At 45.2% G+C, this 72089-nt stretch overlaps 1 protein-coding gene across 1 annotated transcript; it reads right to left on the bottom strand.

Moving 5' to 3' along the window:
• Positions 1-44969: 44969 nt before the first annotated feature.
• On the bottom strand, positions 44970-69716 carry sspn (sarcospan (Kras oncogene-associated gene)). Its single transcript, XM_048554320.2, has 3 exons — positions 69383-69716; positions 53950-54036; positions 44970-45918 (listed from the first exon to the last, which is right to left on the bottom strand). The coding sequence occupies exons 1-3, from the start codon at positions 69647-69649 to the stop codon at positions 45556-45558; spliced, it is 717 nt and encodes a 238-aa protein (XP_048410277.1). The 5' UTR covers positions 69650-69716; the 3' UTR covers positions 44970-45555.
• Positions 69717-72089: the final 2373 nt, after the last annotated feature.

Here is a 72089-nt window from a genome sequence, read left to right as displayed (position 1 = left end):
ATATGTAACACGATTTCTGGCTGTTCGCCCTCCCCTTTTAGAACCTTATACACCCGATCGGAGACGTCCCGGACCCTGGCACCAGGGAGGCAACATACATTCCGGGAATCCCGATCTTGACCACAAAATATTTAATATTCTTCAGTAACTTTCTTTATCAAAAGGGCCTTCTGAGAATCCAAATGCACCATACTCACTGCCTCCTTCACCCCCATGGTCACTGTTAGTAACAGGCAGCACAGTGGTTCAGTGGTTAGCTCTGCTGCCTCATAGCATTAGGTACTTGCATTCAATTCCACCCTCGGGAGCCCATCTGTGTGGAATTTCCTCGTTCTCCCCGTGCCTGCATGACTTTCCTCCAGGTGCCCCAGTTTTCTCCCGCAGTTCAAAGATGCACAGGTTAATTGGATTGGCCATGCTAAATTGTCCCATATTGCCCAGGGGCACACAGGCTAGGTGGATTAGCCATAGGAGAAAGGAGGGTGGGTCTGGGTGGGATTCTCGTCAGAGGGTCAGAGTGGACTTGATGGGCCAAATGGCCTGCTTCCACACTGTAGGGATCCTGTGATTCTAGTGACAATGTGGTAAAGGCTCTACCAGGTTTGTCAAACGTGATTTGTCCACCATAAGTGTACGTTGACTTTGTTTAGTCAGATAATTATTTTCTGAAGCTTTTGTGCTCCTGAGATGCTGCTTGGCCTGCTGTGTTCATTCAGCTTCACACTTTGTTATCTTGGATTCTCCAGCATCTGCAGTTCCCATTATCTCTAACCATCATATCTTTTTCACCATAAAGTCTCCCACTACTGATGCCAAGCTAGCATGTCTGACATTCCCCGTCTCCTCTCTCCCTCCTTTCTTGAACAATGGTGGTACCATAGCAACCTTCCAATCTGCAGGGACTTTAGCAGAATGAGTAGAAGTTTGAAAGGTGATAACCTATGCATCCGTCATATCTATAGCCATCTCTTACAATCATCTAGGGTGAAGGTTCTGGGGATTTGTCAACTTTCAGTTTAATTAATTTCTCCCAGACCACAGGATAACTAATGCTAATTTATTTCATTTTCATACTCTCATTAGACCCCTGGAACCTAATTATTTCAGTGAAATGTCTTGTGTCTTCCACTCTAAAGACAGACACACTGTAGTTACTTAGCTTCTCTGCCACTTCTCTATAATAAATCCTCCTGTCCCTGTCTGTAATGGATTCACATTTTTCTTTGTTAATTTTTCCTTTCTCACATACCGATAGAAACTTGTACAATCCATTTTCATGTTTCTTGCAATTTTACATTCATATTCTATCCTCTCTTTCTTCATTAATCTCTTGGTCCTCCTTTGTGGAATTCTCCCTGTCCTGAGACTTTCAACATTTTTTGTGACTTCATAAACCTCTTCCTTTAGCTGAATATTATCTTTTACTTCACTTATTAGCCATGCCTACTTTTTTCTTTTCCGTTGGGTAGATTTGCCTTAAAGGAATTATTTTTTCTTGAAAACCAAACATTAATTCTTTATATATTCTCCAATCACTGTCAAACCTTTTTATGAATTTCTTAAAATCACCACAGCCAATTTACTCCACATACCTTTGTTTAGTTTTAAGACCATATTTTCAGATTGATTTATATGTTTTTCAATCTTAATGGAAAATACATTCATACTATGGTCAATGATTCCTAAAGATTGCTTTAGTAAAAGATTCATAATTAGCTCTTTCCGATTTTAGAATTATAAAATCCCTGCAGTTTGGAAGCAGGCCATTTGGCCCAACAAGCCAACACTCACCGTCCAAAGAGCATCCCACCCAGACCCATCCCCCTATGCTATTCCTGTAACCCTGCATTCCCCATGGCTAATGCACCCAGCCTGCACATCCCGGGACACTGCAGGGCAATTTAGCACGGCCAGTCCATCCTAACCTGCACATCTTTGGGCTGTGGGAGGAAACTGGAGCACCCAGAGGAAACCCACACAGACAGAGGGAGAATGTGCACACTCCACACAGACAGCACTCAAGGGGGGAGTCGAACCCAGGTCTCTGGTCACTGTGCCGCCCACTGTAATACTAAACCTGAAATAGCCTGTGCCTTCTTTGGTTCCGCAACATATTGCTCCAGAAAACTATCTCAAACATGTTCCTTAGTTCTTCCTCTACAGCATTGGTTGTCATTGCATTTACCCAGTGTAGATTGAAGTCACCCACAATTATTACATTCCCTTCACTACATACATCTCTAACTTGCTGATTTACAACATACCCTTCACTGCCGCTACTGTTTTGTGGCTTATAAACCACTGTTACTGTCGTTTGCTGCCCCTTGCTTTTACTTACCTCCTCCAAACAGATTCTACACGCCTTTCTTCCATTGGAGACCCTCTCCCACAAAACAGTGATCCTGCCCATTCCTTATTATCAGCACTACCCCACTTTGCTTTCCTTTTGCCTTTCATTCTTTAGTGTTGAGTCTCCTGTAATACTGAGTTCCCGCCTTGGTCACCTTGCAACCATGTCGCTGTAACGGCAATTAAACCCTATCCTTTTATTTCCTCTAGTGCCATCACTTCACCAGTATTGTTGCAAATGCTGACTGCATCTGGAGAGCTTTTTTAATTCTACCTTACTAACGCTTTTCTGTAGTTTGACTGTCATTGTTTCTATGCTTTGTTTCTGCTGCTTTTCCCTTTTGTACTTTCTGTAGTCAGCTTTTATTTAAAAATTCTATCCGAATTCCCTCTTATTTCCCTATTTCTCTAACAGACTTGTTTAAACCATCCCCAGTGTTGCTAACAATGTTCCCTGCAACAATATCAGTACTGGTCGTGCTGAGATGTAACTTGTCCTCCCTGTGCAGGGCCCACTGAGACAGAACCAGCCCCAGTGCCCCCAGAAATCTAAAGCCCTTCCCCCTCACCATTTTTTCATCCTGGTATTCATTCTACCTAAGCTCACCAGGTACTGGGAGTAGCCCTGAGACCACTGTCTTCAACATCCTGTTTTCAGTCTCTTGCATAGTTTCCTAAATTCTACTTTCAGGACTTCATCCCTTTTTTCTGACAACCATAATCTCTGGCACATTGTCCTCCCCAAAAGAATGTCCTGCAGCCGCTCTGTGATATCTTGTCTCTGGCACTAGGGAGTTAACATGCCATCCTGGAGTCACATTTATGGCCTGTCTGTTCCACTATGACTTGGCCGACCACTATTGCCCTTCCACTCATCTTCCTAACCCCTCAACCTGTGCAACTGAGCCCCTTGCCACAAGCCCGACCCTCACTACACTCGTCTGATGACCCACTGCCCTCAGCAGTATCCAAAGAGGAAAACCAGTCAGTGACTGAAATAGACTCAGGGGACCTGGCTAGTCTTTCTAAAGTGTTCACCTATTCCCTGCATAGGCCTCGTAAGTATCCACAACTCCCTACATGGAACAAGATGGCTTTCCACTCAGCCAAGCTGTCCTGTCATTTTGCGTGCCTTCGTTTTGACTATTTACTTTAAACTGGAGATGAGAAAGTAGAATTCTTTCTTACATTCACACCCACCAGCAGCATCAACACTCTGTTCCATCCTCTAGGTTAGAGTAGACCTCAAGGCCTGCTCTCTATTTAGATCCTTTTTTTGTCTCCATGGCATTTTCCCACAGGACTTCTCTCTGCTCCCTCTCCAAGATAAGTCATGACCTCAGAATGTTGCCATGCAGAAAATGTGGCAGCCATATCTGCACACAGCCAGATCCCACAGGCTGTTAAGTGTTACATGGCCCATTTTTGGTGGTCGACGATAGTTCACCCCTCAACCACCATCATTAAAACTGTCACTTACTGTTAGTGAGAGCTTGTAGTAGACAAATTACCTGTTTCCAGCAGTAGCTACTTTTGTAAAGTTCTTCATTAGCTTTTAAGGCATGAGGGGATCTCAAGATGATGGAAGTTGCTATATTAAGGTAAACTTCTTGCCTTTGAAGATTATTATTATTGCAACTTCTGTTTCGTCAGCATTGCTTTTATTTTATCACGTAATATTAAGGCCAGAGTATGGACAGAAAATGTAAAAATGACCATGAAATGGCACATCAAGCTCTCATCTTAATGGCCAAGAGCAGTGTATATACTAACATGGTTGGTCAGGTTGGGTACCAACAGGTAATTCCATTACAAGCCAATGGCAGGTATTAGAGTGGGTTAGATTCCTGGTCAGAAAAATTAAATTGGAGCTAAACCATCACCAACAACGGCTCAAGACTGCAACATGCATGGAAAAGGTCAGCTTGCTGATGATGGCCTAGTGATATTATCGCTGGACTGATAACTTATATAATGTTCTGGGGACCTGGGCTTGAATCGCACCCTGGCAGATGGTGGTATTCAAATCCAATAAAATAAAATCTGCAGTTGATAGTATAATGATGACCATGAATCCTTTAATCAATCAATTGTTGGGGGAAAACCCGTCTGGTTCACTAATCCCCTTTACGGAAGGAACCTGCCATCCTTACCTGGCCTGGATGACATTGTGACCCCAGGCCCACAGTAATGTGGTTGACTCTAAACCGCCTCATCCTATGAATGAATCTTTTAAAAGAATTGAAATGTAAGGCATACAGACTAAGCATAGTCCTTCTTTAAAAGTGATCTCACCATATTCCCCCATCAATGTCCTCTGGATGCCTCAGGTTATAAAACTGCAAACGTTATTCATAATACAAGATGGCGGTAGTATAGAACACTTCAGTCAGAGCTCATCCAACCTGTCCATTTCTTTTTCTTTTCTCTTTTGTGTTTTCTTTTCTTTCTCGGCCTCGGCTCCCAGCCTCGCTGTCTCGGCCTCAGTCTCCTGGCCTTGGGCTCCCAGCCTCGGTCTCCTGGCCTCACACTCTGGGCCTCAGTATCTGGGCCTCGGGCTGCCAGCGTCGGTCTCCTGGCCTCGGTGTCCTGGCCTCAGGCTCCCAGCCTCGGTCTCCTGGCCTCGGTGTCCTGGCCTCAGGCTCCCAGCCTCAGTTTCCTGGCCTCACACTCTTGGCCTCAGTATCCGGGTCTCAGGCCCCCGGCCTCGGTGTCCCGGCCTCGGTGTCCTGGCCTTGGTCTCCCGGCCTCAGTGTCCCGTACTCGGGCTCCCGGCCTCGGTCTCCTGGCCTTACACTCTGGGCCTCAGTATCCGGCGCTCAGGACCCCAGCCTCGGTCTTCCGGCCTCGGTGTCCCAGCCTCGCAGTCCCGGCCTCAGGCTCCTGGCCTCGCTGTCCCGGCCTCAGGCTTCTGGCCTCGGTCTCCTGGCCTCACACTCTGTGTCCCAGTATCTGGGCCTCGGGCCCTCAGCCTCGGTCTCCCGGCCTCGGTGTCCCGGCCTCGGGCTTCCAGCCTCAACGCAAGCCTGGTAAGGGGTCCTCTTGGCCTGGCGTTTTATCAGCTCAGCGTGGTGGTCTCCTGGTCTGGTGAGGTGGTCTTTTATCACTACATTGCAGTCTTTTGGCCCAGAGAGGCCGCAGCGTGACGTCTGATCTCACAGTGTTTCCACAGCACTACCCCGGCCTTGAGAAGTTCGGGATGAATCCCAGAGCAGAATGGAGCCAGGTGCCAGCCTGAATTTTGGTGGAAGGACCATTGTTCTGAACTATTTATTTCTCTAATTCATTCCTACTGTCTGTAATGTTGGACTTCTTGTTTCTTTTTTTCTCTACTAAGGACTTGGAGCGAAGAGGTAGCTTTGCACATAAGATGGTGCTATAAGTGGCAATTCATAAACTTTTCACTGTGTTCATCTGAGTACATGTGATAATAAAGTTAATTAATTTCAATTCAGTTTAATCCCTTTCAATTCAATTAATGCCAAGATTTCTGCTGTATGGACCATGCAGTTAGCTTCTTGCAGGAAGATTCAGTGTGGTTATGCCCCGCTGCTGTCACCATGCTGGGAGTGGCAAGGCTGAGAGACTCAGACAGATATCCCCTTTCACAGCAGTGCCCTGTGGGTCTCTTCAGCCACCGTATTCTCCTCACTGTCGCCTCCCCTCTCCAGCTGCCTCCCCTCCCCCAGTCTTCAAACCTGCTGCCGCTCCCAACCCCTCGCTCCACCCATCTCCTTGTCCAGGCCATGAGGTTGTGGTGGTGGTGGGGAGATGTCAATGGGCTGCCACACTGTGGTCCTGCACATGCACAAGTGTGTCACCACCTAATAGTGTCACTCACAACTGCAGGCTTCATAAGCCACTAACGTGACAGGGCTCCCCCCCACCCCTGATTTGGAGGTTTTCTAACCGCCGCTACTCATTCAAATCTCCTGGGCACTAGTTCAGTCTCAGGGGTGTCCACTTGTTCCAGGTAAGGCCTAGCTAATTCGGGATGAGCCCTTTCTTGAGGTGGCTCAGCTCAGATGTGTTTGACTCTTTACTGCCTTCTGGGAATTGGGGATGGGCAAAAAATGCTGCCTAGCCAGAGATGCCCACATCCCTTGACTGAATTTTTAAAAAGTAGTCTTAAAATGAAAAGCAGGAATAAACATCATATTTATTTGTTGGACTATTTAAACATTAAGTCATGAGAAAAACCCAGGATTGAGTCATATGTTGCAGCTGGTAAAACATAATTCCTTCGAATCAGGGCTGATCCAAAACAAAGCCATTGCACACTGTCCCTCTCTCTTTCCTGGGATGACAGAGTCACTGGCATTGCCAGTGTGTTCTGCCCTCTTAAAATGCTCTTGAGAAGGTGGTGGTGAGCTATCTTCCTGAACTGCTGCACGCTGATGAGGTAATCGGTACAAATGTGGCTTGCTGGGCGTTGCCAGAGGGCAGTTCGGACTCAGCTGCATTGCTGTGAGCCTGGAGTCACATGCAGGCCAGACCAGATAAGGATGGCAGATTTCCCTTCCCTAAAGGACATTGGCAAACCAGGTTGGTTTCTACAAAAGTCAATGAGAGTTTCACGATGACCCTTACTGAAATTGTTATCAAATTCTCACCGTGGTAGCATTTGTACACAGGTCACCTAGAACATTAACAGGATGACTATCCCAGTGACATTACCACTCCTAATCAAATCCTCTGTGATGTCTTTTGAGTTATTTCAACTGCTAGACTGTCTTGTGTTGTGACTCAACATTCAGATGAAAGCAATTAGTTATTTCTATTGTAATGCCAAGCTGGTATATAACATATGACATATAAATATTCAGTTCAGTGGATGATTTTTTAAGCTCTGCTCCACATGGCATGGAGTTAAAATTAAACAGAAACAACTTACCTGCCTCTTATAGATTTCACTTAGGAACCCACCCAGCTGTTCTCATGACACAGTGTGGCTTTGTGCAACATAAATGTCAATTCTTCTCACCAGGAAGGGCTCCCACCCTCTGTCATCCACAACAGTTTGCTCCAGTCTGATATCTTTGAGAAGGCAGGTCCCTTCTTCAGAGACATCCAGTGCTTGATTGAGGGTATCCAATACTGGGAAGGAGGGAGCATGCCCTTCTGTAGCCCTCCAATGAGCCCCTCTTCTCCTATGAACCATCCAATGACCCACCCCCCCCAACAGAACCACCAAACCCCGCCTCCCCCTCCCTCCAGCATTATCTACTTGTTGCCTGCTCGCTTTTGGATGCTGGCTCCCCAGAGCTGTCATTCCATCAGCAGCCACTGCCAACCCTGGTGGCACTAGTGAGCAAGCAATTTTCTGCCATCTCATTAGCCAACGTCTCTCCTTGGGTGAGATATCTCACCAGACGATTCTTGATCCCAGCAAAGGGCCATCAATAGCTACTTAGTACTGTCTAGCCCTCTTCGAAGAGATCTGTTGCAAGTTCTTCGGCTGTTACGGAAATTCCAACTCGTGGAAATTCTTCTGGCGCAAATATGTTGGGCCAAACAGCCTTTTTAAGACAACGGATCACAATTTGAATTTTCCAGCGATTATTTTGCAGAAGAAGTGATCCTTGAAACACTTTTCCTCAGTCTTTGAATGTGCTGTTATGTATTCCAATCACCATTCACCATCCTGATTTGCCTCATCATTCTCGCTGAGTCAAAATCCTGGAACTCCCTCCCTCATGGCAATATGGGTGTCCCTACAGCAAATGGCCCAAAAAGGCAACTCACCAGCGCCGCCTCAAGGGCTATATGAAAGAATTTCTCTGAGAAAAGAGAAATTAATGATAAGATTAGGGAGAGGTATGTTTATTTTCTGGGGCATGTTGATATTAGGAAGGGGAAGGTGTTGGGTAACTTGCAAAACTTTAAGGTATATAAGCCCCTGGGGCCTAATGGGATCTATCCCAGCATATTGAGGGAAGTAAGGGAGGAGATTGCTGGGGAGATAATTGCATCCTCTTTAGCCACAGGCGAGGTCCCAGAACAATGGAGAATAGCCAATGTAGTCCCTTTGTTTAAGAAGGGAAACATGGGATAGTCAAGGCCTATGTCAATGATTGGGAAATGGTTGGAGACGTGACTTTGGGACAGGATTTACTCATATTTGGAAAATAATAGACTAATTCAGCATGGCATTGTACATTGGAGCTCTTGTCTCACAAATTTGATTGAGTCTTTTTGAGGCAGTGATAAAGCATTTGACAATGATCCTCATGGTCAGCCAGTCCAGAGGATTAAATCTGACGGAATCAATGGTGAGTTGGTAAATTGGATACAAAATTGGCTTGGTCATAGAAGACAGAGGGTAGCTGTGGAAGGATTTTTTTTCTGAATGGAGGTCTGTAACCTGTGGTGTTCTATAACGATCTGTTGTTTGTAATATATATAAATGATTCAGATGAAAAATAAGTGGTCAGCTCGGTAAGTTTGGAGATGGCACAAAAATTGGTGGAATTGTGGATAGTGAGGAAGGATATCAAAGGATGCAGCAGGATATAGATCGGTTGGAAAATTGGGTGGAGAAATGGCAGATGGAGTTTAATCTGGATAAGTGTGAGGTGATGCATTTTGGAAAGTCAAATGCAAGAGGAAAGTACACAGTAAATGGCAGGATCTTTATGTATGTTAATATACAGAGAGATCTTGGAGTCCAAGTCTATAGCTCCCTGACAGTGACAACACAAGTGGATAAGGTGGTAAAGAAACTGTATGGCATGCTTGCTTTCATGGGTTGTAACATTGAGTGTTAAAGTTGGCAAGTTATGTTGCAGCTGTATAAGACTTTAGTGAGACCACATTTGGAGTGTTGTGTGCAGTTCTTGTGAGCACACTATAGGAAGGGTGTTGAGGCTTCGGACGAGATGCTGAAGAGGTTTACCAGGATGTTGCCTGGCTGGGAATTGTTTTCGCTCGAGTGTCGAAGGCTGAGGGGCGACCTGATAGAAGTATATAATATAATGAGAGGTGTGGATAAAGTCTTTTTCCCAGGGTGGAAACGTCAAATACTAGGGGGCATAGATTTAGGGGGAGAGGGGAAACGTTTAATGGAGATGTATGAGGCAAGTTTTTTACACAGAGGGTGGTAGGTGTCTGGAATGTGCTGCCAGGGGAGGTGATAGAAGCAGAAATGATACCAATGTCTAATAGGAATTTAGAAGGACACATGAACAGGCAGGGAATCAAGAAATACGCAGGCAGATGGGATTAGTTTAGAATGGAATCAGGGTCAGCACAGGCATGGTAGGACAAAGGGCCTGCTCCTGTGCTGTACTGTTGTATGTTCTATTTGTTCTAGCCATCACCCCTTGACATTCAATAGCATCACTATCACTGAATCTCCCACTGTCAACACCTAGGAGTTACCACCAGAAACTGAACTGGTCTAGCCACATAAATACTGTAACTACAAAGTCAGGCTATGAATCCTGAATGAGTACCTCACCTGCTGACTCCCCACAACCTGTCCATCATCTACAAGGTGCAAGGCAGGAGTGTGATGGAATGCTCCCCACTTGCCTGGATGGGTGCAGCCCCAACAACACCCAAGAAGCTGGATACCATCCAGGACAAAGCAATTAGTTCGATTGACTCTGCATCTACAAATATCCACGCGAACATTCACCATTCTCATTCCGTGTTATCTACAAGAAGCACTGCAGAACTTCACCAATCTCAATAAAAACAGCACCTTTCAAACGCACCATCACTTCCATCTCGAAGGATAAGGGCTGCAGATGCAGGGACCACCATCTGCAAGTTCCCTTCCAAGACACTCACCATCTTGCCTTGGAAATATATCACTGTTCATTCACTGTCACCAGGTCAAAATCCTGGAATTCCCTCCCTGATAGCATTGTGGATGAACCCACAGCAGGTAGACTGCAGCAGTTCAAGAAGGCAGCTCACCACCACCTTCTCAAGGGCTCTAGGGATGGGTAATAAGTACTAGCTAGCTAGCAACACCCTCATCCTGTACGTGAATAATAAAAAAAAGTGAAATTCGAAAACTACTGTATCATTTGCAAGGCCTATCCTTCAATACACCAACAGAAGCTCCTGCAGACTGAACCACAACAGCTGAAAGTGCCATGAGACACCACGTTGGCATCATACTCCGCTGTTCCACAGAAGAAGTTTCAAGGAAAGCTCACTGTTCCGAACTATGTTTCCTGTCACACAGATACTACCGTTATATTTCACCAAGAATTGTCACTCACTGAGAGCAGCTTTTCAAGCTAGAACAGGCCTTCACAAAGTGAAGGTTTCTCATTATGAAGACTGTGCTCCTTCTCTGTACAAAGTCTGTCTTTGGCAGCGTTGTTGAAAGCATGTGTGTTCTGGGTGTTAAGTGGTTTGCAGTCTTCTCCAATTTCCACTCAATATCAGCATTGCAGTGTGTAGAGAATGGAGCTTAATTATAATTATGGTCACAATGAATAGGAGGAGGACGTTCAGCTCTGCTGCCCTATTCTACCAGTTAGTTCCTGGCTGATCCTTGGCGCAAATCCATTGATCCATTTTTATTTTGCTGACCTACAACAAATCTGGCTGCATCAGTACTGAAAGCCTCACGTGACTCTGTGTAACTGCAGCTTTTTTGGAGGAGAGCAGACCCTCCCCCCCACCACCTGAACCGCCAGTGTACAAAAACACTCCCCGTTTCACCTCCAAACAGCCTGGCCCTAACTTTAAGATTATGCAAAGTTTTAATTTCATGAATTCATTCATTTATTCAAAATGCCCATGACACAACAAGTCATTATACAGTTTCTGTATATTTACTCACATTGAATCTAAATCTGGATCTCTTTTTCAGATAAATGGCCCAGAGTCATTTAAGCAATTTGATCTGTGTGAAATTGAAAGCAGTAAGTAGGTGTTAAAATGCATACTTTCTTCAAATGGACCCAATCTGGCATTAATTTACCAGTTCTAAAGACCCCAAATGTTGACTCTGTTTTACCTCTAAAGATGCTGTCAGACCTGCTGAGTTTCTCCAGCAATTTCTTTTGTTTTACTTTATATGGAAGGATATTACTACATTGGAAAGGAGAGGGTGCAAAAGAGATATATCAGGATATTACTAGGGCTGGAGAGTTTGAGTTATAAGGAGAGACTGGATAGGCTGAGGCTTTTCTTTCCTTGGAGTGCAGGAGGTTGAGGGGTTTATAAAATCATGAGAGGCATAGACAAGTTGAATAGAAAAAGTCTTTTCCCTAGGGCAGGGGAATTCAAAACTAGAAGGGCATTTTTTTAAGGTAAGAGGAGAAAGATTTAGAAAGGCCCTGAAGGGTAACTTTTTCACACAGAGGGTGGTATGTGTCTGGAATGAGCTGCCAGAGGAAGTGGTGGAGGAAAGCGCAGCTAAAACATTTTAAAAGACATTTGGACAGGTACATGAATAGCAAAGGTTCAGAGGGATATTGAGCAAACACAGACAAAAGGGGATCAGTTCAGTTTGGGAAATCTGGTTGGCTTGGAGGAGTTGGGCCGAGAGTCTGTTTCTGTGCTGTATGACTCGGATTTCTAGCATCAGCAGTTTTTTGGGTTTTTTTTTTAGTACTGATAATTTATCAATGTTATGCCAAATATTCTCACAGGAATTAAAATTTGTTTTGAGAATACTTGCACTGGTTAGCCCAAACATGTTATTTATTAATTTTGTATTGCTTCACCTATTGGCTTTCAAAGCAGCACCACAGTTTGTTTCTGAACTGCTGTGTGTGATATTCTGAAGAATTTTGGATAACAAAACAGATCTACTAATGTACACAAAAAGCAACAGTAAAACACAGCAGGGTAACAGGGGCTGAAAATGTAATTACAACGATAAAGAAATAAAGATTGGAATAGGCTTGTGGATAAATAGTTAGCCTGCTTTACATTCAAGAATTTTAAATTTCCATTAACCTGTAAAAGTAAAAAGGTTATTCATTTTCAAACCAGTGAGACCAGGGAATAAGCCTCCAGAAAGAGAGTAACCTATCATCCTGCAAATTTCAGTGGGAAGAGAATTGGCCCTGAGCCACCCATGGTTTGAACCATTAAACCCATGGTGGCTCAGTGGTTAGCAACGCTACCTCACGGCGCCAGGGACCCAGGTTCAATTCCAGCTTCGGGTGGCTGTCTGTGTGGAGTTTGCACTTTCTCCCTGGCTTCCTGGGGGTGCTCCGGTTTCCTCCCACAGTCCAAAGATGTGGATTGGCCATGCTAAATGAAGGGATTGGGTGAGTCTTCAGAGGGCTGGTGAGACTCAATGGGCCAAATGGCCTCTTTCCACACTGTCAGGACTCTATGATTACAATGTCTGGCTGATTCACTATAATCCTGTTTCTGCCTGGTGCTCATCATAAAATTGTTCATGGTCTTCTTCAGTGAAGGAAACATTAAATGGTCTGAGGCTATATATGACTGCTCCTCTAGGGGCCTGGGCAAGGCACTACCAACTCAGGATGGTTAACAATGTCGTCCTCTTGGGAGTCTCTATAAAAACTACAGGAGGTGGTAAACAGAAGGGAGGAGAGAAACTGACTTCACAAATGGGTTAGAGACAAGGGTAAAATCATCACTGTTGTACCAGACAATAGGGCTGCTCCTCATTAGAGACAGCGACCTGATGGTGGTTTATACCTGAGGGTCACCACACCCCAGGGCGAGGGGAGAGGTTGAGAAGGACAGTCCTTCCTGGTAACCTCAGCCAGCACAGGAATTGAACCCAAGTTATTGGTGTCACTCTGCATTGCAAAACAGCTGGAGAGTTTGAGTTATAAGGAGAGACTGGATAGGCTAAGGCTTTTCTCAAATAAATGGCCCAGAGTCATCTAAGCAATTTGATCTGTGTGAAATTGAAAGCACTCAGCTAAGAAAACTCTGTGGATGATAGAATAGTATTAATGTATGGAGATGCAGGTAATTAAACAAGCAGAGTGGATGAGGGGAGCTATGTTAAGTAGCTATAATCACACTGTCTGGAAAGAGTGAGCATCCATTTCTAATTGCCCACTTTCCTGTATCATTATAAGGTTAAACATATCCTCTCCAAGGAATTTGATTACTTTGAGTTGTTGTTTGGCTTTATTTATGTTAAAAATTACTCTCAATAGGAACTGGTTTGCAACTGCCCCAAATCACTTCACTTTTGGAGTTTCCGAACCCCTCCTTTAGACTGGGCTGGATTCAATCGCTGGCCTCAAGTGACAAAGGTAATTGATACACTACAGCATTCACTGATCAGGCCAGTCACATCTCTCAAAGATAGTAGGAACTGCAGATGCTGGAGAATCCGACATAACAAGGTGTGGAGCTGGATGAACACAGCAGGCCAAGCAGCATCATAGGAGCAGGAAAGCATCTCAAACTGCTCTAAGAGTTGGGACAGTAGCTGGGTCGTCACATTTACTTTCATTTTTTGACAATAAGCCGTGGGAATGAGGAGTGTATTGTGATATGAGATGTGAACACAGGGTGGCCCAAAGATTATGAAGCAGGGATTCTGTAATCCACTGGCATCGGGTCATTACAACCAGGAAGGGAAATTAAGGGTAAAAACAGGAACTCTTTTCAGCTTGCACATTGAACAAAACCTGTGCATTACAATGAACTAAAGATTCTTTTACGTCTCTACTCCCCCTTCCTATCAACCACATTTACACCAAAGATAACTTATTTCCTGGTGACATTCAATTGCAGCTGCTCCAGCTGACCACCCTCAACGTTGCTGACTATTGGTGGAGGTCCTGGTGAGCTGTGCAGCTCCCTTATTCAGTCTACACCATCACCAGCTCCACCTACTGCTGGAGGCCCCATTACACTCTTGCCTGTATAAACCTGCCATCACAGCAATGACAGATAACACACCGTGACTGTGTGTGTGATCGGCAGGTTTGGCTGCAACTCAACGGGAGCACTTTAATAAAACGTTCCCTCGCATCACTGAGATGGACACATGGTAAGGGTTGGGCTGAAATCCTGCATTTGCTCAAGAAGGCTATTTCAGCCTCTAATCTATACCGGCACTTTTCCAGGGGTTTGGGCTCTCTGGTGGCTCACTCATGAAAGGTTGGTGTCAGTCAGGGCTCCAGGAGGCTGGTGACCAGTGGAGATGTTGTTTTAGTTTTCGCCTTCTGATTGATCCTCCCTGCGCATGCATAGAGGAGGCGATGGCCTAGTGGATCTGTTAATCCAGAGATCCAGGTAATGTTCTGGATTTGAATCCCACCACAAAAGATGGTGGAATCTGAATTCAATAAATATCTGGAATTAAAAATCTAATGATGACCATAAATCCATTGTTGATTGTCGGAAAAACCCGTCTGGATCACTAATGCCCTTTAGGAAAGGAAACTGTCATCCTTACCTGGTCTGGCCTACTTGTGACTCCAGACTCACATCAATGTGGTTGACTCTGAACTGCCCTCTGGGCAATTAGGGATGAGCAATAAATTCTGCCTGGTCAGCGACGCCCCCATCCCGCTAATGAATATAGGAAAAAAAAATCTCAATCTGACTCCACTTCACTTGAACCATCACAAACTGACAATTCAGGATTGACAGTGCAGCTGAGAGAGCTGTTGTCTCCATATCATCCAGCAGACTCCTGGCCCCAAGCATCTAAGTTCCCTCGGGGGCCATTTCCACCCCCCAATCCGAGCTATTGGGGCAACAACATGGGTGTGGCCTTCTGTGTCCAGTTGCTTGACCACTCTGTGGTGTTCAGGGTCCCCCACATCTTGGATCTTACTCCCAATCCTGGGTTTCTGATTTCGGAGGAATGCTGTTGGATGCTCCTGTCAGTCTTGCGATGTAGTACCAGCGCCCAGACTTTTATTTGTTCAGGGAATGTGGCAGAGCCAGCATTTTGCCCTTGTGAAGGTGAGGGTGAAGCCCTCGAGTCCATATGGTGTAGGTAGACCCACGATGCCCTTAGGGAGGGAATTTTAGGATTTTTACCCAGTGACAGTGAGGGATCGGGATATATTTCTGAGTCAGGGTAGTGTGTAACTTGGGGGGCAGAATGCAGCTGGTGGTGTTCTCTAGATAGCTACCCTTGTCTTTCCAGATGTTAGAGGTTGTGGATTTAGACAGCGCCGTCGAAAGAGCCTTGCTAAGTTGCTGCAGTGCATCTTACAGATGGTGCGTTTTGTTGCCACTATGTGTTGGTGGTGGAGGGAGTGAATGTTGAAGGTGCTGGATGTGGTGCCAATCAAAGATGGCTGCTTTCGGCAAGATGGCGTTGAACTGCTTGAGTGTTGTTGGAGCTGTGCTCATTCGGGCAGGCGGGTTTAACACAGCTCTGATAGGTGGCATTGGGCGGTACTCGTCAGCTGCGTTTGCCTCCCAAACAAGCGAATGAGTCTTTGATCATAGTTTCTCTGTTGCCATAAGCCTGATAGTAAACAGGTATCATAAGGGTAAGTTGAAAAGGCCTTTGAAGAGACATGAAGAGTGTCCATTTTACTGAAGCATCCGTGGAATAGTCTGTCTTCATGAGTTCATCTCCGCTTGTGGAATTCATCGCTAAAATAACTCCTCTTAAGTAAATAGTGTTAACTAGTCAGATACTTATAGCCTCCAGCAAGACTGAAATACCATCGTGTGGGACTGTTGTGTGCCTTGGCATCAACACTGAGCTGAGTATCCAATTCCAAGAAGGCACTACAGTCTGTTATCCTATCGAGTCATGTTTGCAAACATGGCATCGACCAGGGCTGTGATCCCAGCCGAGAATAATATTGCACAAGTCCGATCACAGAATGAAGTCCAACTTGATTGATCATCTGTTTGTTCCTTTTACTTAGCTAGTTGTGGATAACAGTCACTGAAAGATGTTCACACAAATCTGTTAATTTTCTATCACAATAGAACTTAAGTTTATTGCACAAAAAATTTTTTAAAAAATCTAAATACAGAAAACAGATGGCAACATTTAAAACACATAGCAAACAAAATTTCAACCTGTTCATTGATACTATTTATTACAGAGACTCAGGTCCTGAGGGAGAATCTCCTCTCTCAACTCTTCGGGTTTCTGTTTAACTGACCCCTGGCAGTTTCTTTGCTGAGGAACTGTGGAGACAGTTTGCTGAGTGCTTTCCCAATCTGCCGCATAAACTTTTCATCAGTCTGAAAGGCTAAACTTTCTCAGTTCTTACAACTTGCAGATTTTGAACCAAAATGGGAGTTTCACAAACTAAATCCTCCTGGGTATGTCTCTGAACTGCCCGGAATACGCGGAGGACAGAAAATAAACTTGTTCCTCCACTCAACTCTGGTGTCTGCAAACCTGAATTTATAGATTTTAAAAATGGCTTTAGATTTTTTTTCAGCTGAAAACAAATTTATTGGAGGTTTGTCTCCCCAGTGTAGAGGAGATCACGTATAGAGCAGACTGGCTAAGTGGGGACATTTCCTTCCTTAAAGGGTATTGGTGAATCCAGTAGGGTTTTCATAGAGCCCCACGGTGTGGAATCAGGCCATTCAGACCATCATGTCACACCGAACCTCTGAAAATATCCTACCCACACCCACCCTATCCCTGAAACCCCCATTTACCATGCCTAATCTGCCTAATCTACATATCCCTGAGCACTGTGGTCAATTTAGCGTGGTCAATCCAACCAAGCTGAGGGAGCACTGTAGTATCAGAAGGTCAGTACTGAGTGAGTGCTGCACCGTTGGAGGGTCAGCACTTAGGGACCGCAGCACTGTTGGAGGGTCAGTAATGAGGGAGTACTGCACAATTAGTAGGTCAGTGCTGAGGGATAGCCACACTGTCGGGCGGACAGTACTGAGTGAGTGCCGCACTGTCAGTGGGTCAGAACTGAGGAAGTGTTTCACTGTCACAGGGTCAGTACTGAGGGAGTGCCGCACTGTCCGAGGGTCAGTGCTGATGGAGTGCCGCACCATTGGAGGGTCAGTGCTGAGAGAGTGCCGCACTGTCAGTGAGTCAGTACTGAGGAAGTGTTTCACTGTCACAGGGTCAGTACTGAGGGAGTGCCGCACTGTCCGAGGGTCAGTGCTGAGGGAGCACCGCGCTGTCAGAGAGTCAGTGAAGAGGAAGCGCCACACTGTCAGAGAGTCGGTGCTGAGGGAGTGCCGCACTGTTGGACGGTCAGTGCTGAGGGACTGCTGCACTATCAGAAGGTCAGTACTGAGGGAGTGCCGCAACTGTTGGAGGGTCAGTACTGAGGGAGTGCTGCACTGTCACAGGGACAGTGTTGAGGAAGTTCGCACTGTCGGAGAGTCAGTGCTGAGGGAGTGCCGCACTGTCGGAGGGTCAGTGCTGAGGGAACACCGCACTGTCGGAGGGTCAGTGCTGAGGGAGTGCCGCACTGTCGGAGGGTCAGTGATGAAGGAACACCGCACTGTCGGATGGTCAGTGTTAGAACATAGAACATAGAACATAGAACAGTACAGCACTGAACAGGCCCTTCAGCCCACGATGTTGTGCTGACCATTGATCCTCAGGTATGCACCCTCAAATTTCTGTGACCATATGCATGTCCAGTAGTCTCTTAAATGTCCCCAATGACCTTGCTTCCACAACTGCTGCTGGCAACGCATTCCATGCTCTCACAACTCTCTGTGTAAAGAGCCTGCCTCTGACATCCCCTCTATACTTTCCTCCAACCAGCTTAAAACTATGACTCCTCGTGTTAGCCTTTTCTGCCCTGGGAAATAGTCTCTGGCTATCAACTCTATCTATGCCTCTCATTATCTTGTATACCTCAATTAGGTCCCCTCTCCTCCTTCTTTTCTCCAATGAAAAGAGACCGAGCTCAGTCAACTTCGCTTCATAAGATAAGCCCTCCAGTCCAGGCAGCATCCTGGTAAACCTTCTCTGAACCCTCTCCAAAGCATCCACATCTTTCCTATAATAGGGCGACCAGAACTGGACGCAGTATTCCAAGTGCGGTCTAACCAAAGTTTTATAGAGCTGCAACAAGATCTCATGACTCTTAAACTCAATCCCCCTGCTAATGAAAGCCAAAACACCATATGCTTTCTTAACAACCCTGTCCACTTGGGTGGCCATTTTAAGGGATCTATGTATCTGCACACCAAGATCCCTCTGTTCCTCCACGCTGCCAAGAATCCTATCCTTAATCCTGTACTCAGCTTTCAAATTCGACCTTCCAAAATGCATCACCTCGCATTTATCCAGGTTGAACTCCATCTGCCACCTCTCAGCCCATCTCTGCATCCTGTCAATGTCCCGCTGCAGCCTACAACAGCCCTTTAAACTGTCAACGACACCTCCAACCTTCGTGTCGTCTGCAAACTTGCTGACACATCCTTCAATCCCCTCATCCTAGTCATTAATAAAAATTACAAACAGTAGAGGCCCAAGGACAGAGCCCTGTGGAACCCCACTCACCACTGACTTCCAGGCAGAATATTTTCCTTCTACTACCACTCGCTGTCTTCTGTTGGCCAGCCAATTCTGTGTCCAGACAGCTAAGTTCCCCTGTATCCCATTCCTCCTGACCTTCTGAATGAGCCTACCATGGGGAACCTTATCAAATGCCTTGCTGAAGTCCATATACACCAAATCCACAGCTTGACCCTCATCAACTTTTGTTGAGGGAGCACCGCACTGTCGGAGGGTCAGTGCTGAGGGAGCGCTGCACTGTCGGAGGGTCAGTGCTGAGGGAGTGCCGCACTGTCGGAGGGTCAGTGATGAAGGAGTGCCGCACTGTCGGAGGGTCAGTGCTGAGTGAGCGCCGCACTGTCGGAGGGTCAGTGCTGAGGGAGCGCCGCACTGTCGGAGGGTCAGTGCTGAGGGAGCGCCGCACTGTCGGAGGGTCAGTGATGAAGGAGTGCCGCACTGTCAGAGGGTCAGTGATGAAGGAGTGCCGCACTGTCGGAGGGTCAGTGATGAAGGAGTGCCGCACTGTCGGAGGGTCAGTGATGAAGGAGTGCCGCACTGTCAGAGGGTCAGTGATGAAGGAGTGCAGCACTGTCGGAGGGTCAGTGATGAAGGAGTGCCGCACTGTCGGAGGGTCAGTGATGAAGGAGTGCCGCACTGTCAGAGGGTCAGTGATGAAGGAGTGCCGTACTGTCGGAGGGTCAGTGATGAAGGAGTGCCGCACTGTCGGAGGGTCAGTGATGAAGGAGTGCCGCACTGTCAGAGGGTCAGTGATGAAGGAGTGCAGCACTGTCGGAGGGTCACTGATGAAGGAGTGCCGCACTGTCAGAGGGTCAGTGCTGAGGGAGCACCGCACTGTCGGAGGGTCAGTGATGAAGGAGTGCAGCACTGTCGGAGGGTCAGTGCTGAGGGAGCACCGCACTGTCAGAGGGTCAGTGATGAAGGAGTGGCCACTGTTGGAGGGCCAGAGCTGAGGAAGTGCCGCACTGTCGGAGGGTCAGTGCTGAGGGAGTGCCGCACTGTCAGAGGGTCAGTGCCGAGGGAGTACCGCACTGTCGGAGGGTCAGTGATGAAGGAGTGCAGCACTGTCGGAGGGTCAGTGCTGAGGGAGTGCCGCACTGTCGGAGGGTCAGTGATGAAGGAGTGCAGCACTGTCGGAGGGTCAGTGATGAAGGAGTGCAGCACTGTCGGAGGGTCAGTGCTGAGGGAGTGCAGCACTGTCGGAGGGTCAGTGATGAAGGAGTGCCGCACTGTCGGAGGGTCAGTGCTGAGGGAGTGACGCACTGTCGGAGGGTCAGTGATGAAGGAGTGCCGCACTGTCGGAGGGTCAGTGCTGAGGGAGTGACGCACTGTCGGAGGGTCAGTGATGAAGGAGTGCAGCACTGTCGGAGGGTCAGTGATGAAGGAGTGCAGCACTGTCGGAGGGTCAGTGCTGAGGGAGTGCAGCACTGTCGGAGGGTCAGTGATGAAGGAGTGCCGCACTGTCGGAGGGTCAGTGCTGAGGGAGTGACGCACTGTCGGAGGGTCAGTGATGAAGGAGTGCCGCACTGTCGGAGGCTCAGTGCTGAGGGAGTGCCGCACTGTCCGAGGGTCAGTGATGAAGGAGTGCTGCACTGTCGGAGGGTCAGTGCTGAGGGAGTGACGCACTGTCGGAGGGTCAGTGATGAAGGAGTGCAGCACTGTCGGAGGCTCAGTGCTGAGGGAGTGCCGCACTGTCAGAGGGTCAGTGCTGGGAGTGACTTTTTGATGACACATTGAAACTTGACATCCTCTCTGCTCAGTACAATGAACGCAGAGAGGTCAAACAGTGAGTTTCTCCTGATGTGCTGAAGAATATGTATATCTCAAATTGCATCATAAAAACAGATTAATTTCTGATTTTGTCACTGATATCTGATGTGACATGGTTTCTTTCCTGCATGTGGAACTGATGTCACTGGACACAGTGTACAATAACTAACAATGAAGGAATTTTCATTTGTATCATTTGCTGTGTGGACACCATATGATTGTAATTGTCTTTGTTAAAAGAAAGCAATTTCAGCGAGAAAATTTAGTGGATGTAGTTGGGGTTTATACTGGCGTCCTTGTAATGTCTATGGATGAGACATGCAAATGTGGGAATATAGGTTCAAATCTACCATATGGCTGCTGGTGGAATTCAAATTCAATGAGCTCTTAATGAGGGTGACCATGAAATTATTGTCAATCATTGTCAAAAGTCATCCAGTTGTCTCGTGACATTTAGGGAAAGACTGCACCAAGCTCACGGCAAGTCACCCAGTTCAGGAGCAAATAGTTATGGGCAACAAATGCTGGCCTTGCGAGTGGCACCCTCATCCAAAGAAAGGGTAATTTATCAAAAACTTACCCCGCCCGACCCTGTGCTCCATTCCCCTAATTGATTCTCATTTCCAATCAATCCTCTTATCAATAACATCACCCCCATCCCACTAGGATCAATTCCCCCCCTTCCACAATTAGCTCCCTTGGTGGGAATCCACCCCCCCCCCACTAGGATTGATTCCCCCCTCCCACAACTGGCTCCTCTGGTGAGAATCCGCCCCCACTAGGATAGATTCCCCCCTCCCACAATTGACTTCTCTGGTGAGAATCCACCCACACTAGGATCAATTTCCCCTCCCACAACTGGTTCCTCTGGTGAGAATCCATCCCCACAAGGATTGATTCCCCCCCTCCCACAATTGGGTCCTCTGGTGAGAATCCACCCACACTAGGATCGAATCTCACCTCCTGCGATTGGCTCCTCTGGTGAGAATCCGCCCCCACTAGGATCGATTCCCACCTCCCGCGATCCGCTCATCTGGTGAGAATCCGCCCCCCAACTAGGATCAATTCCCCCCTCCCGCGATTGGCTCCTCTGGTGAGAATCACCAGATCTTGATGCTCTCACTGACCAGCTCTTCCCAAGGTCAAAATATTTCGATCAACCAGCTTTGTCTCCGAGCAGAGAAACACCCTGCACTCTCATGGTTTCAGCAACATTTCAACAGCCTGAGAGGAAGATAAGATGTATGGATGAAAAGATTTGGGTACACGGCAGATATGTTAGAATAGAATGATGAATGAACACAGGCGCACTCTTGTTGGACCAAATGTTCTGTTTCCATGTTGCAATGGCTGGCATTTTGACACTTTAATTGTGTAGCTGGATTCTGTGAGACAGGGAGAGCAGAGAGTAGCTCAGCAAAACCTCAGAACAAACAGCTGTGAAGACATGCGAACAATGCAGGCCAAATGGTTAATGGAAAAGATGGAGATATCTTCTGAATTCACACTCATTTTAGGTCATTTCAGGGAGGCTAGTCCCTGTTCCCTGTCCCTGGTTGCCTTGGAGAAGTAGGGGTGAGATGAGAATTAGGGTCAAACCGTTCAGGAGAAATGTTCGGAAGCACTTCTACACACACAGGAGGTTTGGAACTGTCTTCCACAAATGGCAGGGGATGCTGGGTCAGTTGTTATATTTAAATCTGAGATAGATAGGTTTATTTTATTAAGCAAAGGCACTAAGGGATAGGGGGCAAGGCAAGTATACGGAGTCAGGCCACAGATCAGACAAGGTCTCATTAAGTGGCGGAACAGGCCTGAAGGGCTGAATGGCCTACTCCCTTTCCTGTGTTTTCAATGTTTCTTGAGCCACTGCAGTTCCTGGTTCGATAAGTGTATCCATAGGGCTGTGAACGAGCACAAGGGCCTTGACCCAGTGACAATGAAGAAATGGCAATATATTTGCAAGTCAGAATGTTTAGAGACTTGGAAATGTTTATGATCCTGATAGATTCATAGAGTCAGACAGCACAGAAACAAACCCTTCGATCCAACTCATTAATGCCAACCAGGTTTCCCAAACCAAAGTAGTCTTGTTTGCCTGCATTTGGCCCATAGTCCTCAAAACCTTTCCTTTACGTATACCTGTCCAAATGCCTTTGAAATGTTCTAACGGTACCTGTCGCGACCACTTCCTCTAGTTCATCCCAGATGCACACCATCCTCTGTGAGACAAAGTTGCTCCTCAGGCCCTTTTAAAATCTTTCCGCTCTCACTCGAAACCTATGCCCTGTAATTTTGAACTCCCCTATCCTAGGGAAAAGACCTTTGCTATTCACATTATCTACAACCCTCATGATTTGATAAACTTTCATAAGGTCACCACTCAACTCCCTACACTCAGGTGAAAGAAGGCCCGGGCTATCCAGCCTCTCCTTATAACTCAAATTCTCCAGTCCCAGAAACATCCTTGTAAAACTTTTCTGCACCCTCCCCAATTTAATAATGTCTTTCATACAGCAGGGCGATGGGAACCGTACACAGTACTCTACAACTCACCAACATGCTGTGCAACAACAACATGACGTCCCACCTCCTACGCTCAAAGGTCTGCTTGGCTCCCTTGCTTTTTGGCTTGAGGAGAGAAGTAGCAGCAAAGTGCGTCTCAGGTTTGGAAGCTGATGCTGAGGAAGCATTGGCAGGATAGCCAGTGGCCAAGACAGGAAAATGGTTGGCGAACTTCAGCACAGCATGAAAGATGAGGAATGGGTGGGATAAGAAATCACTGCGTCTGCCAGGGAGATTTAAAAATTAAAGCAGCTCAAAGATTGTAGGGCAGTGTCAAAATCATTAAAAACAGTGTATTATTTCAATATGTCTATTATTGTGCAAGCTAAGGGAAAGGAAACATTATGTAATTTCTGGAGATGCAAATGGCAGCTTGAAGCAATGGTGTGGAAAAGTCTGTTTTGTTTACATTTGATTTTAATTTCATTTTAGAGCCTTGAGTTGAAGAGTTGGGGATACATAGAGGGAAGAATGGTTCAGTTTCATTTTTTAAAAAAGGGAAAGGAGAGAAACAAGCACAGTTGCTTGTGGTGACAGATATTCAGTGAGATCTGCAAGCAGAATCCAATCATATAGACTATTAGTGTGTGCGTATATCAGTGTGTGGATAAATCACTGGAGGGGTATATCAGGGTTTGGGGGTATCCATGCGTGTGTATATCAGTATGTGGATACATCGCTGTGTGGATATATCGGTGTGTGGGTATATCGGTGTGTGTGTATAACAGAATGTGGATACATCGCTGTGTGGATATACCGCGGTGAGGGTATATACGTGTGAGGGTATATCGGTGTGTTGGTATATCAGTGTGTGGGTATATCGGTATATGGGTATATCAGTGTGTGTAAGTATATCAGTGTGTGGGTATATCAGTGTGTGGGTATACCAGTGTGTGGGTATATCGGTATGTGGGTATATGAGTGTGTGGGTATATCAGTGTGTGGGTATATCAGTGTGTGGATATATCAGTGTGAGGGTATATCAGTGTGTGGGTATATCGGTGTGTGGGTATATGAGTGTGTAAGTATATCAGTGCGTGGGTATATCGGTGTGTGGGTATATCAGTGAGTGGGTATATCAGTGTGTGGGTACATCAGTGTGTGGGTATATAGGTGTGTGTCAGTATATCAGTGTGTGGCTACATCGGTGTGTGTTAGTATATCAGTGTGTGGGTATGTCAGTGTGTGGGTATATCGGTGTGTGGGTATATCAGTGAGTGGGTATATCAGTGTGTGGGTGCATCAGTGTGTGGGTATATAGGTGTGTGTCAGTATATCAGTGTGTGGCTACATCGGTGTGTGTTAGTATATCAGTGTGTGGGTATATCAGCGTGTGGGTATATCGGTGTGTGGGAATGTCAGTGTGTGGGTACATCAGTGTGTGGGTATATCGGTGTGTGGGTATATCGGTGTGAGGGTATATCAGTGTGTGGGTATATCGGTGTGTGGGTATATCGGTGTGTGGGTATATGAGTGTGTGGGTATATCAGTGTGTGGGTATATCAGTGGTTGGATATATCAGTGTGAGGGTATATCAGTGTGTGGGTATATCGGTGTGTGGGTATATGAGTGTGTAAGTATTTCAGTGTGTGGGTATATCGGTGTGTGGGTATATGAGTGTGTAAGTATATCAGTGTGTGGGTATATCGGTGTGTGGGTATATCAGTGAGTGGGTATATCAGTGTGTGGGTACATCAGTGTGTGGGTATATAGGTGTGTGTCAGTATATCAGTGTGTGGCTACATCGGTGTGTGTTAGTATATCAGTGTGTGGGTATATCAGTGTGTGGGTATATCGGTGTGTGGGTATATCAGTGAGTGGGTATATCAGTGTGTGGGTGCATCAGTGTGTGGGTATATAGGTGTGTGTCAGTATATCAGTGTGTGGCTACATCGGTGTGTGTTAGTATATCAGTGTGTGGGTATATCAGCGTGTGGGTATATCGGTGTGTGGGAATGTCAGTGTGTGGGTACATCAGTGTGTGGGTATATCGGTGTGTGGGTATATCGGTGTGAGGGTATATCAGTGTGTGGGTATATCGGTGTGTGGGTATATCGGTGTGTGTGTATATCAGTGTGTGGGTATATCAGTGTGTGGGTATATCAGTGTGGGTATATCGGTGTGTGGGTATATCAGTGTGTGGGTATATCGGTGTGTGGGTATATGAGTGTGTAAGTATTTCAGTGTGTGGGTATATCGGTGTGTGGGTATATGAGTGTGTAAGTATATCAGTGTGTGGGTATATCAGTGAGTGGGTATATCAGTGTGTGGGTACATCAGTGTGTGGGTATATAGGTGTGTGTCAGTATATCAGTGTGTGGGTACATCGGTGTGTGTTAGTATATCAGTGTGTGGGTATATCAGCGTGTGGGTATATCGGTGTGTGGGAATGTCAGTGTGTGGGTACATCAGTGTGTGGGTATATCGGTGTGTGGGTATATCGGTGTGTGGGTATATCGGTGTGTGGGTATATCGGTGTGAGGTTATATCAGTGTGTGGGTATATCAGTGTGTGGGTATATCAGTGTGTGGGTATATCAGTGTGGGTATATCAGTGTGTGGGTATATGAGGGTGTGGCTATATGAGTCTGTGGGTATATCGGTGTGTGGGTATATCGGTGTGTGGGTATGTCAGTGTGGGTATATTTGTGTGTGGGTATATCAGTGTGGGTATATCAGTGTGTGGGTATATCAGTGTGTGGGTATGTCAGTGTGGGTATATGAGTGTGTGGGTATATCAGTGTGTGGGTATATCAGTGTGTGGGTATATTCGTATGTGGGGATATGAGTGTGTGGGTATATCGGTGTGTGGGTATATCGGTGTGAGGGTATATCAGTGGGTGGGTATATCAGTGTGTTTGTATATCGGTGTGTGGGTATATCAGTGGGTGTGTATATCAGTGTGTGGGTATATCAGTGTGGGTATATCAGTGTGTGGGTATATCAGTGTGTGGGTATATCGGTGTGTGGGTATATCAGTGGGAGTGTATATCAGTGTGGGTATATCAGTGTGTGGGTATATCAGTGTTGGTATTTCAGTGTGTGGGTATATCAGTGTACGGGTATATCAGCGTGTGGGCATATGAGTGTGTGGGTACATCTGTGTTTGGGTATATCGGTGTGAGGGTATATCAGTGGGTGGGTATATGAGTGTGTAAGTATATCGTTGTGTGGGTTTATCAGTGTGTGGGTATATGAGTGTGTGGGTATATCGGCGTGTGGGTATATCAGTGTGTGCAGGTATATCAGTGTGTAGGTATATCGGTGTGTGGGTACATCACAGTGTGGGTATATCAGTGTGTGGGTATATCGGTGATTGGGTATATCAGTGTATGGGTGTAGCGGTGTGTAGGTATATCGGTGTGTGGGTATATCGGTGATAGGGTATATCAGTGTGTGGGTATATCGTTGTGTGGGTATATGAGTGTGTGGGTATATCGGTGTGTAGGTATATCAGTGTGGGGGTATATCAGTATGTGTATATCGGTGTGGGTACATCAGTGTGTGGGTATATCAGTGTGGGCATATCAGTGTGTGGGTATATCAGTGTGTGGGTATATCGGTGTGTGGGTGTATCAGTGTGTGGGTATATCAGTGTGTGGGTATATCGGTGTGTGGGTATATAGGTGTGTGGGTACATCAGTGTGTGGGTATATCGGTGTCTGGGCATATCGGTGTGTGGGTATATCGGTGTGTGGGTATATTGGTGTGTGGGTTTATCGGTGTGTGGGTATATCGGTGTGTGGGTATATCGGTGTGTGGGTTTATCGGTGTGTGGGTATATCGGTGTGTGGGTATATCGGTGTGTGGTATATCGGTGTGTGGGTATGTAGGTGTGTGGGTATATCGGTGTGTGGGTTTATCGGTGTGGGTATATCGGTGTGGGTGTATCCATGTGTGGGTGTATTGGTGTGGGTATATCGGTGTGTGGGTATATCAGTGTGTGGGTATATCGGTGATTGGGTATATCGGTGTGTGGGCATATCGGTGTGTGGGTATATCGGTGTGTGGGTATATCGGTGTGTGGGTATATCGGTGTGTGGGTATATCAATGTGTGGTCATATCAGTGTGTGAGTATATTGGTGTGTGGGTTTATCGGTGTGTGGGTATATCGGTGTGTGGGTATATCGGTGTGTGGTATATCGGTGTGTGGGTATATCAATGTGCGGGTATATCGGTATGTGGGTATATCAGTGTGTGCAGGTATATCAGTGTGTAGGTATATCGGTGTGTGGGTACATCACAGTGTGGGTATATCAGTGTGTGGGTATATCGTTGTGTGGGTATATGAGTGTGTGGGTATATCGGTGTGTAGGTATATCAATGTGGCGGTATATCAGTGTGTGTATATCGGTGTGGGTACATCGGTGTGTGGGTATATCAGTGTGGGCATATCAGTGTGTGGGTATATCAGTGTGTGGGTATATCGGTGTGTGGGTGTATCAGTGTGTGGGTATGTCAGTGTGTGGGTATATCGGTGTGTGGGTATATTGGTGTGTGGGTATATCAGTGTGTGGGTATAACAATGTGTGGGTATATCGGTGTGTGGGTACATCAGTGTGTGGGTATATCAGTGTGTGGGTATATCGGTGTGTGGGTGTATCAGTGTGTGGGTATGTCAGTGTGTGGGTATATCGGTGTGTGGGTATATTGGTGTGTGGGTATATCAGTGTGTGGGTATAACAATGTGTGGGTATATCGGTGTGTGGGTACATCACTGTGTGGGTATATCAGTGTCTGGGCATATCGGTGTGTGGGTATATCGGTGTGTGGGTATATCGGTGTGTGGGTATATCGGTGTGTGGTATATCGGTGAGTGGGTATGTAGGTGTGTGGGTATATCGGTGTGTGGGTACATCAGTGTGTGGGTATATCAGTGTGTTGGCATATCGGTGATTGTATATCTGTGTGTGGGTATATCAGTGTGTAGGTATATCAGTGTGTGGGTATATCAGTGTGTGTGTTTATCAGTGTGTGGGTATATCGGTGTGTGGGGATATCAGTGTGTGGGTATATTGGTGTGTGGGTATATCGATGTGTGGGCATATCGGTGTGTGGGTATATCGTTGTGTGGGTATATCAGTGTGTTCGTATATCAGTGTGTGGTTATATCGTTGTATGGGTATATCGGTGTGTGGGTATATCAGTGTGTGGGTATTTCGGTGTGTGGATATATCATTGTGTGGGCTTATCCGTGTGTGTATATCCGTATGTGGGTATATCATTGTGTGGGTATATCAGTGTGTGGGCTTATCGTTGTGTGTATATCCGTGTGTGTGTATATCAGTGTGTGGGTATATCAGTGTGTGGGCATATTGGTGTGTGTATATCAGTGTGTTGGTATATCAGTGTGTGGGTATATCAGTGTGTGGGTATAACGGTGTGTGGGTACATCAGTGTGTGGTCATATCGGTGTGTGGGTATATCGGTGTGCGGGTATATCGGTTTGTGGGTATATCAGTGTGTAGCTATATCGGTGTGTGCGTATTTGTGTGTGTGGGTTTATCTGTGTGTGGGTATATCAGTGTGTCGGAATATCAGTGTGTCGGTATATCAGTGTGTAAGTATAACGGTGTGTGGGTATATCGGTGCGTGGTTATGTCAGTGTGTGGGTATATCAGTGTGTAGGTATATCAGTGTGGGTATATCAGTGTGTTGGTATATCAGTGCGTGGGTATATCAGTGTGTGGGTTTCTCAGTGTGTGGGTATATCAGTGTGTAGGTATATCAGTGTGTTTGTACATCAGCGTGTGGGCATATCAGTGTGTGAGTATATTGGTGTGTGGGTATATCGGTGTGTAGGTATATCAGTGTGGAGGTATATCAGTGTCTAGGTATATCGGCGTGTGGGTATATCAGTGTGTGGATATATCAGTGTTTGGTTATGTCAGTGTGTGGGTATATCAGTGTGTGGGTATATCAGCGTTTGGTTATATCAGTGTGTGTGTATATCCATGTGTGGGTATATCAGTGTGTTGGTATATCAGTGCCTGGGTATATCAGTGTGTGGGTATATGAGTGTGTGTGTATATCGGTGTGTGGGTATATCAGTGTTTGGGTATATCAGTCTGGGTTATCAGTGTGTGGGTACATCAGTGTGTGGGTATATCGGTGTGTGGGTATATCAGTGTGTAGGTAAATCAGTGTGTGGGTATATCAGTGTGGGTATATCAGTGTGTGGGTATATCGGTGTGTGGGTATATCAGTGTGGGTATATCAGTGTGTGGGTATATCAGTGTGAGGGTATATCAGTGTGAGGGTATATCAGTGTGTGGGTATATCAGTGTGTGGGTATATCAGTGTGGGTATATCAGTGTGTGGACATATCGGTGTGTGTATATCCGTGTGTGGGTATATCATTGTGTGGGTATATCAGTGTGTGGGTATATCGGTGTGTGGGTATATCAGTTGTGTGGGCATATCAGTGTGTATGTATATCGGTGTGTGGGTATATCAGCGTGTAGGTATATCAGTGTGTGGGTATATCAGTGTGTTGGTATATCAGTGTGTGGGTATATCGGTGTGTGGGTATATCTGTGTGTGGGTATTTCAGTGTGGGTATATCGGTGTGTGGGTATATCAGTGTGTTGGTATATCAGCATGTAGGTATATCAGTGTGCGGGTATATCGGTGTGCGGGTATATCGGTTTGTGGGTATATCAGTGTGTAGCTATATCGGTGTGTGCGTATATGTGTGTGTGGGTTTATCTGTGTGTGGGTATATCAGTGTGTCGGTATATCAGTGTGTCGGTATATCAGTGTGTAAGTATAACGGTGTGTGGGTATATCGGTGCGTGGTTATGTCAGTGCGTGGGTATATCAGTGTGTGAGTTTCTCAGTGTGTGGGTATATCAGTGTGTAGGTATATCAGTGTGTTTGTACATCAGCGTGTGGGCATATCAGTGTGTGGGTATATTGGTGTGTGGGTATATCGGTGTGTGGGTATTTCAGTGTGTGGGTATATCGGTGTGTAGGTATATCAGTGTGTAGGTATATCAGTGTCTAGGTATATCGGCGTGTGGGTATATCAGTGTGTGGATATATCAGTGTTTGGTTATGTCAGTGTGTGGGTATATCAGTGTGTGGGTATATCAGTGTGTGGATATATTGGTGTGCGGGTATATCAGTTGTGTGGGCATATCAGTGTGTATGTATATCGGTGTGTGGGTATATCAGCGTGTAGGTATATCAGTGTGTGGGTATATCAGTGTGTGGGTATATCGGTGTGTGGGTATATCAGTGTGTCGGTATATCAGTGTGTGGGTATATCAGTGTTTGGTTATATCAGTGTGTGTGTATCTCCATGTGTGGGTATATCAGTGTGTTGGTATATCAGTGCCTGGGTATATCAGTGTGTGGGTATATCAGTGTGTGGATATATTGGTGTGCGGGTATATCAGTTGTGTGGGCATATCAGTGTGTATGTATATCGGTGTGTGGGTATATCAGTGTGTTGGTATATCAGTGCCTGGGTATATCAGTGTGTGGGTATATGAGTGTGTGTGTATATCGGTGTGTGGGTATATCAGTGTTTGGGTTTATCAGTCTGGGTTATCAGTGTGTGGGTACATCAGTGTGTGGGTATATCGGTGTGTGGGTATATCAGTGTGTAGGTAAATCAGTGTGTGGGTATATCAGTGTGTGGGTATATCAGTGTGTGGGTTTCTCAGTGTGTGGGTATATCAGTGTGTGGGTATATCAGCGTGTGGGTATATCAGTGTGGGTATATCAGTGTGTGGGTATATCAGTGTGAGGGTATATCAGTGTGAGGGTATATCAGTGTGTGGGTATATCAGTGTGGGTATATCAGTGTGTGGACATATCGGTGTGTGTATATCCGTGTGTGGGTATATCATTGTGTGGGTATATCAGTGTGTGGGTATATCAGTGTGTGGGTATATCAGTGTGTGGGTATATCGGTGTGTGGGTATATCAGTTGTGTGGGCATATCAGTGTGTATGTATATCGGTGTGTGGGTATATCAGCGTGTAGGTATATCAGTGTGTGGGTATATCAGTGTGTTGGTATATCAGTGTGTGGGTATATCGGTGTGTGGGTATATCTGTGTGTGGGTATTTCAGTGTGGGTATATCGGTGTGTGGGTATATCAGTTTGTTGGTATATCAGCGTGTAGGTATATCGGTGTGTGGGTATATCGGTGTGTGGTTATGTCAGTGAGTGGGTATATCAGTTTGTGGGTATATCGGTGTGTGGTTATATCAGTGTGTGGGTATTTCGGTGTGTGGGTATATCAGTGTCTGGGCTTATCGGTGTGTGTATATCCGTGTGTGGGTATATCAGTGTGTGGGTATTTCAGTGTGGGTATATCGGTGTGTGGGTATATCAGTGTGTTGATATATCAGCGTGTAGGTATATCGGTGTGTGGGTATATCGGTGTGTGGGTATATCGGTGTGTGGTTATGTCAGTGAGTGGGTATATCAGTGTGTGGGTATATCGGTGTGTGGGCATATCGGTGTGCGGGTATATCGGTGTGTGGGTATATCGGTGTGTGGGTATATCGGTGTGTGGGTACATCGGTGTGTGGGTATATCGTTGTGTGGGTTTATCGGTGTGTGGGTATATCGGTGTGTGGGTATATCGGTGTGTGGGTATATCAGTGTGTTGGTATATCAGTGTGTGGGTATATTAGTGTGTGGGTATATCAGTGTGTGGGTATTTCAGTGTGGGTATATCGGTGTGTGGGTATATCAGTGTGTGGGTATATCCGTGTGGGTATATCGGTGTGTGGGTATATCAGTGTGTAGGTATATCAGTGTGTGGGCATATCAGTGTTTGATAATATCAGTGTGTGGGTATATCCGTGTGTGGTTATATCAGTGTGGGTGTATCAGTGTGTTGGTATATCAGTGCGTGGGTATATCGGTGTGTGGGTTTCTCAGTGTGTAGGTATATCGGTGTGTTGGTATATCAGTGTGTGGGTATATCAGTGTGTGGGTATATCAGTGTGTGGGTATATCAGTGTGTGGGTATATCGGTGTGTGGGTATATCAGTTGTGTGGGCATATCAGTGTGTATGTATATCGGTGTGTGGGTATATCAGCGTGTAGGTATATCAGTGTGTGGGTATATCAGTGTGTTGGTATATCAGTGTGTGGGTATATCGGTGTGTGGGTATATCTGTGTGTGGGTATTTCAGTGTGGGTATATCGGTGTGTGGGTATATCAGTTTGTTGGTATATCAGCGTGTAGGTATATCGGTGTGTGGGTATATCGGTGTGTGGGTATATCGGTGTGTGGTTATGTCAGTGAGTGGGTATATCAGTTTGTGGGTATTTCGGTGTGTGGGTATATCAGTGTCTGGGCTTATCGGTGTGTGTATATCCGTGTGTGGGTATATCAGTGTGTGGGTATATCAGTGTGCGGGCTTATCAGTGTGTGTATATCGGTGTGTGGGTATATCGGTGTATGGGTATATCAGTGTGTGGGTATATCAGTATTTTGGTATATCGGTGTGTGGGCATATCTGTGTGTGGGTTTATCAGTGTGTAGGTATATCAGTGTGTGGGTATATCAGTGTGTGGGTATTTCAGTGTGTGGGTATATCGGTGTGTGGGTATATCAGTGTGTGGGCTTATCGGTGTGTGGGTATATCTGTGTGTGGGTATTTCAGTGTGGGTATATCGGTGTGTGGGTATATCAGTTTGTTGGTATATCAGCGTGAAGGCATATCGGTGTGTGGGTATATCGGTGTGTGGGTATATCGGTGTGTGGTTATGTCAGTGAGTGGGTATATCAGTTTGTGGGTATATCGGTGTGTGGTTATATCAGTGTGTGTGTATTTCGGTGTGTGGGTATATCAGTGTCTGGGCTTATCGGTGTGTGTATATCCGTGTGTGGGTATATCAGTGTGTGGGTATATCAGTGTGCGGGCTTATCAGTGTGTGTATATCGGTGTGTGGGTATATCGGTGTGTGGGTATATCAGTGTGTTGGCATATCGGTGATTGTATATCTGTGTGTGGGTATATCAGTGTGTAGGTATATCAGTGTGTGAGTATATCAGTGTGTGTGTTTATCAGTGTGTAGGTATATCGGTGTGTGGGTATATCAGTGTATGGGTATATCATTGTGTGTGCATATCAGTGTGTGGGTATATCGGTGTGTGGGGATATCAGTGTGTGGGTATATTGGTGTGTGGGTATATCGATGTGTGGGCATATCGGTGTGTGGGTATATCGTTGTGTGGGTATATCAGTGTGTGGGTATATCAGTGTGTTCGTATATCAGTGTGTGGTTATATCGTTGTGTGGGTATATCGGTGTGTGGGTATATCAGTGTGTGGGTATTTCGGTGTGTGGATATATCATTGTGTGGGCTTATCCGTGTGTGTATATCCGTATGTGGGTATATCAGCGTGTGGGTATATCAGTGTTTGGGCTTATCGTTGTGTGTATATCCGTGTGTGTGTATATCAGTGTGTGGGTATATCAGTGTGTGGGCATATCGGTGTGTGCATATCAGTGTGTTGGTATATCAGTGTGTGGGTTTCTCAGTGTGTAGGTATATCCGTGTGTTGGTATATCAGTGTGTGGGTATATCGGTGCGTGGGTATATCGGTGTGTGGGTATATCAGTGTGTTGGCATATCGGTGATTGTATATCTGTGTGTGGGTATATCAGTGTGTGGGTATATCAGTGTGTTCGTATATCAGTGTGTGGTTATATCGTTGTGTGGGTATATCAGTGTGTGGGTATATCAGTGTGTGGGTATTTCGGTGTGTGGATATATCATTGTGTGGGCTTATCCGTGTGTGTATATCCGTATGTGGGTATATCATTGTGTGGGTATATCAGTGTGTGGGCTTATCGTTGTGTGTATATCCGTGTGTGTGTATATCAGTGTGTGGGTATATCAGTGTGTGGGCATATCGGTGTGTGTATATCAGTGTGTTGGTATATCAGTGTGTGGGTATATCAGTGTGTGGGTTTCTCAGTGTGTAGGTATATCCGTGTGTTGGTATATCAGTGTGTGGGTATATCGGTGCGTGGGTATATCGGTGTGTGGGTGTATCGGTGTGTGGGCATGTCGGTGTGTGGGTATATCGGTGTGTGGGTATATCGGTGCGTGGGTATATCAGCGTGTGGGTATATCGGTGTGTGAGTATATCGGTGTGTGGGTTTATCGGTGTGTGGGTATATCAGTGTGTGGGCATATCGGTGTGTGTATATCTGAGTGTGGGTATATCAGTGTGTGGGTATATCAGTGTGTGGGTTTATCGGTGTGTACGTATATCGGTGTGTGGGTATATGAGTGTGTGGGTATATCAGTGTGTGGGTATATCAGTGTGTGGGTATATCGGTGTGTGGGTATATCGGTGTGTTGGTATATCAGCGTGTAGGTATATCGGTGTGTGGGTATATCGGTGTGCGGGTATATCGGTTTGTGGGTATATCAGTGTGTAGCTATATCGGTGTGTGCGTATATGTGTGTGTGGGTTTATCTGTGTGTGGGTATATCAGTGTGTCGGTATATCAGTGTGTCGGTATATCAGTGTGTAATTATAACGGTGTGTGGGTATATCGGTGCGTGGTTATGTCAGTGTGTGGGTATATCAGTGTGTAGGTATATCAGTGTGGGTATATCAGTGTGTTGGTATATCAGTGCGTGGGTATATCAGTATGTGGGTTTCTCAGTGTGTGGGTATATCAGTGTGTAGGTATATCAGTGTGTTTGTACATCAGCGTGTGGGCATATCAGTGTGTGGGTATATTGGTGTGTGGGTATATCGGTGTGTAGGTATATCAGTGTGTAGGTATATCAGTGTCTAGGTATATCGGCGTGTGGGTATATCAGTGTGTGGATATATCAGTGTTTGATTATGTCAGTGTGTGGGTATATCAGTGTGTGGGTATATCAGTGTGTGGGTATATCGGTGTGCGGGTATATCAGTTGTGTGGGCATATCAGTGTGTATGTATATCGGTGTGTGGGTATATCAGCGTGTAGGTATATCAGTGTGTGGGTATATCAGTGTGTGGGTATATCGGTGTGTGGGTATATCAGTGTGTCGGTATATCAGTGTGTGGGTATATCAGTGTTTGGTTATATCAGTGTGTGTGTATATCCATGTGTGGGTATATCAGTGTGTTGGTATATCAGTGCCTGGGTATATCAGTGTGTGGGTATATCAGTGTGTGGATATATTGGTGTGCGGGTATATCAGTGTTTGGGTATATCAGTCTGGGTTATCAGTGTGTGGGTACATCAGTGTGTGGGTATATCGGTGTGTGGGTATATCAGTGTGTAGGTGAATCAGTGTGTGGGTATATCAGTGTGTGGGTATATCAGTGTGGGTATATCAGTGTGTGGGTATATCAGTGTGAGGGTATATCAGTGTGAGGGTATATCAGTGTGTGGGTATATCAGTGTGTGGGTATATCAGTGTGTGGGTATATCAGTGTGTGGACATATCGGTGTGTGTATATCCGTGTGTGGGTATATCATTGTGTGGGTATATCAGTGTGTGGGTATATCAGTGTGTGGGTATATCAGTGTGTGGGTATATCGGTGTGTGGGTATATCAGTTGTGTGGGCATATCAGTGTGTAAGTATATCGGTGTGTGGGTATATCAGCGTGTAGGTATATCAGTGTGTGGGTATATCAGTGTGTTGGTATATCAGTGTGTGGGTATATCGGTGTGTGGGTATATCTGTGTGTGGGTATTTCAGTGTGGGTATATCGGTGTGTGGGTCTATCAGTGTGTTGGTATATCAGCGTGTAGGTATATCGGTGTGTGGGTATATCGGTGTGCGGGTATATCGGTTTGTGGGTATATCAGTGTGTAGCTATATCAGTGTGTGCGTATATGTGTGTGTGGGTTTATCTGTGTGTGGGTATATCAGTGTGTCGGTATATCAGTGTGTCGGTATATCAGTGTGTAAGTATAACGGTGTGTGGGTATATCGGTGCGTGGTTATGTCAGTGTGTGGGTATATCAGTGTGTAGGTATATCAGTGTGGGTATATCAGTGTGTTGGTATATCAGTGCGTGGGTATATCAGTGTGTGGGTTTCTCAGTGTGGGTATATCAGTGTGTAGGTATATCAGTGTGTTTGTACATCAGCGTGTGGGCATATCAGTGTGTGGGTATATTGGTGTGTGGGTATATCGGTGCGTGGGTATTTCGGTGTGTGGGTATATCGGTGTGTAGGTATATCAGTGTGTAGGTATATCAGTGTCTAGGTATATCGGCGTGTGGGTATATCAGTGTGTGGATATATCAGTGTTTGGTTATGTCAGTGTGTGGGTATATCAGTGTGTGGGTATATCAGTGTGGGTATATCAGTGTGTGGACATATCGGTGTGTGTATATCCGTGTGTGGGTATATCATTGTGTGGGTATATCAGTGTGTGGGTATATCAGTGTGTGGGTATAGCGGTGTGTGGGTATATCAGTTGTGTGGGCATATCAGTGTGTATGTATATCGGTGTGTGGGTATATCAGCGTGTAGGTATATCAGTGTGTGGGTATATCAGTGTGTTGGTATATCAGTGTGTGGGTATATCGGTGTGTGGGTATATCTGTGTGTGGGTATTTCAGTGTGGGTATATCAGTGTGTGGGTCTATCAGTGTGTTGGTATATCAGCGTGTAGGTATATCGGTGTGTGGGTATATCGGTTTGTGGGTATATCAGTGTGTAGCTATATCGGTGTGTGCGTATATGTGTGTGTGGGTTTATCTGTGTGTGGGTATATCAGTGTGTCGGTATATCAGTGTGTCGGTATATCAGTGTGTAAGTATAACGGTGTGTGGGTATATCGGTGCGTGGTTATGTCAGTGTGTGGGTATATCAGTGTGTAGGTATATCAGTGTGAGTATATCAGTGTGTTGGTATATCAGTGCGTGGGTATATCAGTGTGTGGGTTTCTCAGTGTGTGGGTATATCAGTGTGTAGGTATATCAGTGTGTTTGTACATCAGCATGTGGGCATATCAGTGTGTGGGTATATTGGTGTGTGGGTATATCGGTGTGTGGGTATTTCGGTGTGTGGGTATATCGGTGTGTAGGTATATCAGTGTGTAGGTATATCAGTGTCTAGGTATATCGGCGTGTGGGTATATCAGTGTGTGGATATATCAGTGTTTGGTTATGTCAGTGTGTGGGTATATCAGTGTGTGGGTATATCAGTGTGTGGGTATATCGGTGTGCGGGTATATCAGTTGTGTGGGCATATCAGTGTGTATGTATATCGGTGTGTGGGTATATCAGCGTGTAGGTATATCAGTGTGTGGGTATATCAGTGTGTGGGTATATCGGTGTGTGGGTATATCAGTGTGTCGGTATATCAGTGTGTGGGCATATCAGTGTTTGGTTATATCAGTGTGTGTGTATCTCCATGTGTGGGTATATCAGTGTGTTGGTATATCAGTGCCTGGGTATATCAGTGTGTGGGTACATGAGTGTGTGTGTATATCGGTGTGTGGGTATATCAGTGTTTGGGTATATCAGTCTGGGTTATCAGTGTGTGGGTACATCAGTGTGTGGGTATATCAGTGTGTGGGTATATCAGTGTGGGTATATCAGTGTGTGGGTATATCAGCGTGTGGGTATATCAGTGTGGGTATATCAGTGTGTGGGTATATCAGTGTGAGGGTATATCAGTGTGAGGGTATATCAGTGTGTGGGTATATCAGTGTGGGTATATCAGTGTGTGGACATATCGGTGTGTGTATATCCGTGTGTGGGTATATCATTGTGTGGGTATATCAGTGTGTGGGTATATCAGTGTGTGGGTATATCAGTGTGTGGGTATATCGGTGTGTGGGTATATCAGTTGTGTGGGCATATCAGTGTGTATGTATATCGGTGTGTGGGTATATCAGCGTGTAGGTATATCAGTGTGTGGGTATATCAGTGTGTTGGTATATCAGTGTGTGGGTATATCGGTGTGAGGGTATATCTGTGTGTGGGTATTTCAGTGTGGGTATATCGGTGTGTGGTTATGTCAGTGAGTGGGTATATCAGTTTGTGGGTATATCGGTGTGTGGTTATATCAGTGTGTGGGTATTTCGGTGTGTGGGTATATCAGTGTCTGGGCTTATCGGTGTGTGTATATCCGTGTGTGGGTATATCAGTGTGTGGGTATATCAGTGTGCGGGCTTATCAGTGTGTGTATATCGGTGTGTGGGTATATCAGTGTGTTGGCATATCGGTGATTGTATATCTGTGTGTGGGTATATCAGTGTGTAGGTATATCAGTGTGTGGGTATATCAGTGTGTGTGTTTATCAGTGTGTAGGTATATCGGTGTTTGGTATATCAGTGTATGGGTATATCATTGTGTGTGCATATCAGTGTGTGGGTATATCGGTGTGTGGGGATATCAGTGTGTGGGTATATTGGTGTGTGGGTATATCGATGTGTGGGCATATGGGTGTGTGGGTATATCGTTGTGTGGGTATATCAGTGTGTGGGTATATCAGTGTGTTCGTATATCAGTGTGTGGTTATATCGTTGTGTGGGTATATCGGTGTGTGGGTATATCAGTGTGTGGGTATTTTGGTGTGTGGATATATCATTGTGTGGGCTTATCCGTGTGTGTATATCCGTATGTGGGTATATCAGCGTGTGGGTATATCAGTGTGTGGGCTTATCGTTGTGTGTATATCCGTGTGTGTGTATATCAGTGTGTGGGTATATCAGTGTGTGGGCATATTGGTGTGTGTATATCAGTGTGTTGGTATATCAGTGTGTGGGTATATCAATGTGTGGGTTTCTCAGTGTGTAGGTATATCCGTGTGTTGGTATATCAGTGTGTGGGTATATCGGTGCGTGGGTATATCGGTGTGTGGGTGTATCGGTGTGTGGGCATGTCGGTGTGTGGGTATATCGGTGTGTGGGTATATCGGTGCGTGGGTATATCAGCGTGTGGGTATATCGGTGTGTGGGTATATCAGTGTGTGGGTATATCAGTGTGTGGGTATATCAGTGTGTGGGTATATCGGTGTGTGGGCATATCGGTGTGCGGGTATATCGGTGTGCGGGTATATCGGTGTGTGAGTATATCGGTGTGTGGGTACATCGGTGTGTGGGTATATCGGTGTGTGGGTTTATCGGTGTGTGGGTATATCGGTGTCTGGGTATATCGGTGTGTGGGTATATCAGTGTGTTGGTATATCAGTGTGTGGGTATATTGGTGTGTGGGTATATCAGTGTGTGGGTATTTCAGTGTGGGTATATCGGTGTGTGGGCATATCAGTGTGTGGGTATATCCGTGTGGGTATATCGGTGTGTGGGTATATCAGTGTGTGGGCATATCAGTGTTTGATAATATCAGTGTGTGGGTATATCCGTGTGTGGTTATATCAGTGTGGGTGTATCAGTGTGTTGGTATATCAGTGCGTGGGCATATCAGTGTGTGGGTTTCTCAGTGTGTAGGTATATCGGTGTGTAGGTATATCGGTGTGTTGGTATATCAGTGTGTGGGTATATCAGTGTGTGGGTATATCAGTATTTTGGTATATCGGTGTGTGGGCATATCTGTGTGTGGGTTTATCAGTGTGTAGGTATATCAGTGTGTGGGTATATCAGTGTGTGGGTATTTCAGTGTGTGGGTATATCGGTGTGTGGGTATATCAGTGTGTGGGCATATCGCTGTGTGGGTATATCGGTGTGTGGGTATATCAGTGTGTGGGTATATCGGTGTGTGGGTATATCGGTGTGTGGGTTTATCACTGTGTGGGTATATCAGTGTGTGGGTATATCGGTGTGTGGGTATATCAGTGTGTTGGTACATCAGTGTGTGGGTATATCGGCGTGTTGTTATATCAGTGTGTGGGTATTTCAATGTGGGTATATCGGTGTGTGGGTATATCGGTGTGTGGGTATTTCGGTGTGTGGGTATATCGGTGTGTGGGTATATCAGTGTGTAGGTATATCAGTGTCTAGGTATATCGGCGTGTGGGTATATCAGTGTGTGGATATATCAGTGTTTGGTTATGTCAGTGTGTGGGTATATCAGTGTGTGGGTATATCAGTGTGTGGGTATATCGGTGTGCGGGTATATCAGTTGTGTGGGCATATCAGTGTGTATGTATATCGGTGTGTGGGTATATCAGCGTGTAGGTATATCAGTGTGTGGGTATATCAGTGTGTGGGTATATCGGTGTGTGGGTATATCAGTGTGTCGGTATATCAGTGTGTGGGTATATCAGTGTTTGGTTATATCAGTGTGTGTGTATATCCATGTGTGGGTATATCAGTGTGTTGGTATATCAGTGCCTGGGTATATCAGTGTGTGGGTATATCAGTGTTTGGGTATATCAGTCTGGGTTATCAGTGTGTGGGTACAGCAGTGTGTGGGTATATTGGTGTGTGGGTATATCAGTGTGTAGGTAAATCAGTGTGTGGGTATATCAGTGTGTGGGTATATCAGTGTGTGGGTATATCCGTGTGTGGTTATATCAGTGTGGGTATATCAGTGTGTGTGTATATCAGTGTGAGGGTGTATCAGTGTGAGGGTATATCAGTGTGTGGGTATATCAGTGTGTGGGTATATCAGTGTGGGTATATCAGTGTGTGGGTATATCAGTGTGTAGGTAAATCAGTGTGTGGGTATATCAGTGTGTGGGTATATCAGTGTGTGGGTATATCAGTGTTTGGGTATATCAGTGTGGGTATATCAGTGTGTGGGTATATCAGTGTGAGGGTATATCAGTGTGAGGGTACATCAGTGTGTGGGTATATCAGTGTGTGGGTATATCAGTGTGTGGGTATATCAGTGTGGGTATATCAGTGTGTGGACATATCAGTGTGTGTATATCCGTGTGTGGGTATATCATTGTGTGGGTATATCAGTGTGTGGGTATATCAGTGTGTGGGTATATCAGTGTGTTGGTATATGAGCGTGTAGGTATATCTGTGTGTGGGTATATCGGTGTGTGGGTATATCAGTGTTTGTTTATATCAGTGTGTGTGTATATCCATGTGTGGGTATATCAGTGTGTTGGTATATCAGTGCCTGGGTATATCAGTGTGTGGGTATATGAGTGTGTGCGTATATCGGTGTGTGGGTATATCAGTGTTTGGGTATATCAGTGTGTGGCTATATCGGTGTGTGGGTATATCAGTGTGTAGGTAAATCAGTGTGTGGGTATAGCAGTGTGGGTATATCAGTGTGTGGGTATATCAGTGTTTGGGTATATCAGTGTGGGTATATCAGTGTGTGGGTATATCAGTGTGAGGGTATATCAGTGTGTGGGTATATCATTGTGTGGGTATATCATTGTGTGGGTATATCGGTGTGTGGATATATCGGTGTGTGGGTATATCAGCGTGTGGGTATATCGGTGTGTGGGTATATCTGTGTGTGGGTATAACGGTGTGAGAGTATATCAGTGTGTGGGTATATCGGTGTGGGTATATCGGTGTATAGGTATATCAGTGTGTTGGTATATCGGTGTGTGGGTATATCAATGTGTGGGTATATCAGTGTGGGTATATCCATGCGTGGGTATATCAGTGTGTGGGTATATCAGTGTGTGGGTATATCGGTGTGTGGGTGTATCGGTGTGTGGGTATATCAGTGTGTGGGTATATCAGTGTGTGGGTATATCCGTGTGTGAGTATATCAGTGTGTGGGTATATCGGTGTGTGGTATATCAGTGTGTGGGTATTTTGGTGTGTGGGTATATCAGTGTGTGAGTATATCTATGTGTGGGTTTATCAGTGTGTAGGTATATCAGTGTGTGGGTATATCAGTGTGTGGGTATATCAGTGTGTCAGTATATTGGTGTGTGTAGTAAATGCTGCTGGACAGGTGAGTTTTGGGAAATCACATAGGCTTACAGTGAAGTTAACAGTAAATTTGAATTGAGTTTGCCTGTTGTTTGAAATATCTCAGCAGAACACACAGCTGAAGGGAAAAGCACCTTCTCATTGCATGAAATTCACTGAGGGGAAATTGGTTGCAACAGTATTCACGTGTGTCTGATTTCGCAGAGTTGACATGTTTTTTTTAATTCCTTTGACTTATCTTGAAACCCCTACAATGTGGTAGCAGGCTATTCAGCCCATTGAGCCCATATTGACCCTTCAAAGAGCATCCCACGCTGCCCATTACCCCTAACCTATTCCTGTAACCCTGCATTTCCCATGGCTAACCGACCTAGTCTGCACATCCTTGGACACTACGGGCAATTTCCTATGGCTGAGGTACCCTAACCTGCACATCTTTGAAATCTTTCTATCCTTTCTTTTTGCCGAGTGTGATACAATTCACTTTTATTTTTCTCATTTAGTGAACACTTTGTACATTGTGTTGAAAGTACACTGGCAGCCTCTTGAGAATGTGGCTAACCTCTACAGTTAAAAGAAAATAAAGTTAGGAGCTGACAAGCCCTAGCAAGATCTAACAAGTATGACTTGTCCCATATGAATATCAGCTGGAGTCATGACAAAACTGGGACGGCTGTGGGATGGGGTCAGTCTGTGTCAGAATCCTGAGCCAATCTAGTTTTAAACAGTATCTTTGCATTACCAGCCCTTCGTACACTTTTCAATGAGCCCAACATTATATTAAGAGACAATGACAGAAATCAGAACCAAAGTAAGTCCAACAGCTAATGTATATGTGTAGAATTTTTATTTTATAAATATTGTAGAGAGAAAATAAACCTTTTTAACACAAACATTAAGTAGAAAATTGCTTCAACACATGTTCACAAAATGTCCAGAAAAAGCTCTAGTGGGATATTATCTTAAATATTATTTACTATAGCATGCAAGGATCATTACAAAAGGACAAAGGTATTCAGGCGACAGGTTTTAAATTAACCTCAAGCAGTCTCATGCTTTTGTGTGTTTTAATTTGAAGGAGGTATTGGGAACATGCAATAGAAAAACACATTCCAATCCCATTACACAGAACACACAACAGTTCGTTAAAAAAATGCAAATTCCAAATCATTGTGACTCAATTGCTGAAAGTGTAATAAAATGAAGTTACTGTCAGAGTGGTTTTGTATTAAATATTTCAGTACACAGTAACTGCATGATCATAAGTTTTATTTTGCATAATTTGCAGTGTGCAAACCTTTTCCTTCTGATTTCTTTTATTTTAATTTTGTTAACTTGTGTTGGAACCTCATTTAAAAAAAAATGAAATTATCAACCCCTCCACAACCAATGCACCTTTCCAACTTGTAAACTAAATGCTTTGTTTCCTTTTGAAAACCAGGAATAGGTAGAGTTATAATTAAAAGAACGCTGCTCGAGTACGATTCTCTGGAAGATAGTTGTAGACCTTGTGCTGATTTGGCCATTAATCCACTATTTTATCTGTTGAATGTTGCCCCCTTGGTTTGCTCAATGAAGTTTGTCTGCCACTTCCTCACAGCAACCTGAAACAGCCAGGGGATGAGAAGGTCCCTGCAACAGGGTTACCGACTCTGTTGTCCAAGGTCTGTGTGTTTCTGTGGGTGTGCATGTATACATTTCTGTGTGCATGTGTCAATCTGTCTGCGTATGTCTGCCTGCCTGCAACTGCCTGTGTGAGTGTACGCACCTGCATGTTTCTTTCAGAGTATATTCATCTACAGTTGTGTGTGTGTGTGTCTTTCTTTCTGTGTGCTTCTGTATGTGTCTGTATGCATAGGTCTTTGTTTATATTTGCCTGTCTGTATGCTTGTATGTCTGTGTTTGAGTGTCTGTGTGTGTTTCTATGTGCATCTGTGTTTGTGTGTCTCTGTGTGAGTGTCCATGAGTGCCTCTGTGTGTCTCTCTCTGTGTTTGTGTGTGTCTCTGTATGTGTGCCTATGTGCATGCCTTTGTTTGTCTGTGTCTATGGCTGTGTGTCAGTGTGTGCATCTGTGTGTGTGTCTCTGTGTGTGTGTGTGTGTGTGTGTGTGTGTGTGCGCGCACATCTGTGAGAAGCTGCTGTTTCTGTCAGGCATTTACAGGTGTACATCCAAGTGTATAAGCAATTCCAGCTGTTGGAAGGTGCAGATGACCATGGGAAGGCACATTCTAAATCAGTGGAAGTGCTTCAGCTGTTGTCTCAAATTGTAAGTGGAGCTTGAACTAAGACTTTGCATTGACCAGTTCTTTGATATATGTGAGCTATGTTTTTGGTGTCCTATGATCATGTCAAATAATTATCAACACAAAAAGTCCTTAGCAACTTAAAGGGGCACTGTCAACTTGCGAGTGGTTTGTCACAGATTGCATATCCAATGCCAATCAGAGATATCTAAATTACTACAGTACCTGGGCATTTTACACCCTGCAACAGAAAGGTGCCATTTATGCCAGGTCACTGAATTGCCAATCCTGGTCCTACCAGTCTGACTGCCCTCCCCAGGAAGGGTAGGATAACCTAATGGAGGATCACCAGAGCTGTTAGCTTGGGGCTCACTGCAGAGGTGTCAAAGTCCCACCAGCATGCCACTGGCATGTCCTGTCTTGCCAGGAAAGCACAGGCTGGAGGAAACAACTCAAAATGGAGGGAGGGGTATGGGGAGAATGGAACATGCACTTCTGCATCATACAGTCACCTCGAAACAAGGATTCCCAAACTAGGGATCATGGGCTCCAGTGGGACTGGCAGCTGGAATCTTTGGGATCGTGAGCCCTAATGCAGCATTGGCTAGCATGGAGTGGAGACTCCTTTAAATAGCATTGCTTGTAATAGAGACCTTACTACCCTGCCGGACTGTGTCAGCCTGAATCCTGACCAAAAACCCTAGGGGGAGGGAAGTGCCTTTTATTTGAAAACCTCTATGTTACAGACAGTTTACCCCTAAGTGACTCTCACCCCCTCTCCTCATCCCCTCTCTCTCTTAGCAATTCCAATACCCAGCATCCCCCAACAACCCACCCCCAACCCCACTACCCATCCCTCCCCCTCCCCACAACTTCCCCCGCCCGCGTCATTTCCCACAGGCCTGCTCTGCTCCCCACAAGAACCACAGCCCCTCACAACAAGGGAAGGTCTCCATAACCTTCAAACGCCGAAGTGGGGTCACACCAGGCAAACATTTAGGAAGCAAGGCCTGACGCCCAGTGCCGCTTGGCTCACTCCTCCCACAATGCAGGAATCAAGGCTGTCTGAGGAGGTGAACTAACAATGCTTTCATGACAACAGCCCTTTCACAACTCAAAACCACGAGGTATTTGAACATGAACGCTGTGAACCATTTTATAACTCAGCCCCTTATCCCTCGGTTCCACGTTTCGGAAACCCTCTTGGGACTTTGAGACCCCAAGTGTAGTCAGGTTTGTTTTTACTGCATGGGTGTGTAACACTGTAACACATAACCCAGTGAATATAAACACTGCAGCTAATGTAACCACACTTCTCTGCATGAGCACTTTGAAAATTGCACACGTTCGTTTATACAATCAAGTTTTCTTGTTCAAAAATTAGCGAATACTGGACAAATTTCTCACTCTTTCAATAAACAGGCATCGGGTTTGATGCTGGGCGTCAACAGTTTGCAAACGTTCAAACTACACTTTTGACTGCTGTTGGCTGGCCTTAAAAGAGTTGTAGTACAGGCCAACAAAGAACACTTGGTATCTGTGTTTCCACATCACATAACAGGCCACAAGGCAGACAACGGCCAAGGTTAGGTTGAGGACCATCTGCAGGAGCAGATAGAGTTTGATTGTCGTGGTGACAGACTCACAGTCGGTCACATCGTTGTAGTGGAAAGTGCGGGCGATCAGGTCGTCTGGGTCCTGTTTGCAGACGCAGTGTTCAGGGGTCATCTGGCAGCTGAATGTAGTGATCTGGTTATAATGGTGAGCAGCAAAAGCCACGGCTGAGATGCAGAGAATCAGGCTAAGAGCGCACAGCAGGAAATACAGCAGCTACAAAAAAAAAGGCCAACACATCCTTGTTAAACATAGCTGAGATTTAAGCCTCTTTAACTTAGCTTTATCAGTGTTCACCTTTGATACCGATTGAGGTGCAAGTAGACCATGATCTAAACAAATGGCAGACCAGACTTTGAGGCTGACCGGCTCAAACCTGTTACCGTGTATTTTCTTACCATCCATCCTCAGGGTATGGCTGCAAGATTTTAATGCCTCCCCACTCCCAAATATGATTAGGTTTTTAGATTAGATTCCCTACAGTGTGGAAACAGGCCCTTCAGCTCAACAAGTCCACACCGACCCTTGAAACATCCCACCCAGACCATCCCCCTAGAACCCACACATCCCTGAACACTACGGGCAATTTACCACGGCCAATCCACCTAGCCGGCACATATTTCGACTGTAGGAGGAAACCGGAGCACCCGGAGGAAACCCACGCAGACACGGAGAGAACGTGCAAACTCCACACAGACAGTTACCCGAGGCGGGAATCGAACCCGGGTGCCTGGTGCTGTGAGGCTGCAGGGCTAACCACTGAGCCGCTGTGCCACCCCATGTACTTTATTCACCCAAGTTATAAAGGTTTATTATGTTCAAGTTGAACCTTACATAAAGTCCCATGGACACTCTGACGACGTTCGATCCATTTACAACTGAAACAGAAACCAGGAGCAGGCTATTCGGCCCTTTAAGCCTGCTCCACCATTCAAAGTGATCGTGGCAGATCCTCGAACTCAACTTTCTCCCCTACCCTTTGATGCTTTTGAAATTTAAAAAAAAATCTTTTTTTCTTGAACATATTCAAAGAATTGGTCCCCTCAACCTTCTGTGGCAGAGAATTCCACAGGTTCACTACCCTCTGAGTGAGGACATTTCTCCTCATCTCAGTTTATGATGTGTAACTAACTGACAGCATCTCCCCACACCTAAATTAGTACAGACAGAGAAACTTCACTGATTTTAGTCTATCTCAGTATAATGCTTGCAAAGGTACCCAGACAGGAAGATAGAAATGCTAAGTATAAATGACAGACATGTTTTGGTCAGGCATATGTAACGAATGATTACCTGCTCTCAATTACCCATTAGAGTTTGATAACTTTTGAAATTCACTCATCTTTGCTTTGTCAATATCAAGCAGTCAATTTCTTCTCCATTTAATTCTAGAATTTGGAATGCACCACTCGGTCATGGACAGCTCGTAGCACTGGGAAACCAGTAGCCTTCTGCTAGGCCCAGGAGAGTCCTTCACTGAAATGGGGAGCCTCCATCAACAGTATTTATCTCAGTTTACACGATGGAATAGGCCCTTGTGCAGAATGATGGAGCTACTCAGGCAGAAACTCAATAAAAACCATTGCAGATATCTCTCTCTCTCTCTCTCCAGGCCTGATTTACAAAGGCCCAATTCCTTAACTTTTATTACCCCTTTCACAGGGGCAATTGGGAAGATATTGTCGGACTTTCTTCATGAACTTGCAGTGTGCACGATGGAGCTGAATCATATGGGGGTGTTACAGAAAGGGAGCAGGATTCTGACTCAGAAACAATAAAGTGACAGGGATGTAGTTGCACATCAGGGCAGTGTGTAGGTGAAAGGGGTCTTGCAGCAGTGGTGTTCCTGTGAATCCATTGACTGTGTCCTCCCAGTTGGGCTGGTCACAGGTCTGTCTAAGGAGCCTTGGTCAGTTGTTGCAGTATATCTTGTAGGTGCACACACCGTTGCTCTGGGTACCAGTGATGGAAAGGGTCAATGTGTAAGGCTGTAGCTGAAGTGCCAATCATGTGGGCAAAAGGCTTCATCATCATATGAATGGGCTTGTTGGTCTTTCTCCAGTGGACTTTTGAATTTCGATTTTTCAAGCCAGATCTCCATCTTTACACATTGTCATCAGTTTGGGCTTGAGAAGACTTGTACAGCAACTGTTTCTGGAGCTCACACCAACACTGACAACGTGGTGGCTATTCTCAGCAGCTAGGAGATAACCAGGGACCCATGCAGGACACCAGCTGCTGACCAGTGCCTACAGGGAGCAGGGTTGTGTGAGCCTGCTGACACGGCCCCTTTGTTTTCCACAGGGCTAAATATTTTCACGCTGCCTTAGTGCTCCCTCTGATGGACCGTCCCCGCTGGCCTCATTCTGAGGAGACTGCAGACACCGAATGCTCATAAGCAGGCACCTTTGGGACAGCTGGGGTCCCGAGGTTGTAGGCTTGCTCACTGAGCTGATGGGTTTAGTTACAGACGTTTCATCACCCTGCTAGGCAATATCATCACCAGTGAAGTGTTGGTGTTCCACCCACTTGTTATCTACATACCTCGGTTTGCTGGGGTGGTTGGCATCACTTCCGGCTCTGTTTTTCAGTGGTTTGCATATCAGGTCCAGTTCAGTGTATTTGTTAATGGAGTTCCAGTTGGAATGCCAGGCCTCCAGGAATTCCCTGGCATGTCTCCGTTTGGCTGTTCCAGTGTGGATGTCCATTCTTGGCCTGCTGAGTTGGAGTACAACATCATTTGGTGTGCAATTTCCCGCTCGTATTTGTGGTGACGGCTGTTGGCATCGTTGACCATAACCCTTATCATTCTGCGGCTGTTCTGTGCCTGAGGATTGGTAATACTCTCTGCTGGGGCCCAGCTCTCCCTCTGTCCTGGTTCCTCACCTTATGGCCCACTTGATTCCCGGTCAGTGTTCCAGGATCTAGGAACCTAATTATCATGGTTGGCCTGTTTTCTTGAAGCGGATAGGCCCTCAGGGCACTCCTAAAAGTGCTTCACAGCCAATAAAATACCTCTGAAGTGCAGTCACACTGTTAACATGAGGAAACATTACAGACCATTTGGGCACAAGATCGCATCGACAGCAATGTGATTCATGAAAGGGCACTCTACCGATGTTGGTGAAGTGGAAGCCTTGGCCTGTACACTGCATACAGTGCAGTGCGGTCACCCCATGGTGTTCTCTCAAAGATAGCACCTGCTGTTGTAGTTTAGATTGACCAATGTTCTTAACTTTCCTTTCCTCCCTTACATTGGCATTCTGTACATAGTGGTCTTCCCTTCAAGATCCCTCCATCTCATGATCCAGTTGAAGTCTGCAGCTTACTCTGTAGATAATGATATGTCTTCATTAATCAGAAACCATTCCAATGGCTGAATACAACATTAAGCCACTTCTAACTTGTGCAGTAAAACGCAATGAACTTGCGCTGAAATCACTACATAGTCAATGTGTTGTTGTGAAATAAATTCTGGCTGTGACCAACAGATGTTTTAACTGGTTGGAGGTGGTGTGTTAAAGTCCCACAGCTAATCTGCAGCGGGACATGTCCAAGCTGTTATCATCATATCAGAGCGTGTGACATGAAGCTAGAAAGGTCTCAGTTTTCATTGTTATTGGAGCCACTTGAAGCATGAAATGTTGATGGAAGTGTGCTATTGTTTTTAGCCGAATTGTTTACTATTAGCGCAGGCAGTAAAGTGCCTGTGACTATAATATATGGATATGTCAGGAGCTGTAACTAGTATCTATTGGATCTTTCAGTGCTGCATTACCCAGCTGTAAACATTCATAATATGAGACATAACATAACATATTACTCTTTCAGGTTGGAATATCGTGCTGAAGGCAAAGATTCACAGGCTGCCTTCATTAGTCACGGTACGGGGTTTAAGAGCAGGGAGAGTATACTGGAATTGTATAAAACTTTAACTAGAGTATGGCATGCAGCTCTGGAATCCACATTCTAAGAGATTTGTGATAGCACTGGAGAGGGTGCAGAGGAGATTTACCAGGATGCTGCCAGGGCTGAAGAGTTTCAGTTATGAAGAGAAACTGGATAGCCGACATTAAAAGCCTGAGGAGGCACGTGGGAACCTCCTTGTCTTGGTCAGATTTCCAAATGCAGCAGGTCTGGCCTATTTTTGAGCAACAGAGTGACCCTTGGGAGAAACCAGATCACTGCCAACCTGCAGCCCCACTGGTCAGGCATTCTGACCATGACATTTTCAAACGAAAAAACGTATTCTAAAAAGAAAGGCTTGCATTTATACTGCCTTTCACGACCGCAGAATATCCCAAAGCACTTATCAAATGGTGAATGAATGACTGTTTCAAAATGCAGGCCCTGGCCCCAGGAAGCACGGCAGCCTGTATGTACACAGCAAGTTCCCACAAACCTTAACACGATCATAATGGCCAGATAATCTATTTGAGTAATGTTGACACATGCAACAGCCAGGGCACAGGGAGAATGCTGGGGGTTTCAACTTATGCCAGAGAACTTTCTTTACATTGGCCAATAAAGCAGAACCTCGGCTTATCATCTCATCCAAAAAAAACGGCACTTCCAAAAGTGCAGCACGCATTCAGTGACTGTAAAAGGAGTGTCAGTTTTGGTTTTAATGTGTCTGAAGTGATACTTGAATATACAATATTCTGACTGGCACACAATGGCACCTGGGCTGGCACCTCTCTTTCCCTGAGGTGTAGAAAAAAAACTATGTGGTTCTCTCCTTCATGCCCACCAAGGTGGCAAATATCACTAGTATTGTGGGTGGCATGGCGGCTCAGCGGTCAACACTGCCGCCTCATGGCACCAGTGACCTGAGGTTCGATGTCACCCTTGGCAGAATGTCTGTGTGGGGTTTGAACACTGTCCCCGTGTCTACATGAGTTTCCCCTGGGCGCTCCAGTTCCCTTCCATAGTCCAAAGATGTGCAGGTTAGAGTGGATTAGCCATGGGAAATGTAGGGTTACAGGGTTAGGTTGGGGGTGTTTGGGATCCGGGTGAGATGCTCTTCAGGAGGTCAGTCTACACTCGATGGACCAAATGGCCTGCTTCCACACTGGAGAGACTCTTTGATACTCTGAGGATTACTGTCTCTCTACAAGAACAAGAACTGCATTTGCAAAACAGAAAGCAAGAGCATAAAGCACTTTGTGTTTTGCTACATTCTCTTTCAATACATTTAAGACACAAATGCAAGGATTAGCGAGCAACTTGTATTTATTTAACAACATCAGCAGAAATTACTGCAAAAGGTCAGCAGGTCTGGCAGCATCTGATTCATTCCTGGTCCAGTGGCCCTTCCTTAGAACTTGTAATTATTTGGGATAACATGGTGTAGAGCTGGATGAACACAGCAGGCCAGGAAGGCTAGCCTTCCTGCTCCTCTGATGCCGCTTGGCCTGCTGTGTTCATCCAGCTATACACAGCGTTGTCTTAGATTCTCCAGCATCTGCAGTTCCTATCATCTCTTGTAATTATTTCGTGCCTTCATCATAGCTGGGACATTTCAAGGTGCACTAGAAAAAAATAAAATCTGACCCTTAACCCTAGAAGGAAGCAATAGGGTACGGAGTGGGTAAAATTCTGGGTTTTAAGAAGCATAATCAAAGAAGAGAAAGCTTAAGAGGTGAAGAGTTTTGGGGGAGAGGTGATTCTAAAAAATAGCGCTTGGCCAGCTACAGCATAGCTGCCAATGCGTGAATGAAAGAAATAGAGTTCATTCTGTGTTTATATGTTTTGGAACACGTTTTCCAATAGTACATGACTCATGTTCCTATCAGTTTAAATAATGAGCTCTGCCAGGAATAAAACATCTCTTCATGCCTCAACTGGACTGTCAAGCAATCTAGCAGTTCTAATTCCAGGTAATTCTCTTTGCTTCTCATTTCATCATTTCTTAGTAGACAGGTGAGTAAGTGTTAGTCAGGTTCAAAGTCTCTGGTCAATTTCCAATCCACTTGCCTTCATTAACAAAACTGATGTCATGGATCAAGGTAATAAAATGTGAGGCTGGATGAACACAGCAGGCCAAGCAGCATCTCAGGAGCACAAAAGCTGACGTTTCGGGCCTAGACCCTTCATCAGAGAGGGGGATGGGGTGAGGGTTCTGGAATAAATAGGGAGAGAGGGGGAGGCGGACCGAAGATGGAGAGAAAAGAAGATAGTTGGAGAGAGTATAGGTGGGGAGGTAGGGAGGGGATAGGTCAGTCCAGGGAAGACGGACAGGTCAAGGAGGTGGGATGAGGTTAGTAGGTAGATGGGGGTGCGGCTTGGGGTGGGAGGAAGGGATGGGTGAGAGGAAGAACAGGTTAGGGAGGCAGAGACAGGTTGGACTGGTTTTGGGATGCAGTAGGTGGAGGGGAAGAGCTGGGCTGGTTGTGTGGTGCAGTGGGGGGAGGGGATGAACTGGACTGGTTTAGGGATGCAGTAGGGGAAGGGGAGATTTTGAAACTGGTGAAGTCCACATTGATACCATTAGGCTGCAGGGTTCCCAGGCGGACTATGAGTTGCTGCTTGGCCTGCTGTGTTCATCCAGCCTCACATTTTATTATCTTGGATTCTCCAGCATCTGCAGTTCCTATTATCTCATGGATCAAGGACTTGACTGTCAATACCTCATTAAATCATGTACTCATTTTGCTTCAAAGGAACGACTGTTGTGTTAGTCTAGCAGATGTAAATTAGTGTTCTGGACCAAAACAATATACTATTGAAAGCACTCAAACTAGAATCCCCACAGTGCAGGAAGTTACTATTTGGCCCATTGTGTTTACACTGAGTCTCTAGAAGAGCTTCCCACCCAGGACACACCCCATCCCTGTAATTACCAATAACTAATCCACCTAGCCTACGATGTAAAGAATGGAGGAAATAATTACAAAAAAAAAATGATCCATGGAATCAGACTTCAGTCGCAATGATAGGCTGGAGAAACTGGGATCATTCTCTCCAGAGAGGAGAGGTTCAGAGGGGATTTACTAGAGTCATAGAGTCATATGGCACGGAAACATACCCTTCGTCCAATCAGTCTATGCTGAACATAATCCCAAACTAAACTAGTCCCACCTGCCCGCTCCTGGCCCATATCCCTCCAAACCTTTCCTCTTCATGAACTTATCCAAATGTCTTTCAAACATTGTAACTGTTCCCACATCCACCACTTCCTCTGGACGTCTGTTCCACACACGAACCACCCTCTGTGGAAAAAATTTACCCCTCTTGTCTTTTTTAAATCTCTCTCTCTCTCACCTTAAAAATGTGCTCCTTAGTTTTGAAATTCCCACCTCAGGGAAAAGACCACTACGATTAACCCTATCTGTACCCCTCATTATTTTATAAGCTTCTATAAGGTCGCCTCAGAGATGGTCAAAAATCACAAAGAGGTCCAGACGGCGTGGACAGGAAGAAACTGTTGCTATTAGGGGCAGGTGAAGAATGAAAGGGAACACACTCATGATGGCCAGGGAAAGAAGCAATGGCGACGTGCGGATCAACTTCTCCCCAAATTTAGGATCTTTAACACACTGCCTGCAAGTGTGGAGGTGGCAGATTCGGTCACTCCCAACAATAAGAAATTCAATAACTGTCTTAAAAGGAAAAGATTTGCAGGGGAACAAGGTAAAGGCAGAGGAGTGAGACTGCTGATAAGCTCTTTCAGCAAGTTAGTACGGACATGATGGGATGAGTGGCCTCCTGAACTGTAACCATTCCATGATTCAATAATAGAGGCCAGTGTAATGCTGTAACATAAATGAATGCCCTGCAGGAGGTAAGTTTCTATTTAGTCACCAGGAATGTGCTATTGGTAAGTCTGTCCACCATGTGAGATTGACAATCAAACTTTCTAAAGATTTATTAAATACTTCATTACTTTTATCACCTCTAGTGATGCTCCAATTCATATCGTCACACCTTACCTTGTGTAGAAAAACAGGTTATCTGCCTAGAGAACTTCAACAACTGATAGCAACAAATTCATCAGTGACTGCCCAGTCTATTAACTTTAGTGATATCTCACTTGATTGAGGAGTAGACAAACTTGCAAATAGATAGAACTGAAAACAAAAAATGCTGGAGATCACAGCGAATCAGGCAGGACCCAGGCAAAGAAAGTAAGTTAACACTTCAAGTCTAGATGACTCACATAGATCGGCCGTTATCCAGCCCCATTGTGAGACTGGAAAATGCACTGAAGGGATTGTGACTTGATTTCATCTGTCATCAATTAATTACCTTTATGATAAACTGCAGTGTTGTCTTTTCATTGACCTGGTAAGTGATGCAGTACATGTAGAATCCAAGTAATGCAGCCACACAGATCTGGAAAGTAAAAATTCCATGTGAAACATGTAGACTATTCTTTTCTTTAAAAGGTTTGTCATAGCTTATTACAGAATATTACTCAGTCATTCTTCACACTACAACATTCCTGCAACAATAAATGTTCACACTGATTTTGTGCCAGCAGATAAGCATTCTTTCACATGTACATTAGGCAAACAATATTTATGACTAGAACTTCAATGTTTACCTTTGGTACAATATGCTTTAATTAATAGGTACTTTGTTCAGAATAAATGTTAATCAGATATTACATATTCTCCTTGGCAAGTAAGGTTGTGTATAATTTAAAATGTGATTGATGTTTTATGTCTATTTTATGTGCAACATTTATGGGTATACATAAACAAAAAGATATGACTGACTATTAGTGACCTAAGCAAACCATCCAGCCCTTGAGATCCTAAGATCTTTTGTGGTGACATGTATACTCACTCTGAATGCCAGGTCAATTCAAATTAAAATCCTCAACCAAATCCCTAAACATACTCAAAGAAATTCAAAGTGAGCAGCATTTCCCCAGCTTCTTTCTCACTGTTATCCAGGATTACTGAAGAATCTGGTCTACTGGTCTACCTGCTATTAAATGCTCCTTCGAGAGGCACTTCATAAAGTGTCAATGTTAGAAATGACCACCAGTAATCTTTCCTTGGCTGAGCTTAAAAGATGCAAACCCCAGACGGCGTCCCTTTCTGAGCTCCCAAAGCACTGGTGAGAGAAAGCGTTTGTAAAGCTGAGAAAACTCAAAGGAAGTGCCTGACAGCATCTGCCAGGAAACACTGCAACACTGAAACAGTTTAATTTTCCTTCTGAGTGTGACGGCCACGTTATCAAAGTTGGCAGCTCTTCCCCTTCCATGCTGGCCTTGGCTGAGACTGTGGTGAGCTATTTTCTGGAAGAGCTGTGCTTGAGGAGCCGCTTCAGAGAGCCTGTATGTGAATGTGCTTTCCTCTATTCTGAATTAAAAGCAGCTGAACTTCAGAGGCTGAACAAAAAGTGCTGATCTGTTCCTTTGGGCCCCTGGCCCTGGGGAAACATTTGCCTCCAGCTCACTATCTGCTCAGGGTTAACTTTGACCTGCCCCTCCTTAGGGAGGTAACCACTTTGCTGTTGGAGGTCCAGGGACAGAGAAAACTGGGGAAATCAGGCCGGATTTTAAAATAGTCACAGAGGTTTAGAGTGTGGAAACTGGCCCTTCGGCCCAAATTGTCCATGCTGCTCAGTTTTCACAATTAATCTAGTCCCATTTTCCTGTATTTGGTCCATATCCCTCCATTTCTATCCCATTCGTGTACCTGTCTAAATGTTTCTTAAATGACAAAATTGTACTCGCTACCACCACTACCTCTGGCAATCCACTCCAGACACTCACCACTCTGTGTGAAAAATAACTGTCCCTCTGGACCCTTTTGTATCTTTGCCCTCTCACCTTAAACCTATGCCCTCTAGTTTTAGACTCCCCTACCCTGGGGGAAAAGCTGTTGGCGATCTACCTTATCTATGCCTTTCAAAGGAGGTAAGAAGTTCATACATGTGCCCTCACCCACTCTCATGCCTCCTGAGAACACACTTACCAACCCGTCACTGTCACCCACCCTCCAGCAGCCCAGCCCATGGGCACTTACATGCCCATTCATTCAAATACACTCTGCATTGGCACTTTAAGTGACCACGATGTTATGGCAGGAAGGTACGTATTAGCATGAAGGACAGGAAGGGCACAGAACTGGCTTTGTGAGCATGGCGGAAGGATTGAATGGAGACTAGAGAAGAACGTAAACTAATAATTGGGACAAGGCCCCAAGAAGCCCAAAGGGAAACTTTTAACCATCGCTGCACTTATCCACCTCTGTGACTGTCACTGAGGTACCTCTGGGGGAGGTGGGGGTCCAGTTCCTGCACTCCCTAGAATACAAGATATGGGATTGATAGAGGAGGTTAAACTGTGAGGTCTGATCACAACAACACACCTTGAAAAAATCCAGTCACCTGCCCCCCAGCCCCCACCCACTCTCTGACAAATGATCAATTCCTGAATCTGACTGGATTATAGGGAAAGGGGGTTTGAGATACAAGGTTAAATGTGACAGTCTTAGAGCAGAAAGCAGGACAAACTTCTTTACACAGAGCCTGTGAGGTGGAGGAGTTCATTTCCAGGAACAGTGGCTGGGACAGGGGCTCTGCTGATATTTAAGATTAGATCAGGGGTGGCACGGTGGCTCAGTGGTGAGCACTGCTGACTCACAGCACCGGGAACCTGGGTTCAATCCCACCCTTGGGTGACTGTCGGTGTGGAGTTTGCATGTTTTTCCACCTGGTGCTCTGGTTTCCTCCCACAGTCCAAAGATGTGGTTGGTGGCTGATGTTGGCATTTAGCTGGAGTGACCATGATGTCTAGGGATCTGCTGGCTAGGTGGATTAACCGTGGGAAATGTGAGGTTATGGAGATAAGGTGGGGCAGGTGGGATGCTCTTCGGAGGCTCGGTGCAGATCGATGGGCCGAATGGCCTCTTTCTGCACTGTAGGGATTCTGTGAATCTAGGCTGAATAGCTGGGATGAGGGGAAGTGTGATATTAGGAAAGGCCAAGTCAGTAAATGCGATTCGACTGATTTGCACCTATGGAGCTATCAAATGGATGGGCCGAACAATCTATTCTGAGGTCGCAACTTCTAACTGACAAAGCCACTTGTCCACAGGAGGTGGGTCAGACCCATGAAGGTCCATGCAGACAAAACCCCAAGGATGGAAGCCCTTCAGTGTAAGGGAAATATCTTGGGCACTAATTTAAACCAGAAACATCTATCTGTGTGTTAGCAGCAAAACAATCAGAGATTGGCACAGATCAGTCAAAGTGGTTGAAGTGAATGATGCAGCTACCTCAAAGACTGAATTTTTCTCATGTTCCTATGCCATAAACAGACAGGGTCTGAGTATTAATGTCAGCTCTATCTTCAACTGCTGCAAACATATCGAAATGCTATGATAAAGTCTGGGCTACTGTCCCAGTGAAAATGAACTCTCTATTCTCCGTCCCCACAAGACCCTAAAGCCACCCTTTGAACAATCAGCATGGCAAAACATGGATACCATCAGACAGCTTTGCCGAAAGCGTTCTCAGAAATTCCAGGCTGGAAGACTGGGTGGGTGGGGGTAATGGTTCAGGGTGAATCTCTTCCCCTTGTATCAGAGCAGGAAACAGGCCCAACTTGGGATAAGGGGGAACTGCACAAAGACTACAACCCTCTGACAGAAGAAATTCCTCCTCATTCCAGTTTTAAATTGACTGTGCCCTCTGGTCCTAGACTCTCTCATGAGGGGAGATATCCTCTCAGCTTTTATCTGCTGTCCCTGCGTATTGCATTTGTATTTTATGCACAAGTCCTTTTGCACTGCAATTTTCTGCATTTTACTTCATTTACATACTATTGTTCTTTTGTTCTCCCTTCCAAACTGAGCCATTTCACATTTTCCCACATTATACATCATTTGCCAACTTTTCACCCACCCACTCATCAATATCTCCCTGTAAACTGCTTGCATCCCTCTCACGACCTCACTTTCCCTACATTTGTGTCGCCTGCAAAGGGGCCCATTGTAATAAGAACATTGGATGATAAGAAACACTGGCCTATGTAAGCTGATGACCCTTGAACTACAAGTCACGCTGACAGGAAGGAAGTTAATGAAAAAGCAATCTTGCTGACAGAATTCTTGGGAGGAGGATAAGCCGATCTCTGTCAGGAGATGTTCTGTTTGGCAGAAAAATATCAGGAGCTCCTGGAGGCACAGTGTGAGCTGACTATAACAAAAATCTTAAATCTAGCAAAGTGTGTGAGCAGCTCGGAGATGTTAAAGAACTGGGTGCTTTTCGTAAGTGGTCAAGGAGCTAACAGGGGTTGTTACTGTTTGGTCATTTGAAAAGACATTCTTAAAAAGCTATATCTTCAAGATTCATAGAATCCCTATAGTGCGGAAGCAGGCCATTTGAGTCCATACTGATCCTCCAAACAGCATGCTCCTGCCCCATGCCTGATTTTCCTATGGCTTATCCACTTAATCTATACATCTTTGGACTGTGGGAGGAAACCCACACAGACACAAGGAGAATGTGCAAACTCTGTACAGACAGTTGCCTGAGGGTGGGAAGTAAACCTGGGTCCCCGGCGCTGTGAAGCAACAGTACTAACCACAGGGATAATGGGAACTGCAGATGCTGGAGAATTCCAAGATAATAAAATGTGAGGCTGGATGAACACAGCAGGCCAAGCAGCATCTCAGGAGCACACAGAGCTGCACTGAGAGAGGGAGTGTTTGGAGAAGTGTGCTGAGCCAGTAATAATGCTGGTTTTGACCTGCCCTTCATGAATAAGGAACAGCACGTGTAAATTACAAAGCTTCATGGTGTCACATTTGTACAGGAAGTGATGGGATGCTGTGGTTGCATTAATTACATCAACAATTTAAAGGCAAGTTACTTTAGTTAAAGTATCATGTGCTGTTCAATCACTTTTAACTGTGTTGATTCAGTTTCCTGCTGAAGCAAAAATTGTAAGAAATTGTAACTGGTTGGTAATTTCTTCTTCAGAGGTTATTGAATAAGTCTGGCTAGTGTGGCTTACAAAGTAGAATAATAGGAGGCTGGAAGAACACAGCAGGCCAGGCAGCATCTGGCGGAAAGGAGCAGTCAACATTTCAGGTGTTACCCTTCTTCAGGACTAGATGTGGGAGTGGGGGGGGGGGGGGTAGGGGAGCTGCAGATAAAGAGGGGGTGGAGGGGTACAGGTGGAATGGCGGTGATAGGTGGACACTGGTGGTAGGTATGACCTGGTTGGTCAAGGGGAGCAAGACAGTTGCCCCAAGGAATCACAATGTTTAGCTACGGGTCGAGTTTCAGAAGATTAAAGCTAAGCAAAAATGCAACTGGAAGAAGATAAGGGAAATGTGCTGTGGGGGACAACAGTGTGTTGTGTGAAACCATGTCCAGTCTGTACCAATGAGTTGCAGCAACAACAACGTCCTGTCTACACCAGCATCAATTACCCACTGTAAAGTAAGTCCCATTCATGAGCACACTAAAAGCTAGCATTCCAGCAAACTAGTCATTAATTATGAGAGGACAATCTCATGCTCATTATTATAAAATAATTGTTCATCCTTATAGGAACTTCATCTTATTAGAATTCATTAATCTTTATTACAAAACTATCAACGTTAATTTATTATTGGTTCAATTAATCACAAACATGAGATTAAAGTCCTGCACCACACGTTTACAAAATAATAAAGGAATTGCATCTTCATTGCTAGTAGCCATACTAATGTCAGTATCTTTAAACTGAAGACTGACAGGCTTTCCAGGTTAGAATTCTGGGAGAAATTAACCCCCCGAACTCTCAACATTAAGTTATGGTGTTTTGGTAGTGATGCTGTTATATTTTTCTGTCTTTGGGCATTCTGGAAAACAGAACAGTCTTGTTGCACGGCCACATTCTGCCTCCCCAGTGGTAGGCAATGGTCCCAAATGGGCTTTTCCACTTCAAAGATTCATCATACTGTGTTGCATCACATCGCATAAACTCTGAAAAACAGTAAGAGGCCTTTCAGCCCAAATGGGCTAGGTCAGCATTATGGTCCAAGTGAGCCTGTTTCTACTATCTTCATCAAACCCAACAGCGTATCCTGCTAATTCTTAACTTCTGATGTGTTTGCCCTGGAGGAGATGCTGACTCATCAGTGGAGTGTGTACTAGGACACGGACTCAAATCCTACCGCATTAGCTGATAGAATTTCAAGTGAATTAATCACAAAATTCAGGAACTGAAAATTAGTCTTAATAAAACCATCAACCTGAAAACTACCATCAAGAAAAACCCATCTGGTTCTCTACTGCCCTGCACAGGGATGAAATCAGCCATCCCAACATGATCTAGCATATTGTCTGACTCGGGAATGGACACTTAGTTCAAGGGCAATTAGGCATGGGAAACAAATGCTGGCTTCGCCAATGACACCCATATCCATATGTGAGCAATTCTGCGCGTGTGTGTGTGTGTGTTTGTGTTTGTGTGTGTGTATACGCGCGTGATTGATTCCACATTTGTGCGACTGAGACTGAGTCAGAGGCACACACAACCAGGCACATGCTCTCCTCGTGGGAAAGCAGGATTATTCTCCCTGACAGTCAGCCTAATAGTGATTCACACACCTATTTGAAATCTGCCAAGGCCAGCTTGGAGTGTGTACTGCCACAGGGTGAACCAAAATCAGTGTTAGTTCAACTCAGCTCCTTAGCTTGTCCCAGTCTCATCACCTTGACTGGATTTGGTGCTTAGTCTGCATCTCTCCATATCTTTTTCTTAAACCAACAAAAAAGGTACCATTATTTAGCAATGCTGCCTGGCATCTAAGTTATAATTTATTTTAAGTGATCAATTTTGTTTCGCTTTTGAATTGTTTAGTGTTTCTGAAATTCCCATGTACTATTGTACCACACCTTATCATCATCATACAGCACAGAGCCAGATCCTTCGGTCCAACCAGTCCATGCCGAGCACAATCCCAAACTAAACTGGTCCCACCTTTCTGAGCTCGGCCCATATTTCTCCAAACATTTCCTATACATGTAATTATCCAAATGTCTTTTAAAGATTGTAACTGCACCCACATTCACCACTTCCTCTGGAAGTTCATTCCACATGTGAACCACCCTCTGTGTAAAAATTTCCCCTCGTGTCTTTTTAAAATCTTTCTCCTCACGTTAAAAATATGTCCCCTGGATGGAAATCTCCCACCCTAGGAAACAGACACCTGCCTTTCACTTACCCTTCATGATTTTTCTATCAGGTCACCCCTCAACCTCCTTCACTCCAATGAAAAAGGTCCCAGCCTATCCAGCCTCTCCCTATTATTCAAACCTTGCGCTTTGATATATTTTCATGTATTACCTATAAATGTTTACCTTACCTCTGTGTTGTTTTTGATCAGTTGCAGGGTTACAGGAATAGGGTAGGGGTGTGGGACTGGGTTGGTTGTGCTTCAGAGGGATTGTATGGACTCGATGTGCCAAATAGCCTGCTTCAACACTGCAGACTCATTGATTGTTTTCTCTAAGAACAAACTGAGACAGTTGCAGATTTAACTTTCCCTAGCCATGTACATTGAACCCAAATACATGAAAAGCGCTCACCACATTGTGTGTGCAGTTTCTCGGTCATCCTCCAGACATTCTCGCAATCTATGCGATTTTTTTCACTTAATAAACCACTACCAAATCACCAGTTTGACAAATTAAACCTTTAACAAACTACAACCAATCCCCCACTAGGGACAATGCAACAAAATCACAAAGGAAGGGAAACAGGGAGGGACCAAATCTAAATGGAATTGGAAGGAGAAAGAATGTACCCGAGGCTCTGTGGAGCCCAGCTTCGCTGAGATCTTAGGTACCTGACTTAAAGACACAAATATGGAGCAAATTATCCCAATTGCAATTCAGGGATCACACAGAAGTTGCAGCAGAGCAACAGGCCATTTGGCCCAACAAATGCATGCTTCAGAGATAACACAGTGTGAAGCTGGATGAACACTGCAGGCCAAGCAGCATCCAAGGAGCAGGAAAGTTTGACGTTTCGGGTCGAGACCGTTCTTCACACAATGCACGCTTCACACAAGTTTCCACCCACTCTGCTTCACCCAATCCAACCTGCATGTCCTATTCTTTTCCTCCACTCAGGTTACTGACCTAGCTTCTCATTAGGCTTTTATTTACTTGTTCATAGAATGTGGCCATTTCTCACCCCATCCTCAGAATGAGGCCTGCTGAATTACACATAGACCAGGCCAGGTAAGATTATTGGATTTCTTCGCCTCAAGAATATTCATGAACCAGACAGGTTTATATCATCAATCAGATACAGTTTTACTCCTTACTGAGGCGAGCTTCATATTCCAGGTTTATTAATTTAATTCAAACTCCACCACCTACTATTGCAAGTCCCCAGACCATTAGTTTCAACTTCTGAATGAATAACTCCGTAATATTACCTTCCTACATTCTGCAACGACTCACTACGGTAGAATATTCCACGTTTTTACCACTCTCTGTGTGAAGAACTTTCTGTGGAGCAAATGTAATTGGTTGAGGGAATGTTGCATCCATCAAGTTTCTTCAGTTCATAAGAAGATTCATACGGTGCAGAAAAAAGCCCTTCGGCCTACCCAGTCCGTACTGAAACAGCTACCACTAAAAGTGTGCTAATTCCAATTTCCTGAACTTGTCCCATATCCTCGAATGTTATGTTATTTGAACTGCTCTTCCAAATTTTTTTAAAGGTTGTTAAGGTTTCCAGCCTCCACTATCTTCCCAGGCAGTGCATTCCAGATTCCCAACTAACACTGAGTGAAAATGATTTTTCCCAAATCCCCTCCGAATCTCCCACCCCTTATCCTAAAACTGTGCCCTCTCGTGATTAACCCCTCAACTGAGGGAAAGCAGCTGCTCTCTATTCACCCTGTCAATATTCCTCATAATTTTATACATCTCAGTCATGTCCACCCTGTTTTCTATGCTGTAAAGGAAACAATCCAAGCCTATCTAGAGTCTCCTTACAGCTCAATTTCTCCATCCCAGGCCACATCCTGTGAACCCCCTCTGTACCCCCTCTAGTGCTATCACCTCCTTCCAACAGTGAGGTGACCAGAGCTACACACAATACTCCAGCTGTGGCCTGAACATGCTCTGTACTTTACCTCCTTGCTCTTACACGCTGTGCCACGACTGATGAAAGCAAATGTCCCATATGCTTTCTTAACTATCCTATTCCTGTGCTCTATTGACTTCAGGGATCTGTGACTGATTACTCCAAGACCCCTTTGTTCCTCAAAGCTACCTGGCATCCTGCCATTCGTGAAGTACTCTCCCATTTTGTTTCTTCTTCCAAAGTGCATTACCTCACCCTTATCAGGGTTAAATACCATTTGCCACTGGTCTGCCCATCTAACCAACCCACTGAGATCTTCCCAGGAACCCAGAAGGTCTGTTCAATCTGTTCCAAACTCTTCCAATTAAAGCCATTAGCATCGTGATTCCTAATCCGAAATGCTTTGTCTCCCACTTTTGTTCTCTTCAATGGTTATCGGGGTAGCTTGTAATGTATCATTCAATCATAGTCTTATTGAATGGCAGAGCTGGCCTGAAGGACAAAATGGTCTAATCCTGCTCCTTGTTCATACATTCACAGGTTGGTGCAAACTGCCTGGCCTGTTAAAATCTCAAAACCTGCAGGAATCAGCACTGAAGTTTGGCTTAGGTGGCAGCATGAAGTGGGCGAGACTGAATCAGCTATTTGCTTTGCGTCCTCTATGGGCAGGTTGTCCATTTTCTCTCACCAGCTTTGTACCATTTCCCTGAGAACACTTCCACTCTTAAACCTCATTTAATGCCACACGTGTGTTTTAGAGCTCACCAACTTGCGTTTTCTATTTCCTCCCAATTGTTCTTACTTTCAAAATGGGTGAATAAGCCAACCTAATACAGAAGGAACTAAAACTATAGAAGCAGCAGATTCCTGTAGACTGGAAACTGGGATTTCTCTCCCTGCCCATTTGGAAGCTCCATGTCATAGACTGGTTGAATCTTAAGCAGGTGATATTTTAAGGATATTCTGGCTGCAGGAATAACAGCTAGTTCGTGCCAGTTTGTACCTTCAAGCCTTCCTGCTGCAACGGGGAGTCCCTGACTCATTACATTTCTGTAAAACTATCGTCAGTATTCTGAAACAACAAATCAGAAATTGCTGGAAAAGCTCAGCAGGTCTGGCAGCACCCATGGAGATAAATCAGAGTTAGCATTTCTGGTCGATTTTGCTTCTGCATTCTTCCTGTTGCATTACCGCAGGATCACTTCCATTCCACAATGACAAACCTGTTTCCCTTTGTGTGATTTGCTTTTAAAGCTAGAACAAGGAGTGTGTCAACATTGACAGCTGATGCACATGCACAAACATTTGAAAGCAACTGCTGTGCAAAGGAACGGCTTGTAGCTGCCCAGTCTGTTTTCACCAGGATCTTTATCTCAGTCCATATGCGGAATTGGATTTCCTTCCAATAGTCTGTGTTAAACTTCAACTAAGGTCCCAAAGGGTGAAAGAACAATGGAAGAGATAGCAATTATTCATACCAACCTCCTTTAGCATCTTGATGCCCACTGTATTTTGTTCCAATGAAAACTTATTTTAGCCAGAGCTTTTTTTTAAAAGCTTTTTAAATCTTATGACCTCCAGGCTGATATTTTGTATTATGCTGGTTAAGTGTAATCATTAATTTAAAGTTCAACCTTTTTCACTCTCCACAGATGCTGCAAGACCTGGTGAATGTTTCCAGCATTTTCTGTTTTCAATTCTGATTTCCAGCATCTGCAGGATTTTGCTTCCTGAAAACTCTCCTCACTTGACAATTATACTCTGAGTGTCACTTCACAGAAATCTGATTGTGAATCTTTAATGGGGCCTCTTAGATGCATAGTTAATATTGCATGTCACATTCTGGGACTCCCCTTATCCTTTTAAGCAATGTATCATTTGACTTGAAGTACTGTAATTAATCAAAGATCATGTAAGCAGTTACTTAGTCATTTTTTCTATTTAACCTATTTTTCCTGATTAATCTGTTCAAAGATGTAATTACACAGCTCTGAAGCAGTGGACTTGAACTTGTGCCTCCTGGTCCAGGGGCAGGGGCACTACCACTGTGCCAAAATAGCACCCCCTGTATACCATGACATTACTCACTCTATATTAGATAATCTATTGTTCATAAAAACAGTTATTGCTAAAACACAGAATTCTGCTGCTACAGGATAATGAACTATTTTCTATTTAACACTGTCACATACTACTGGGGAAGATAGGACTTGAACCCAAACCTCCCAGCCCAAAGGTATGAACACTACCACTGCACCATAACAGCCCCTAAAAAAACTGTTGTATGTAACTTAAACTGTCCCTTTAAGGCCACCTTTTAAAGATTAATTACATCCCAGTTACTCCTAGCAAAATCTGAGATGACCAACCAAATCAAATCTACTCAGCCTCTTAAAATTTTAAGATATCTTAAAGATTTAAGATCTCTTGGCTATAGCAACAAAACCGTCACCGTGAAGAAATTACATTTATAAATAATTATAGTGCAGGATGTCACACAGTGTTATGGGAATAGCTCAGTGGAGTCTTGTGTGAATTTGAAGAGAGGCAGGTGGGAGCTTTGGTTAAATTTTAGTTTCATGTTATGTAGAGCAGATCTCAAAATATCATCCATTATGCTGGATAACAGCTTGACATTATTATAGAAATAGTTGGTAGCTTTCTGCTGAATACTGAGTCACAAAAGAAGACAAACTAACAGTAGAAGTCTAATTAATAGACAATATGAAGCAGTTGTTAGACATACATACTGGTTACAGACTTGACACTTGACAGCCCCCTGTGGTAAAGAATTCCACAGATTCACTACCCTCTGAGACAAAAAAGTCTTCCTCATTGGTTTTTAAAATAATAAGGGGTATAGATAAGGTGAAAGGTCCCTAAAGGAGGGGATTTCAAGACTGGGGGCATATTTTTAAGATGGGAGGAGAAATATTCAAAAAGGACATGAGGGTAACCTTTTCACAAAGATGGTGGTTCGTGTGTGGAATGAACTTCCAGAGGAAGTGGTGAAGGAAGCGACAGTTACAACATTTGGATAAGTACATGAATAAGAAATGTTTGGAGAGATAAGGACTGAGTGTAGGCAGGTGGAACTAGTTTAGTTTGGGATTAGGGTCAGTATGGACTGGATGGACTGAATGGTCTGTTTCTGTGCTGGATGGCTCTGTTAAATGGGCCACCACTTACTCAGACAGTAAGCCCTCTGGTTCTAGACACTCCCACATGGGGAAACAACCTCTCCACATCTACCCTATCAAGTCCTCTAGGAATCTTATGTGTTTGATCAACGTTGCCACTCATTCTTCTAAACTGTAATGTGACTGACTCTGAAGTACATCTTGAAATGGCCAGCAAACCACTCATTTTAGAACATAGAACATAGAACATAGAACAGTACAGCACAGAACAGGCCCTTCAGCCCACAATGTTGTGCCGACCATTGATCCTCATGTATGCACCCTCAAATTTCTGTGACCATATACATGTCCAGCAGTCTCTTAAATGACCCCAATGACCTTGCTTCCACAACTGCTGCTGGCAACGCATTCCATGCTCTCACAACTCTCGGCGTAAAGAACCTGCCTCTGACATCCCCTCTATACTTTCCACCAACCAGCTTAAAACTATGACCCCTCGTGCTAGCCATTTCTGCCCTGGGAAATAGTCTCTGGCTATCAACTCTATCTATGCCTCTCATTATCTTGTATACCTCAATTAGGTCCCCTCTCCTCCTCCTTTTCTCCAATGAAAAGAGACCGAGCTCAGTCAACCTCTCTTCATAAGATAAGCCCTCCAGTCCAGGCAGCATCCTGGTAAACCTCCTCTGAACCCTCTCCAAAGCATCCACATCTTTCCTATAATAGGGCGCCCAGAACTGGACACAGTATTCCAAGTGCAGTCTAACCAAAGTTTTATAGAGCTGCAACAAGATCTCACGACTCTTAAACTCAATCCCCCTGTTAATGAAAGCCAAAACACCATATGCTTTCTTAACAACCCTGTCCACTTGGGTGGCCATTTTAAGGGATCTATGTATCTGCACACCAAGATCCCTCTGTTCCTCCACGCTGCCAAGAATCCTATCCTTAATCCTGTACTCAGCTTTCAAATTCGACCTTCCAAAATGCATCACCTCGCATTTATCCAGGTTGAACTCCATCTGCCACCTCTCAGCCCATCTCTGCATCCTGTCAATGTCCCGCTGCAGCCTACAACAGCCCTCTACACTGTCAACGACACCTCCGACCTTTGTGTCGTCTGCAAACTTGCTGACCCATCCTTCAATTCCCTCGTCCAAGTCATTAATAAAAATTACAAACAGTAGAGGCCCAAGGACAGAGCCCTGTGGAACTCCACTCACCACTGACTTCCAGGCAGAATATTTTCCTTCTACTACCACTCGCTGTCTTCTGTTGGCCAGCCAATTCTGTATCCAAGCAGCTAAGTTCCCCTGTATCCCATTCCTCCTGACCTTCTGAATGAGCCTACCATGGGGAACCTTATCAAATGCCTTACTGAAGTCCATATACACCACATCCACAGCTCGACCCTCATCAACTTTTCTAGTCACATCCTCAAAAAACTCGATAAGGTTTGTAAGGCATGACCTACCCCTCACAAAGCCGTGTTGACTGTATTTGATCAAGCCATGCTCTTCCAGATGGTCATAAATCTTATCCCTCAGAATCCTTTCTAACACCTTGCAGACGACAGACGTGAGACTTACCGGTCTATAATTGCCGGGGATTTCCCTATTTCCTTTCTTCAAGAGAGGAATTACATTTGCCTCTCTCCAGTCCTCAGGTACGACTCCAGTGGAGAGCGAGGATGCAAAGATCTTCGCAAGTGGCGAAGCAATTGCATTTCTCGCTTCCCAAAGCAGCCGAGGACAAATCTGATCCGGGCCTGGCGACTTGTCAATCTTAATGTTTGACAAAATTTTCAGCACATCAGCTTCGTCTATCTCTATCCATTCCAGCATGCACACCTGCTCTTCAAAGGTTTCATTCACTACAAAGTTGGTTTCTTTCGTAAAGACAGAAGCAAAAAACTCATTTAGGGCTTCCCCTACCTCCTCAGGCTCCACACACAAGTTCCCTATGCTATCCCTGAATTGCCCTACTCTTTCTTTGACCATTCTCTTACTCCTCACGTAAGTGTAAAATGCCTTTGTGTTTTCCCGGATTCCTTCTGCCAAGCCTTTCTCGTGCCCCCTCCTGGCTCTCCTCAGACCATTTTTGAGCTCCTTCCTTGCCTGCATGTAATCCTCTCTAGCTGAACTTGACCCTAGCTTATGTAAGCTACCTTCTTCCTTTTCACTAGAAGCTCCACCGCTCTCGTCATCCAAGGTTCCTTAATCTTACCCCTTCTTGCCTGTCTCAGAGGGACATATTTACTCATCACTCCCAACAACTGTTCCTTAAACCTTTTGTTCCTTTTGTGGGCAATTAGAGACTGCCAACAAATACTGGCCATGTTAGTAACACCCACATTCCATGAAAGATTTTAAAAAACAAAAAAAAAATCCGTTATACAATAGCTGAAATCTAAAATTAATCCCAGTGAGTCAAGAACAATGTGTCTTCAGATGTAGCAGTGTGGGCTAAAGCAGACAGATATAGATCAGTCCCAATTGTGAAGCTGTATGTTATAAATTCCAGCAGCCACATTTCCAATGGAAAGTGCGCACATGGACGTGTCACTGAAATCTCACTCGGCTGGCACTGAATTGTTTTGAATACATTTCCATTCGGGTTTTCAATTAAGTTGGCAACACGTACCAGCAGTTGCAGGATTTTTGATTATGTCAGCGTTGCAAACAAGTGGAACGGAGTGGTTGCAAAATGTACTTCGTGTTTCATTGTAAAAAATGTGATCGTTTTATGCACTGAAGCACAATCAAATTCGTCACTCCCACCAGAGAGCAATACTGTAGTACCGCCCCCACCCCGCCCACTGTTAAGTCTAAAACAGAGCTGAAGTTTCACGTAACTATTATTATTCACCACTATTTGTTTTCCAAATCCCTGTTAAGGGGGAAAGGCTGCCAAAATATATCTGACTCTTTCTACACTCCAACTGTTTCCTTAATTTCCTAAGACTTACGAAAAGTTACAATAGTCAATTTTTTGTGCACAAAGAGGGCTGACAGTAGAGTCGACATTTTTTGTGTGTGGCCTGACAGTAACCGAAAGATTATCTTAAGAGCTGGATGAAGAGTAACCTTCCTTTGGAAGCCCTCCCACGGTGTCGATTTGGTGAAATATTTGAGCCAGCGCCCCGTTGAAAAAAAATGCTCAGTTTGCGCCTGACCAGGCTCGTGTACACTGTAACAGTTTAGTTGCGGGGGATATTAGACACAGCGGCAACAGTGTATCCCTGGAGATTGTCACAAAACACGATGTATCCGCCGTTATGTTTGCAACAGCTCTCAGGAAAAAAAACACAGCCTCCCCCCAGCAGTGACAACTGTAAATACAAAGCAACAACTGGTCTGGCATGCATCGGTTTGGATAAAGCAAGAAATGAGAGTTGTGAAGCAAAAGAAAAAGGCGGTGATTTTGTACATGGGGAGGGGGATCTATTTTAAAACAAACAAACACACACACACGCACTGCTTACAATGATGCCAACCCAATACGGGGTGTCTCTGGCCAGCAAAGAGGAGCTGATAGTTTTCATTATGAAGGCGACCACCGCTATGGTAATGCCCAAGACCAGTTGCAACAAGGCGATGAGGATGGGGAAGCGGCAGCCGCAGCATTTGTGAGAGTCTTCCTCGCTTGCCGCTTTGCTTTCTGCTGGCCTGCCCTTCTGAGGGTCCGCTGCTCCGCTCTCCCCGCCGCCACTGCCCTGCTTTCTCTCCTTCTGCTTTCCATCCGCTCCCATTGCTTTTCTTCCCCCCTCCCTTTCCAGCCGCTCCCGACGAGACGCTATGTGTGTGTGTGCAGGGCGTTGGTGCTGGCGAATCGATTCCTTTTGGACAAATATGGAAAGTATTTTAAGGGGCAGTTCTTACAACCCCCCCCCCCCCACCTCCAAACATACACACACACACACACACACACACACACAGACATAGCCCCAACAGGAGAGAAGTGGGGGGAAAGTGAGGGGGGATCCGGACAGCCCACAGCATATGCCCTTCCAGGGACCTGTATAAATCCCCCCTCAGCTTATCATGGAGAGAGGTATTACTTTCCGTTTCAAATTGGAATAGCAATCTCGACTGGAAATTTACACCACCGCAGGAAAAGAAAACGTTTATTCCTCTGGCTTAATTTTTTTCTCGTTGGATGTGGGTTTTCAAACCATCATATATATTCCCCATCCCTAACTGCCCCTTGAGAATGTTGGCGGGGTTGGGGAGTCAGCTGTCTCCTTGAACCGCTGCAGTCCACATGCTGTGAGTTGGCCCACAATGTGCTTTGGGAGGGGTTTTCCAGGATTTTGACCCAATGACAATGAAGGAACGGCAATATATTTCCAAGTCAGGGCAGTGAGGGGGATTTGGTGGGGAACTTGGAGATGGTAATGTTCCCATGTATCTGCTGCCCTTGTCCTTCTAGGTCAGCCCAGAGGCCCAGGGCAACTCAATGAGGGCTCCAATCCAACCTGCACCCGGTGTTCTCAAATACAGCCTGGACATGGTGTGAAGGGGCGTACTTCCAGTTAGGAGTCTACCGCTGATTGGAGAAGCAATGAGGTGTGTGAGCCTTAATTTGGCTCAGGCCTGGGGGCACTGGTGCTCAAGTGCAGGGGACAGGAGCTGGCCTGAGGACGAGACTGGGAGTGGGGCTGAAGAGGAGGAGGAGGGGGTTTGAGGATGAGGCTGGCAGCGGGTCATGAATAAATGACTAAATTGAAAATGGTGGATCAAGCACACAGAACTCTGGATATGTGTGTGAGTGAAAATATGTGTGGGTGAGAGAAAGAGAGAGACTGGAAAGCAACGAACAAGACAGAGAGAGGGGGAGACAGAGAGAGATAGTGTGGGACCCTGAGTTGAGGCATAGGAGGCGATGAGAGAAGGATGGAGTGTGGGAAGCTGTAGAGAGAGAGAAAAAGCAGAAAGTGTGGGAGACTGTGGGAGACGGAGGGAGTGTGGGTGATTGTGAGAGGGAGGGTGTGTGGCAGACTGAGACAGAGGAAGGGAGTTTGGGAGAGAGAGGGGAGTGTGGGAGTCAGAGAGAGAGGGAAGGAGTATGGGAGGATGTGAAAGAGAGGGGAAGTGTGGGAGGCTCTGTGACAGAAGGGGAGAGGGAGGGAGGGAATGTGGGACGATGTCAGAAAGAGGGTGAGTATGTGGAAATCTGTGAGATGGAGTGGGAGAAAGAGATGGAGAGAGTGTGGAAGGCTTTTTGAGAGACAGGAAGTGTGGGGGGCTGAGGGGGAGTAGGGGAGAGGTGCAGGAGGCTGTCAGAGAGAGGGGGAGAGACTGTAGGAAGGAGTGAGCCAGATTCACATTCATATTGTTATTCCTCACCCTCCCCATGTCCCCAGTGTAGGCTGGAAGAGGTGGAAACTTCCCACAGAGGGCTAGCTTGCTTCTGAGCCACACTTCCACTGTGAATTCTGCTGAATTATCATCAGAGGCTAGCCAGAGGCGAAAGGTGTCAGTCTCCATTCAACTCAATTCTGTAGTGCTGGTGCTAGTCCCCAACTTCTTCCCTGGTGTTCAAGACCTCGGCTTCAGTCTGTCTCGCTCAGTCTCTGCTTCTTTACCAAGATGGCAAAACAAGATCAGCTGCGTGGCACTATTTTAATAGCTAGTTTCATTAATTATTTATTAAAGGATCGATTTGTTACTTTGAATTCAAGTTAACTGTTGTGTCAAGCCCAATCTTTCTGTGCTCAGCTCATCCACCCTCACTCTGAGTAAGAGAGTAGTTGAAATGGAGACTCCATGTGAAAGGCTTCGACAAGTCGAGACCAGATGGTGGAAGTCACAGGTTTGGAAGGCGCTGTCTGAAGGATTTTTGGTGACTTTCTGCGGTGCATTTTGTAGATGGTAGACACTGCTGCTACTGAGTGTCGGCGGTGGAGGGAGTGAATGTTGAAAGTGGTGACTGGGGTGCCAATCAAGTGAGCTGTTATTCTATAGATAGTGTTGAGTTAAAAGGGTGCTGATTAGTTTGAATAGCATGTCTCTAACTTAGGATGATGCCTACAGTATGAGTTCAATTCCTGAACCAGCTGGGATTACCATGAAGGACTCCTTTTCAAATTTGCCCCTCATCTGTGGCATGGTGACCCTCAGGTTAAGCCACCACCATTCTCTGTCATAAGAGAAAGGTCCTATAGTCTGGTCCAACTGTGACGACTTTAC

The sequence above is a fragment of the Stegostoma tigrinum genome, chromosome 25 (assembly GCF_030684315.1).
Source record: "Stegostoma tigrinum isolate sSteTig4 chromosome 25, sSteTig4.hap1, whole genome shotgun sequence".
Taxonomy (NCBI): Eukaryota; Metazoa; Chordata; class Chondrichthyes; order Orectolobiformes; family Stegostomatidae; genus Stegostoma; species Stegostoma tigrinum.
This window is presented reverse-complemented; position numbering and strand designations above follow the sequence as displayed.

Coding starts and splice junctions, on each gene's coding strand:
- sspn (XM_048554320.2), bottom strand. CDS start 69,649: ATGGGAGCGGATGGAAAGCAGAAGGAGAGAAAGCAGGGCAGTGGCGGC. Junction 54,037..69,382: donor CGTATTGGGTTGGCATCATT/GTAAGCAGTGCG, acceptor TTTACTTTCCAG/ATCTGTGTGGCTGCATTACT. Junction 45,919..53,949: donor CACTGCAGTTTATCATAAAG/GTAATTAATTGA, acceptor TTTTTTTTGTAG/CTGCTGTATTTCCTGCTGTG.